The 71,573-nt window shown below is 45.0% G+C and overlaps 3 protein-coding genes across 5 annotated transcripts; all 3 read left to right on the top strand.

The window, feature by feature from the left end:
- Window positions 1–35,935: 35,935 nt before the first annotated feature.
- On the top strand, window positions 35,936–49,736 carry LOC125513484. Of its 3 annotated transcripts, none has more exons than XM_048678613.1 (21): window positions 35,936–37,455; window positions 39,159–39,452; window positions 39,554–39,796; window positions 39,913–40,045; window positions 40,139–40,278; window positions 40,367–41,000; window positions 41,522–41,586; window positions 41,666–41,767; window positions 41,935–42,077; window positions 42,581–42,636; window positions 42,996–43,642; window positions 43,744–43,934; window positions 44,052–44,343; window positions 45,368–45,655; window positions 45,744–45,853; window positions 46,556–46,886; window positions 47,431–47,835; window positions 48,212–48,449; window positions 48,554–48,594; window positions 49,117–49,246; window positions 49,330–49,736. In XM_048678613.1, exons 1-19 carry the CDS (start codon window positions 36,022–36,024, stop codon window positions 48,577–48,579), a joined length of 5,772 nt encoding a protein of 1,923 aa, XP_048534570.1. In that variant the 5' UTR covers window positions 35,936–36,021; the 3' UTR covers window positions 48,580–48,594; window positions 49,117–49,246; window positions 49,330–49,736. The 3 variants fall into 3 exon arrangements, with proteins under 3 accessions (XP_048534570.1, XP_048534569.1, XP_048534568.1); XM_048678612.1 differs by having other exon boundaries at window positions 45,287–45,655; window positions 49,120–49,246; XM_048678611.1 differs by having other exon boundaries at window positions 45,287–45,655.
- A 4,308-nt stretch (window positions 49,737–54,044) lies between these two features.
- On the top strand, window positions 54,045–56,143 carry LOC125513492 (F-box/LRR-repeat protein At3g26922-like). Its single transcript, XM_048678620.1, has 3 exons — window positions 54,045–55,087; window positions 55,179–55,322; window positions 55,431–56,143. The coding sequence occupies exons 1-3, from the start codon at window positions 54,155–54,157 to the stop codon at window positions 55,833–55,835; spliced, it is 1,482 nt and encodes a 493-aa protein (XP_048534577.1). The 5' UTR covers window positions 54,045–54,154; the 3' UTR covers window positions 55,836–56,143.
- Window positions 56,144–58,216: 2,073 nt separating this feature from the next.
- LOC125513493 (tyrosine--tRNA ligase 1, cytoplasmic-like) lies at window positions 58,217–59,957 on the top strand. Its single transcript, XM_048678621.1, has 2 exons — window positions 58,217–58,623; window positions 59,819–59,957. Exons 1-2 carry the CDS (start codon window positions 58,217–58,219, stop codon window positions 59,955–59,957), a joined length of 546 nt encoding a protein of 181 aa, XP_048534578.1.
- The last annotated feature ends 11,616 nt before the right edge of the window (window positions 59,958–71,573 follow it).

Raw genomic sequence — 71,573 nt, 5'->3', positions numbered from 1 at the left:
AAGCCCCTAGTATTCGGAAGGCCGAATTTGGGGCGCGATACACGCCTTTAAGCCGGACAGGGCCGGCCCCTCGCTCTAAGCGGCATAAGTCTTTAGGGACTTGAAAACCTCGCCGAACAGCGACCAGTCTCTCGCCTTATCATGACAGTCAGTTTTAGCTTTCTCTACTGAGGTGCTGAACCCAGCAGAACCGGGGCACAATCGCAGTAGTTCTCCTAGCGCTACCTTAGCCAATAGAGCGGAACGTAAGGTACCAAAACATAGGAGCCGGGCAAACCCAACATTTGACCAAAGACATGATTCGGAGCTGATGCATATAATGCTATAAGTTCGGGGTGCCGCACTTGTGAAAGTGTTCGGACTTTTCACACCGCATTGTGGGGTACGTAAGCCCCTGGTGTATTGGCCGTACCATAGTGTACGGTTGCAAGGCATCATTAATGAACACATAGATATATATATATATAACAAGAATGCAATAATAGTCGTAATGTCATGCATTGTTTATAAAAAATTGCGTTAAAGCAAAGTGATACAGATAGTGCGATAAGCAAAGAGTAGGACTATGTCCCTTCCAAGGGCAAGCTGAGGAATGATATTAAATTGAATATTTCACTCATTACTGTAATCAACCTGGGAATTCCGTGGAATAACGTAGCTGTCTGCCTCCTTGGTTGCTGCATCATGTGTTCGGCAATAGTGCTGCCGGACAGTGTTTCCAAAGATTAAGGTCCTGAAAGGAAAAGAAAAATAACCGAACGGGAAGCCCCTAGTGCGGTTTAGGCCGCGTCTTGGGGCGTGCCGCAGTTGTGCCCCCCTCCCCACCTGTGCCCATGGTATTTTTAATGCGTAATTATGTACGTGCGGCATGAGTTTCGCCGCTGGGCTAGGATTGGGGTTGCCGCCGTATTGCTACGCGAGCTCAGATCGCGCCAGGCGGTCTATTTGCCGATTGCCCCGAGCGCGCTTGAAGGTGTCCGGGCTGTGAAGCGCCGAACTGGTTGATTGCCTTGAGAGGCTGCTTTGCGTTTCTGCTGCGAGGGCTGTAGTGTGCTCCTCTGTTCGGAGAGAGCGATGTGTTTCCATTGACTGTAATAACTCCGCGAGGTCCTGGCATCTTGAGCTTGAGGTATGCATAATGTGGTATCGCATTGAATCTAGCAAATGCGGTTTGCCCGAGCAGCGCGTGATAACCACTGCGGAACGGGACTATATCGAAGATTAACTCTTCGCTTCGGAAGTTATCCGGGGATCCGAAGACCACTTCCAGTGTAATTGAGCCTATGCAATGGGCCTCTACACCTGGAATGGCGCCCTTAAAGGTCGTTTTTGTGGGTTTGATCCTTGAGGGGTCTATACCCATTTTGCACACTGTGTCCTGATAAAGCAGGTTCAGGCTGCTGCCGCCGTCCATAAGGACTCGAGTGAGGTGAAATCCGTCGATGATTGGGTCTGGGACCAGTGCGGCGAATTCGCCATGACGGATACTAGTGGGGTGGTCTCTGCGATCGAAGGTGATCGGACAGGAGGACCAAGGGTTGAACTTTGGGACGACTGGCTCCAGCGCATATACGTCCCTGAGCGCGCGCTTCCGCTCCCTCTTGGGATGTGGGTCGCGTATATCATGTTCACCATCCGCACTTGCGGGGGAAACCTCTTATGCCCTCCGGTGTGCGGTTGCCGGGGCTCCTCCTTGTCATCGCTATGCGGCCGCTTGTCCTTGTTTTCGGCAATTAACTTGCCGGCCTGCTTGAACACCCAACAATCCATGTTGGTGTGATTGGCTGGCTTGTCTGGCATGCCGTGTATTTGACACGAGCGATCGAGTATACGGTCCAAGCTGGACGGACCCGGCGTACTTTGTTTGAATGGCTTTTTCCGCTGACCGGGTTTAGAGCCTTTGAATCCGGCATTGACTGCCGTATCCTTAGTATTTTCACTGTTAATGCGGTGCTTATGCTTGTTGCGACGTGACATGCTATTGCCGTCCTTGGTATCTGAGGTACCATGGTTCTTTGATATGTTATTACTGCAAGCCAGCCAGTTGTCTTCTCCCGCACAAAAGCGGGTCATGAGCGTCGTGAGAGCTGCCATAGATTTCGGCTTTTCCTGACCAAGGTGCTGGGCTAGCCACTCGTCTCGGATGTTGTGCTTGAAAGCTGCTAAGGCCTCCGCATCCGGACAGTCAACGATTTGATTTTTCTTTGTAAGGAACCGAGTCCAGAATTTCTTGGCCGACTCTTCTGTCTGCTGAACTATGTGGCTCAAATCATCGGCGTCTGGTGGTCGCACATAAGTGCCCTGAAAGTTGTCGAGGAATGTGGCTTCTAGATCTTCCCAACAGCTAATGGAGTCCGCTGGCAAGCTGTTAAGCCAATGCCGCGCTGGTCCTTTGAGCTTTAGTGGGAGGTATTTGATGGCGTGTAAGTCATCACCACGGGCCATGTGGATGTGGAGGAGGAAATCCTCAATCCATATTGCGGGATCTGTTGTGCCGTCGTATGATTCAATATTTACAGGTTTGAAACCTTCTGGGAATTGATGTTCCATTACTTCGTCTGTGAAGCATAAGGGGTGTGCGGCGCCTCTGTATTGGGCTATATCGCGACGCAGCTCGAATGGGTCTTGCCCGCTGTGTTCGGCCCGGCCGGATTTGCTTTTACTGTATCCGGCGTGACGTTTGTCGTCTCGCAGAGTGGTGCACCCTCGTGATCCGTAGATCAATCTTGTATGCTTTGCCTTGTCCTCCAATATGTCTCATAGGTCTGGCGTATCTCCCCATGCCTTTTTATTTGAATGGCGTTGGGGTGGAGCTGAGCTTTTGGCTGGAATGCCTCTCTATCGCAGCCACGAGGTAGCCGATCAGCCGTATCATACGCTTCTTTCTCCAATCGGGGTAGTAACCTGCGCCTTGGGTAACTTTTGGAGGGGCGCTCAAGTTTATATTCCTCGGCCGCGAGGACTTCAGTCCATCTGTCAGCTAGCAGATCTTGATCAGCTTGAGGCTGTTGCTGCTTTTTCTTCAGGCTATTTGCCGTGGCCATAAGCCGGCGCTTGAAGCGCTTTTGTTTGACGGGATCCTCTGGTACGGCGAATTCATCGTCGCCGAGGCTTGCCTAGTCTTCGGAGGGGGGCATGTGATTGTCATCCTCCTCCTCTCCGTCTGCCGCTCTCTCAGGAGAGCTGGCTCCTCCATCCTCCTGCTCTAAATCTTGCTGGAGGGGTTTGTTGTTTTCTTCGGCACTATCCGGAGTGTTATTATCTCCTGTGTCGGTATCACCACTTTTGCTTTGGCGGGACTTAGAGCGGCGCCGCTAACGTCGGCATTTAGGTTGCTTCTTGGAGGGGTCGTCCTCTGCTATCTCGTCCCCATTGCCTTCTTTGGGTGTATCCACCATGTATATGTCATATGACGAGGTGGCTTTCCAGTGCCCTATAGGTGCTGGTTCATGTTCGTCTCCTACATCGTCGTCCATACCGTCGATGTCTTTGGAGTCGAAGTCGAGCATGTCGGTTAAATCATCGACAGTGGCTATGAAGTGGGTGGTGGGTGGGCGTCGAATTTCTTCGTCGTCCGCATCCCAATCCTGTTGGCCATAATCCGGCCAGGGCTCTCCTAACAAAGAGAGAGACCTTAGTGAATTCAGAATGTCGCCGAAGGGCGAGTGCTGAAAGATATCCGCGGCGGTGAATTCCATGATCGGCGCCCAATCAGATTCGATTGGCAGGGGCACGGATGGTTCGGAGTCCGGAAAAGAGTCCGGCACCTTGGAGTCACGGGCTGCGCAGAGGGTTAGGCTGGTGTTCGGCTCGATCGCCGTTGAGACTGCAGCCCCTGAGGCGGTGTCTAACCACCCATCTTCGACTGGTGCAGTTGGCTCCGAGCTAAGGGTCGGAGCTGATGCGGGCGCAGCCGCTGGGGTACTGTTCGGCGGCAGAGCTAGGTCATACCCATCGTGACAGTGCGGCGCGCCCGGCTGTGGCTCGAATCCGTCGAAGATCAAGTCTCCGCGGATGTCGGTCGTGTAGTTCAAACTTCCAAATCTGACCTGATGGCCAGGGGCGTAGCTTTCAATCTGCTCCAGATGGCCAAGCGAATTAGCCCGCAGTGCAAAGCCGCCGAATACGAAGATCTGTCCGGGGAGAAAAGTCTCACCCTAGACCGCATCGCTCTCGATGATAGTAGGAGCCATCAAGCCTAATGGCCACGACACAGAGGAACTCTTAATGAAATCACCAATGTCGGTGTCAAAACTGGCGGATCTCGGGTAGGGGGTCCCGAACTGTGCGTCTAGGCCGGATGGTAACAGGAGGCAGGGGACACGATGTTTTACCCAGGTTCGGGCCCTCTTGATGGAGGTAAAACCCTACGTCCTGCTTGATTGATATTGATGATATGGGTAGTACAAGAGTAGATCTACCACGAGATCAGAGAGGCTAAACCCTAGAAGCTAGCCTATGGTATGATTGTATGTTATGGTTGTTGTCCTATGGACTAAAACCCTTCGGTTTACATAGACACCGGAGAGGGTTAGGGTTACACAAGGTCGGTTACAAAGGAGGAGATATCCATATCCGTATTGCCTAGCTTGCCTTCCACGCCAAGTAGAGTCCCATCCGGACACGAGACAAAGTCTTCAATCTTGTATCTTCATAGTCTAACAGTCCGGCCAATGGAGATAGTCTGGCTGTCCGGAGACCCCCTAATCCAGGACTCCCTCAGTTGTGTTGGTTGTGTTTTCAGGGAAAGAACAGTTGATCAAGCTGAAATTCTATTGAATAATATGTTGACTAATGAAAATAATTGGACACTTCCTGAACCAACTCCTAAGCCAACTCCGAAGAAAAGAGGTATTCTATTTCTCAGTCCTGAAGATATGCAAGATGCAAAAAAATCTATGAAAGAAAAAGGTATAAAAGCTGAAGATGTTCAGAATTTACCTCCTGTTGAAGAAATACATGGTCTTAATTCATCACCTATTGAAGAAACACACGGTCTCGATAACCCGACACAGGTAGTAAAGGTAAATTCTCTCTGTAGATATGATAAAGCCGAAATCCCTCCTGCTAAGTTTGCTAGCCAATGTTTGGATGAATTTGATAACTTTATGGTTAAGCAAGAAGATTTTAATGCTTATTTTGGTAGACAACTGAAACATAATGCTTATATGATTGAACACTTGAGTGATTATATGGCTAGTGTTAAAGGTGAACTTAAACTTATTAGTAAACATGCTTCTATGGTTACCACTCAAGTAGAACAAGTACTTAAAGCTCAGAATGATTTGCTCAATGAATTAAATAGTAAGAAGAATGATAATGATGTTAGAGTTATGACTAGATGTGGTAAAATGACTCAGGAGCCTTTGTATCCTGAGGGCCACCCTAAGAGAATTGAGCAAGATTCTCAGAGAAGTACTATAGATGCACCTAGTCCTTCTAAAAGGAAGAGAAAGAAAAATGATAGGACTTTGCATGCTTCTAGTGAACCTGTTATTGACACACCTGAGAATCCCAATGATATTTCTATCTCTGATGCTGAAACACAATCTGGTAATGAACATGAACCTAGTGATAATGTTAATGATGATGTTCATGTTGATGCTCAACCTAGCAATGATAATGATGTAGAGATTGAACCTGCTGTTGATCTTGATAACCCACAATTAAAGAATCAAGGTTATGATAAGAGAGACTTTGATGCTAGGAAGCATGGTAAAGAAAGAGAACCATGGGTTTAGAAACCCATGCCTTTTCCTCCTAAACCATCCAAGAGAAAGGATGATGAGGATTTTGAGCGCTTTGCTGAAATGATTAGACCTATCTTTTTGCGTATGCGTTTGACTGATATGCTTAAAATGAATCCTTATGCTAAGTATATGAAGGATATTGTTACAAATAAGAGAAAGATACTGGAAGCTGAAATTTCCACCATGCTTGCTATTTATACTTTTAAGGGTGGAATACCAAAGAAACTTGGAGATCTAGGAGTACCAACTATACCATGCTCTATTAAAAGAAACTATGTTAAAACTGCTTTATGTGATCTTGGAGTCGGTGTTAGTGTTATGCCTCTCTCTTTATATCGTAGTTTTGATTTGAATAAGTTGACACCTACTGAAATATCTTTGCAAATGGCTGACAAATCAACTGCTATACCTGTCGGTATTTGTGAGGATGTGCCTGTTGTGGTTGCAAACGTTACTATTTTAACGGACTTTTTTATTCTTGATATTCCCGAGGACGATAGTATGTCTATTATTCTCGGAAGACCCTTTTTGAATACTGCAGGGGATGTTATTGATTGCACCAAAGGCAATGTCACTTTTCATGTTAATGGTAATGAGCATACGGTACACTTTCTGAGGAAACAACCTCAAGTCCACAGTGTCAATTCTATTGGAAAATTTTCAATAATCACTATTGGAGGTTTTGAATTTCCTCTTCCTACTGTCAAGAAGAAATATGATATTCTTATTGTTGGGGACATTCATATCCCCGTTGAGGTAACCTAGTGTTATTCGAAAATTCTCCGGTTTCATGTTATTCGAAATGAGTTTGTTAACAAGACCTGATCAACCTTGTTAGTGGATTCCTTTTGATGAGCATGAGATGGGTGAATTTAGAAAACACAACTCTCTGTACCATCTTTTTACTTTATGTTATTTATATTAAATAAAGCAAAAATAGTAATTTCTGTTGGTTTTCTAAATTATCCGTGCAATAAAAAATACCCCGAAAATAAAAGTTCTCCAAATGCCCTGAAAATTAAATATGATTTTTTCTAGAATATTTGAGAATATCTGGCACTGAGAACACACCAGGGGGAGCAAGCACCTGGCCACGAGGGTCCAAGGCGCGCCCCCTGCCTCGTGGGCCCATGGTGGCTCCCCTCCACTTATTCCAGCCACCACACACTCCTTCTTCCTCCCAAAAAAATCACCAACCAGCTTAAGCATGAGTTCTAGCTCATCTTGCTGCCATTTTCGATCTCCTAGCTCAAAGCTCCATTCACAAAACTGCTTTGGGGGATTGTTCTTTGGTATGTGACTCCTCCAATGGTCCAATTAGTTTTTGTTTTAGTGCTTTATTCATTACAAATTTTTTCTTCTTAGGTGACCCTGTTCTTGAGCTTGCATGTCAAATTTATATGGTCAAAAGTAGTTTTAATGCATGATATTGCCTCTAGGCACTTGTAGGAGTAGTTTCTATCAATTTTGTTGAGTTTGGTTCACTTTTATTTTAAGTTACTAAAAAAATTCAGATATTTGCCAGAGGAAGAAATATGTTTAGGAAAATGTACCAAGGTGGTTCTTCAAGGAAGCAAGGACCCAGGCCCGCAATACGCGATGCGGACGATGAACCACCGAGGGACGCTCAAGTGCGGCCTTGTGAATAGCCGTCAGAGGATTTCATGGTCTAAGCAGGAATTAAAGAGGAATTTGAAGCATATGTGCGTAATGCCGATCTTGAGAGCTTCGAGGCAGATAAGTGCCGGCAATACCTCTATTTAACTGATTCATTTGTGAGAAGGTTTAAATTTTCATCCTCGCGCAATTCACAAACTGTCATGTTTGATCTTTATGATAAATCTTATACCATGGATTTAGAGGATTTTAATACTGCTTGCAAACTCCCACAATGGGGTAGTGCTAGTGAACCTAGAAAATCTGAGCTTAGAAATTTTCTTGCTAGTATTACAGTGGGGGAATCTAGAGATATAACACAAGCCACCATAGGGAGCATTCATTTTCCCGCTATACATTATTTTGCTCTCTTCATAGGAAGGTGCATAAACGGTAAAGATGAAGCATGTCACATGTGTGTACCTGATCTTAGCGTTCTCAGGAGCGCTATTTTAGGAGATAAACAATACAACTTGGGGGAAATTGTTGCACGTAGGTTGCATAATAATCGTATTCATGAAGATTTCTTTGGTGGAATTTATGCAACTCGTATAGCTAACTTTATTGAGATACTCATACATAGAGATGATATTGAGTTGCCTCCTTCTTATCTAGATTATGATGCTATGGTTCCTCATCAGTTTGTTGAGAGGAACGATCAGTTCCTCCAGTACCGACTAATCTTTGACAAACAACGCACCTATCACGTCGCTCTCCCTGCTCCTGCTTTCTTTGACTTTCAGGCAAAAGGGAGATATATTATAACCAGGGAGGAGGCGACCGAGTACGAGAGGAGGGCGGAGGCAGCTCGCCTCCAAGCTGCAGCTCATTAGGCAATTGCCGCTGCATCTCAGTATGATCCCAGCTACAACTTTGGATATCCGCCACGCCAGCCGTGGCCATAGACCAACTTAGGCCAAAAGCCTAAGCTGGGGGGGTACGTACTTCTCACCGACATTACATTCCTGTTCACACACTCATGCTAGTTGTCGGTGCTCGTACTTTTTCATTGTATCATCCATGCTAGTTTATTTCCCTTTTATGCTTTCTTCTTGTGTGTTTGATAAACCTTAGAAAAACAAAAAAAATAGTTGTAGCTTTTAGTTAGTTTACTTTTCATACTGTAGTAGTAGTAATTAAAAAGAAAACCCCAAAAGATTTCTCATTCTTCTTTTGCTTGTTGGGAGCTTTCTTGTGTAAATAGTTTTGTTTCTTTTCTTTGGGGTCGAGAAGAGAAGACCATAATGAAAATGTTGAGTGGCTCTCTTATGCATTATTATTGATCTAACAAAGAGCCCATATTACTCTGTCTTCTCTCTTGAATTGAATGCTTGCAGATTCCAGCTTAGTCCAATGCACGTGCACTATTATTATTATCCACACTATTCGGTCGTGCAAGTGAAAGGCAATAATGATGATATATGATGAACTTATTGAGATGAGAAAAGCTGGTATGAACTCGACCTCTCTTGTTTTTATAAATATGATTAGTTCATCATTCCTGATTCAGCCTATTATGAAAGAAACATATTTGCAATGACAATTAGAGATTGTAGTTGCTTATGCCATGCTTAATTAGCTAGGAGTTTATAATGGTTTACCTTGCGTGCCAACATGCTATTAAAATGGTTGTGATGTGGTATGATAGGGTGGTATCCTCTTTTGAACGATTCGAGTGGCTTGACTTGGCGCATGTTCACGCATGTAGTTGAAACAAAATCAACATAGCCTCCATGATATTTATGTTCATGGTGCATTATATCCTACTCATGCATGCATTCGGTGTTGATTAATTTTAATGCATGTTCATGACTGTTGTCGCTCTCTAGCTGGTTGCTTCCCAGTCTTTTTCTACCCTTCACTTGTACTAAGTGGGAATACTGCTTGTGCATCCAATTCCATAAACCCCAAAGTTGTTCCATATGAGTCCACCATACCTACCTATATACGGTATCTACCTGCCGTTCCAAGTAAATTTGTATGTGCCAAACTCTAAACCTTCAAATAAACATTCTGTTTTGTATGCTCGAATAGCTCATGTATCAACTAGGGATGTCTGTATCTTCCATGCTAGGCGGGTTATTCTAAAGAGGAGTGGACTCCGCTCCTCACTCACGAGAAAATGGCTGGTCATCGGGATGCCCAGTCCCATGCTTTATGTAATTCATATCAAAATAACTGCAAACAAAACTCCCTCAGGACTCTTGTTAGTTGGAGGCACTCGTTGTTTCGAGCAAGCCATGGATTGATGCTTGTTGGTGGAGGGGGAGTATAAACTTTGCCATTCTGTTTGGGAACCACCTATAATGTGTGTAGCATGAAAGATATCGAGATCTCTCGGTTGTTATGTTGACAATGAAAGTATACCGCTCAAAATATTATTCATATATATTTCAAAACCGAGCTCTGGCACCTCTATAAATCCCTACTTACCTCTGCGAAGGCCCTATCTATTTACTTTTATGTTGAGTCATCATCTTCTTATTAAAAAGCACCAGTTGGAGAGCACCGCTGTCATTTGCATCCATTACTGTTAGTTTACATTGAGTATGACTTGACTGGATCTCTTTTACCATGAATTACAATGTCTAGTCAGTCCTTGATCTTTAAAGGTGCTCTGCATTTATGTTTTGCGGTCTCAGAAAGAGCTAGCCAGATACCATCTTGTCATATCATATCATGATTATTTTAAGAAAGTGTTGTCATCTGAGATTTATTATTATTGCTCACTAGCTGATTTTGCCATTGATATGAGTAAACATGAGACCTAAATGTTATTGTGAATATGGTTAGTTCATAATCTTTGCTGAAAACTTGATATGCTGGCTTTACATATTTACAACAACAAGAGCAAATAGAGCTTGTAAAAGTTTTTCTTTATCACTTTCAGTTTATCAACTGAATTGCTTGAGGACAAGCAAAGGTTTAAGCTTGGGGGAGTTGATACGTCCCCGTCGTATCTACTTTTCCAAACACTTTTGCCCTTGTTTTGGACTCTAATTTGCATGATTTTAATGGAACTAACCTGGACTGACGTTGTTTTCAGCAGAATTGCCATGGTGTTATTTTTGTGAAGAAATAAAAGTTCTCAGAATGACCTGAAAATCAACGGAGATTATTTTTGGAATATATAAAAATACTAGAAGAAAGATCCACATCAGGGGCCCACACCCTGTCCACGAGGGTGGGGGTGCGCCCTACCACCTGGGCGCGCCCCCTGCCTCGTGGGCCCCCTGGCGCTCCACCGACCTCAACTCCAACTCCATATATTCGTGTTCGGGGAGAAAAATTAGAGAGAAGGATTCATCGCGTTTTACGATACGGAGCCGCCGCCAAGCCCTAAACTCTCTCGGGAGGGCTGATCTGGAGTCCGTTCGGGGCTCCGGATAGGGGAATCTGTCGCCATCGTCATCATCAACCTTCCTCCATCACCAATTTCATGATGCTCACTATCGTGCATGAGTAATTCCATCGTAGGCTTGCTGGACGGTGATGGGTTGGATGAGATTTATCATGTAATCGAGTTAGTTTTGTTAGGGTTTGATCCCTAGTATCCACTATGTTCTGAGATTGATGTTGCTATGACTTTGCTATGCTTAATGCTTGTCACTAGGGCCCGAGTGCCATGATTTCAGATCTGAACCTATTATGTTTTCATCAATATATGAGAGTTCTTGATCCTATCTTGCAAGTATATAGTCACCTATTATGTGTTATGATCCGTTAACCCCGAAGTGACAATAATCGGGATACTTACCGGTGATGACCGTAGTTTGAGGAGTTCATGTATTCACTATGTGTTAATGCTTTGGTCCGGTACTCTATTAAAAGGAGGCCTTAATATCCCTTAGTTTCCAATAGGACCCCGCTGCCACGGGAGGGGAGGACAAAAGATATCATGCAAGTTCTTTTCCATAAGCACGTATGTCTATATTCAGAATACATGCCTACATTACATTGATGAACTGGAGCTAGTTCTGTGTCACCCTATGTTATGACTGTTACATGATCGATCGCATCCGGCATAATTCTCCATCACCGATCCAATGCCCACGAGCTTTTCCATATATTGTTCTTCGCTTTATTTACTTTTCCGTTGCTACTGTTACAATCACTACAAAACCCAAAAATATTAATTTTGCTACCGTTACCTTTTGCCACTGTTACCACTACTATCATATTACTTTGCTACTAAATACCTTGCTGCAGATATTAAGTTTCCAGGTGTGGTTGAATTGACAACTCAGCTGCTAATACTTGATAATATTCTTTGGCTCCCCTTGTGTCGAATCAATAAATTTGGGTTGAATACTCTACCCTCGAAAATTGTTGCGATTCCCTATACTTGTGGGTTATCAGACCTTCATACTGCTTTGGAGGCATGCCATCTTTTTTGTGCAGACATGCAGGTCCTCACGTGCCTCCGGTGTATCTTTTGTCTTCCCATACACGCCCAAGAAGCCTAGTAGGTTCACACAAAGGTTCTTCGTCACGTGCATCACATCGATTGAAGAGCGGACCTCTAGATCTTTCTAGTAGGGTAGGTCCCAAAATATGGATTTCTTCTTCCACATGGGTGCGCGTCCCTCAGCGTCATTCAGAACAGATAGTCTGCTGGGACCCTTTCCAAAGATTACGTGTAAATCATTGACCATAGCAAGAACGTGATCACCAGTATGCATGGCGGGCTTCTTCCGGTGATCTGCCTCGCCTTTGAAATGCTTGCCTTTCTTTCGACATTGATGGTTGGTCGGAATAAATCGATGATGGCCTAGGTACACATTCTTCCTGCATTTGTCCAGGTATATACTTTCGGTGTCAGCTAAACAGTGCGTGCATGCGCGGTATCCCTTGTTTGTCTGTCCGGGAAGGTTATTGAGAGCGGGCCAATCGTTGATGGTTACAAACAGCAACGCGTGCAGGTTAAATTCCTCCTGTTTGTGCTCATCCCACACACGTACACTGATACGTCTCCGTCGTATCTATAATTTTTTATTGTTCCATGCCAATATTATTCAACTTTCATACACTTTTTGGCAACTTTTTATATTATTTTTGGGACTAACATATTGATCCAGTGCCCAGTGCCAGTTCCTGTCTGTTGCATATTTTTGGTTTCGCAGAATATCCATATCAAACGGAGTCCAAACGGGATAAAAACGGATGGAGCTTATTTTTAGAAAATATGGAAAATTTGGAAGGAAAATCAACGTGAACCAGTGCCCGAGGTGGTCACAAGGCAGGCCCCCCCTAGGGCGCGCCCCTACCCTCATGAGCCCACCGTAAGGCGGTTGATGCTCTTCTTTTGCCGCAAGAAAGCTAATATTCGGAAAAAAATCATGGCGAAGGTTTCAGGCCAATCGGAGTTACGGATCTCCATCTATATACGAAACGGTGAAACAGAGCCAGAGGAGAACGCAGAAACAAAGAGAGACAGAGAGACAGATCCAATCTCGGAGGGGCTCTTGCCCCTCCCATGCCATGGAGGCCATGGACCAGAGGGGAAACCCTTCTCCCATCTAGGGAGGAGGTCAAGGAAGAAGAAGAAGGAGGGGGGCTCTCTCCCCCTCGCTTCCGGTGGCGCCGGAACGCCGCCGGGGGCCATCATCATCACCGCGATCTACACCAACACCTCCGCCATCTTCACCAACATCTCCATCACCTTCCCCCCTCTATCTACAGCGGTCCACTCTCCTGCAACCTGATGTACCCTCTACTTGAACATGGTGCTTTATGCTTCATATTATTATCCAATGATGTGTTGCCATCCTATGATGTCTGAGTAGATTTTCGTTGTCCTATCGGTGGTTGATGAATTGCTATGGTTGATTTAATTTGCTTGTGCTTATGTTTCTGTCCTTTGGTGCCCATCATATGATTGCGCGCGTGGATCACACCATAGGGTTAGTTGTATGTTGATAGGACTATGTATTGGAGGGCAAGAGTGACAGAAGCTTCAACCTAGCATAGAAATTGATGCATACGGGATTGAAGGGGGGCCAATATATCTTAATGCTATGGTTGGGTTTTACCTTAATGAACATTAGTAGTTGCGGATGCTTGCTAATAGTTCCAATCATATGTGCATAGAATTCCAAGTCAGGGATGACATGCTAGCAGTGGCCTCTCCCACATAATACTTGCTATCGGTCTAGTAAAGTAGTCAATTGCTTAAGGGAAAATTTCACAACTCCTACCACCACTTTTCCACACTCGCTATATTTACTTTATTGTTTCTTTACCTTAACAGCCCCTAGTTTTATTTTCGTGCTCTTTACTATCTTGCAAACCTACCCAAAAACACCTACAAAGTACTTCTAGTTTCATACTTGTTCTAGGTAAAGCGAACGTCAAGCGTGCGTAGAGTTGTATCGGTGGTCGATAAAACTTGAGGGAATATTTGTTCTACCTTTAGCTCCTCGTTGGGTTCGACACTCTTACTTATCGAAAACTATTGCGATCCCCTATACTTGTGGGTTATCAAGACCTTTTTCTGGCGCTGTTGCCGAGGAGCAATAGCGTGGGGTGAATATTCTCGTGTGTGCTTGTTTGCTTTATCACTAAGTAATTTTTATTTGTTGTTCTTAGGTGTTTTCTATCTTTAGCTATGGGTAGGAAACGCAAAATACCAAAAAAATTAGTTGTACCTACTGAACCAATGGTTGAAGAACCAATCAAAATCTATCACACTGCTGAAGCTTATTACTTGGATCATCTTCGATCCCTATGTGCTCGTGCTGAAACCCCAACTAGCTTAGTTGAGGGCAAATCCTTAGATGAGCATGCTTGTTATGTGCGACACCGTATATCTGAAAAAGGGAAATTATTATGGAGTCAAATTCAACGTTTGCAATGCTATGCTTGGAATTTATGTGAAATATATGATTTTACTTGTTGTTCTGAAAACCCTAAGAAACACCTTCCCTACCAATGTGAGTTTATTGATAATGGAATCTTATCTTCTTATGCTAAAGGTGTTTATAGTTACTATGATGTTCAACAAATTGAAGAATTTGTTGCTTTTGAGGGTGCTTATGAAATTGCTTCTTTGATTGAAAAGTATGATGCTACTTTTCAAAAATCTGAAAATTTTGCTATACTTAAATATTGCTATGATAATTATGCTTCTAATACCTATGTTAAAAAATATATTGAGGAATACCCCGCTGTCCAAGAAGAGACTAATATTTTGCAGGAGTCTATGGAAGAAGAAATTGATGACACTATGAGCTCATTGGATGAAAAAGATGAGGAGGAGAGCGAAGAACGAAAGGAGGAAGAGCGGATTGATCACCCGTGCCCACCTTCTAATGATAGTAACTCTTCAACTCATAAATTGTTTAATTCCCCTTCGTGCTTACCGAAGGATGATTTCTATGATGACTGTTATGATCCCACTGATTCTCTTGAAATATCCCTTTTTGATGATTCTTGCTATGCTTGTGGCCAATATGCCAATATGAATTATGCTTATGGAGATGAACTTGCTATAGTTCCTTATGTTAAACATGAAATTGTTGCTATTGCACCCACACATGATAGTCCTATTATCTTTTTGAATTCTCCCGACTACACTATATCGGAGAAGTTTGCACTTATTAAGGATTATATTGATGGGTTGCCTTTTACCGTTACTGTCGGTGTCAAAACTGGCGGATCTCGGGTAGGGGGTCCCGAACTGTGCGTCTAGGCGGATGGTAACAGGAGACAAGGGACACAATGTTTTTACCCAGGTTCGAGCCCTCTCGATGGAGGTAAACCCCTACTCCTGCTTGATTAATATTGATGATATGGGTAGTACAAGAGTAGATCTACCACGAGATCAAAGAGGCTAAAACCCTAGAAGCTAGCCTATGGTATGATTTTTGTTCGTACTATGGACTAAAACCCTCCGGTTTATATAGACACCGGAGAGGGCTAGGGTTACACAGAATCGGTTACAATGGGAGGAGATCTACACATCCGTATTGCCAAGCTTGCCTTCCACGCCAAGGAAAGTCACATCCGGACACGGGACGAAGTCTTCAATCTTGTATCTTCATAGTCCAAGAGTCCGGCCAAAGGTTATAGTACGGCTATCCGGACACCCCCTAATCCAGGACTCCCTCAGTAGCCCCTAAACCAGGCTTCAATGACGACGAGTCTGGCGCGCAGATTGTCTTCGGCATTGCAAGGCGGGTTCCTCCTCGGAATACTTCATAGAAGATTTTGAACACGAGATAGTGTCCGGCTCTGCAAAATAAGTTCCACATACTGCCATAGAGAGAATAATATTTACACAAATCTAATCTGCTGACGAATTCCGTAGCGTGTCATCATGCCACAGCCAAGCCTTTATTTGAACCGTTTTTACTGTCCCACCTCAGCGCGTTTTGCGAGGCGGTTTCCTTGGCACATCTTGTTGAAGCAGAGATCGTGTCCCCTTATCCCGGGATTCTCATCAATACGGGCGTGGATAACCCAACCGCGCCATTGATTATGGCGCTTGGGAGATAAGTGAGTTTTACCAAGCTGGTGGGGACGCATAGTTTCGTCCGCCCATATAAGGGGATAAGGATCCGCCTTTCCATCCATGCCTTCTTCCCCCTTTGCTCATCCATTTTCATGCACTCAAGCTCCAGCGCCCAAGTCCGCATTCCCCACCTCAACCTTCTCCAGCCATGTCTGGAGCGGGAGGCAAGTGGATGGTCTCCTCCATTACGGAGGGACACATCAAGAAGCTGAGGAAAGCCGGATACTTGTCTGGCGACATCGCGCACCGGCTCCCAGACGAGGGGCAGCTCATCCCCACCCCCAGGCCCCATGAGAGGGTGGTGTTCCTCACCCATTTCCTCCGCAGACTAGGCTTCCCTCTCCACCCATTTGTCCGGGGACTCATGTTCTACTATGGCCTGGACTTCCACGATCTGGCCCCAAACTTCATCCTCAACATTTCGGCGTTCATCGTCGTGTGCGAGGCCTTCCTCTGCATCCAGCCCCACTTCGGCCTATGGCTGAAGACCTTCAATGTCAAGCCGAAGGTAGTGGGTGGCCGCCAGGCGGAGTGCGGAGGCGCCATGGTGGGCAAGATGCCCAACGTCCTATGGCTCGAGGGCTCCTTTGTGGAGACCATAAAGGGGTGGCAATCGGGGTGGTTCCACATCACCGAGCCGCGTGACCCTGAATGGGTCGCACCCCCCGAGTTACGATCCGGAATCCCTACGCGGCTCTCCTCCTGGAAAGAGAAGGGCCTGCCGTGGGGTAAAAAAGGAGAGCTGATCGGACTCCAAACATGTGTCCAAAACCTGGTGAGCAAGAAGCTCAAACTTGTTAACGTAGTCCAGGTCATGCTCATCCGCCGGATCCTCCCATGCCAACAACGGGATTTCAGCTTGTGGGAGTTCAACCCGGCCCAGCACCGAACTCTGTGCAGGCTCTTTGACACAACGTACGAAGATGCCTGGAAGGTGCTATTCAAGGGCGCCGAGGCTCCCGCATCCGCTACCGAGGATCGCGGATTCAGCGCGCAGCGTCAAGCCAATGCGTTAAGCTGTTTTTACCTCTTACAGGATATTTGTCTTGCATAGTTTGACTCTATGTGGGATCTAAGCCCCCATGCCTTTGGCAGGACTGGCAGAGGACGGCCGAACAAATCAACTGTCTGGCTCCATTGCCCGAAGACCCAGCGGACGCCCGCTTGGCGGAGCTGCTGGTTCCGGCACCTTACGTGGTGCCGGAGAAGAAGGCCAAGAAGAAGGCCACGGGAACCCGGAAGAGTTCCCGGCGCCCGGTGGAGTCGGACTCATCGTCTGATGACTCTGAGGCGCACTCCTCCCATGAAGACGAGGAGGAGGAAAGAGAGGTTTCTTCCCCAGCAGGGGGAGAAAATAAAAGGAAGGCCACCCCAACTGGGGAGGCCGGAGGGTCCAAGAAAGGGAGGACCCTCCCTACGGACTACTCCACCATCGCCGACGACGGCGAAGAGGAGTGGCCGCTCAGGGCCAAGCACTGGCAAAATCGTAAGTATTCGGATACCTGAGTGACTCATGGCGTTCTTTTATTGCACAGCTTCTCCTGACGCCGAATATAATTATGCAGTCCGCCCAAAGCCTGGCTCGACGTGTCGTTGAGCGGCTCCCTGGATTCGTCGGATGTGAATAGTTTTTCACTTCCGATCGCTACCTCCCCCTGCCCTACGGACGACGCTGAGGTGCTGTCCCAATAGGATCCAAGCCAGGAGGAGGTGGTCCTGGAGGCGCCGCAAGGAGACCTCCCGGACTCCAGGCGCAAAGGGGAAAAAACCCCAAGGGCTCCAAGTCCGGCCCTGGGCCGGACACCGCACCGGAACCTTCAATGGTTCCGGAGTCCGGCAGGCGGCCCCCTAGTAAGAAGGGCAAGCCTACGACGCCGGTGACCTCCATCCAACCGGAGGCACCGGATAATTTGCTGGAGGTGCTTAACGGCGCCTCCATCGACGAGGAGCACCGCACTATTATGAATGCGGTGATCCAGAAGGTTCAGTCCGCCAAAAGCGGGCTGACTGAAGCCTGTGCCAGCCTGCTAACAGGCTTTGAGGTATGTTAAAAATATGTGAAAATATTACCGCATAGACAGTAGCCCCTGATGCTCTGTTTGGCGTTCGGAAAGAAAAGCCGAATAGAGGATCTAACAACATTCGCAGGAGTCTAACATAAATAAGTCAATATGCGTATGCAGGCTTCGCTACTAGCCTCTGCCGCACTGACTGCGGAGGTGGATGCGCTGAAGCAGAGCCTCGAGCGGTCTGAGCAAGAGCTCGGCCTTGCTAAAAAGGAGCTCGAGGAAAAAGAAGGTAAGTAATACCTTGTGGAGTATATTTAAAAAGATGCAGTTGCAAAAAATGGCAGGATCACTATTGGTGTCCTAGGGGCCACGACTGAGGTGGCGACCCTTAAGCAAGCGCTTTCCGAGGCCGAAAAGAAGGCGGCCACGGAGCGCACCGAGCGGGAGAAACATGAGGCGCGGGTTGGCGAGGTGCAGCAAGAGCTCCAGGCTCTCATGAAAAAACATGAGAGTTTGGAGCTTGACTTAAAGACGCGAGAGTCCGAGCTTGCGGCGGCCCTTGAAAGCGCCAAGTCTGCCAAGGCCGAAGCTCAGAAAGCCCTCCAGGAAGTTGAGGCGATGAAGAAGATAGCGGCGGGTAAGGCATTCTTTATGCAAAGCAAGCACGTGAGAGTGAATTACTTGTTACTTACCCGAATCCGGAGCTCTCCAGGAGCATTCACAGATTTGCCCCGTAGCGTGTCAGATGCCGCCGCCTTCTACTGGGCCGAGGAGGGCAGCTCGACGGATAAGGTGTTCTGGTCTCAGTATGCTGAGGCCGGACACTCGGTGCCCTTGAGCGACCAGCTGAAGCAACTGGTCAAGCTCCATAAGGTGGCCGAACAGGCCATGAAGGGCCTTATAGTTCGGCTGTGGCCTGGAGAGGCCCTGCCTGGGAGCTACTTCGGGCTGGTGAGGCGGCTGGTGGATGCATGTCCGTGGCTTGAAGTCGTCAAGCGCTCTGTCTGCATCGAAGGTGCCCGTAGGGCGCTTGCCCGTGCTAAACTGCACTAGGGCAAGATGGATGCGGAGAAGCTTGTGAAGGACGGGCCACCGCAGGGCAAGGAGCATCGCCACCCCGAGATGTATTATGAGGGCGTCCTGAAGGGCGCCCGCCTTGTGGCGGACGAATGTTCCAAAGATGTAATATTTGAGTGAACTTGTTCGTTTTATCCTGTGCGCTGAAAACTTGTTCATATGCTCTATGCAACGCTTGTTTTAATTTAAAATATTACCTTCTATGCGGTCGTTTATCGAGTCTGAGAGATGGCGAGTCGTCGGCTTCTGCCCCCATGCGACGAGTGCTAGGGTGTTCGGGATAAACCTGAGCACTCTTTTTCCCATTCGTGGGTCCTTCGAGGGAGGTGCTCAGCACAACGAACAAGGCAATCGGATTATAATGCATTATCACTCTCACTTAGCCAGAGAATTCTATAATTTTAAATTTCAGCGAAGCCCCTAGTGTTCGGAAGACCGAGTTCGGGGCGCTATACACGCCTAGGCCGGACAAAGCCGACTCCTCGCTCTAAGCGGCATAAGTCTTTAGGGACTCGAAACCTCCTGAACAGCGACCAGCTCTCGCCCTATCATGACAGTCAGTTTTAGCTTTCTCTACTGAGGTGCTTAGCCCAGCTCAACCGGGGCACAATCGCAGTAGTTCTCCCAGCGCTACCTTAGCCGATATAGCGGAACGTAAGGTACCAAAACATGGGAGACGGGCAAACCCAACTATTGACCAAAGACATGATTTGGAGCTAAAGCATATAATGCTATAAGTTCGGAGGGCCGCACTTTGTGAAAGTGTTTGGACTTCTCACGCCGTATTATGGGGTGCTTGAGCCCCTGGCGTATGGACCGTACCAAAGTGTACGGGTGCTAAATGTCATAACTGAACATATGTATTGAAAAAGAAATGAATAAAGAATGCAATAATAAGCTGAAGCTAAGCATTGTTTATTTTAAAAGGCTGCTGTGAATGCAGAACGATACAAATAGTGTGATAAGTAAGAGATGGGACTATTTGACATGTCCCCCTCCAGGGGCGAGCTGTGAGACGGTACGTAAGACAGGTATTTTGCTCGTTATAGAGACCACCTGGGAATTCGACGTAGCTTTCTGCCTCCTTGGTTGTTGCATCGTGTGTTCGGCGGTTGTGCTGCCGGACAGGCCTTCCGAAGAGTGGAGTCCTGAAAGTAGGAAATAATGACAAAATCGGGAGCCCCTAGTGCGGTTGAGCCGCATTTTTGGGCGTGCCATGGTCGTGCCCCTCCCCCTGTGTCCATGGTATTTTCAGAGCATAGTTATGTACGCGTAGTACTGATTTCACAGTTTCGCAAGGGCTGGGGTTGGGGCCGTATTGCTACGCTTGCTCGGAACGTGCCAGGCGGTCTTGTTGTAGGTTACTCCGGGCGTGCTTGACGGTGTCCGGACGTTTAATAGCCGGACTGGAGAATTGCCTTGAGAGGCTGCTCTATACTTCCGCTGCGAGGGCCGCCGTGTGCTCCTCCGTTCGGAGAGAGCGTTCGGTGTTTCCATTGACCGTAATGACTCCTCGAGGGCCTGGCATCTTGAGCTTGAGATTTGCGTAGTGCGGCACCGCATTGAACTTTGCAAATGTGGTTCGTCCGAGCAGTGCGTGATAGCCACTGCGGAACGGGACTATGTCGAAGATTAACTCCTCGCTTCGGAAATTATCCGGGGATCCGAAGACCACTTCAAGTGTAAATGAGCCTGTGTAGTTGGCCTCTACACCTGGTATGACGCCTTTAAAGGTCGTTTTTGTGGGTTTAATCCTTGAGGGATCTATGCCCATTTTCCGCACTGTATCCTGATAAAGCAGGTTCAGGCTGCTGCCGCCGTCCATAAGGACTCTAGTGAGGTGAAATCCGTCAATGATTGGGTCTAGAACCAATGCGGCGAATCCGCCATGGCGGATGCTAGTGGGGTGGTCCCTTCGATCAAAAGTGATCGGGCAGGAGGACCATGGGTTGAACTTTGGGGCGACTGGCTCCAACGCGTATACGTCCCTGAGTGCACGCTCCCGCTCCCTTTTGGGGATGTGGGTTGCGTATATCATGTTCACCGTCCGCACTTGGGGGGGGAGCCCTTCTGTCCATTATTGTTCAGCGGTCGGGGCTCTTCGTCCTCGTCGCTGTGCAGCCCCTTGTCTCTGTTTTCGTCAATTAACTTGCCGGCCTGCTTGAACACCCAACAATCCCTATTGGTGTGATTGGCTGGTTTTTCAGGGGTGCCATGTATCTGGCACGAGCGATCGAGTATACGGTTCAAACTGGACGGGCGCGGAGTGTTCCTCTTAAATGGCTTTTTCCGCTGACCGGGCTTAGAGCCTCTGAATCCAGCATTAACTGTCGTATCTTCAGCGTTGTCGCTGTTAATGCGGCGCTTGTGCTTGTTGTGACGCGACCTGCCATTGCTGTACTTGGTATCCGAATTACCAGGGCTCTTGGTCATGTTATTGCTACGAGCCAGCCAGCTGTCTTCTCCCACGCAAAAGCGGGTCATGAGTGTCGTGAGGGCTACCATAGATTTTGGCTTTTCCTGTCCAAGGTGCCGAGCAAACCATTCGTCATGGATGTTATGCTTGAAGGCTGCTAGGGCCTCTACGTCCGGACAGTCGACGATTTGATTTTTCTTGGTTAGGAACCGTGTCCAGAATTGTCTGGCAGATTCTTCTGGCTGCTGAATTATGTGGCTCAGGTCATCGGCGTCTGGTGGTCGCACATAAGTGCCCTAGAAATTGTCGAGGAATGCGGCTTCCAGGTCCTCCCAACAACCAATTGATTCTGCTGGTAGGTTGTTAAGCCAATGTCGAGCTGGTCCTTTAAGCTTGAGTGGGAGGTATTTGATGGCGTGTAGATCATCGCCATGGGCCATGTGGATATGAAGGAGATAGTCCTCGATCCATACCACAGGATCTGTTGTGCCATCGTATGATTCAATGTTTACAGGTTTGAAACCCTCTGGGATTTGATGATCCATTACTTCATCTGTGAAGCATAGTGGGTGTGCGGCGCCTCTGTACTGGGCTATATCACGACGTAGCTCAAATGGGCTCTGTCTGTTGTGTTCGGCCCGGCCGGATTTACTGTATCCAGCGTGACGGTTATTGTCTCGTGTCGTGGGGCGCCCGCGCGATCCGTAGATCAATCTTGTTTTCCTTTCCCTGTCTTCCAACATATCTTGTAGGTCTAGCGTATTTCCCCGTGCCTTGGTATTTTTTGAGTGACGCTGGGGTGCGGCTTGAGTAGAGGGCCGGGAGGACTCTCTGTCGTGGCCGTGAGGTGGCCGGTCAGCCGCATCATGCGCTGGTGATGTAGGTTTAAGTGCTTCCTCCTCTAAACGGGGTAGCAACCTGCGCTTTGGGTAGCTCTTGGAGGGGCGTTCGAGTTCATATTCCTCGGCTGCAAGGACTTCAGTCCATCTATCGGCTAGCAGGTCTTGATCAGCTCTAAGCTGTTGCTGTTTTTTCTTAAGGCTACTCGCCGTGGCCATAAGCCTGCGCTTAAAGTGCTCTTGTTCGACGGGATCCTTAGGCACGACAAATTCGTCATCTCCGAGGCTTGCCTCGTCTTCGGAGGGAGGCATGTAATTATCATCCTCTTCTTCTCCGTCTGCCGCTCTCTCAGGGGGGCTGGCTTCTCCATCCTCCTGCGGTGAATCTTGCTGGAGGGAATTGTCTTCGGCACTGTCCGGGGTGTTATTATCTCCCGTGCCGGCATCACCATTTTTGCTTTGGCGGGACTTAGAGCGGCGCCGCTGACGCCGGCGCTTGGGTTGCTTCTTGGAGGGGTCATCCCCTGTTGTTCCGTCGCCATTGCCTTCTTTGGGTGTATCCACCATATATATGTCATATGACGAGGTGGCTTTCCAGTGCCCTATAGGTGCTGGTTCATGTTCGTCTCCTACATCGTCATCCATACCGTCGATGTCTTCGGAGTCGAAGTCGAGCATGTCGGTTAAATCATCGACAGTGGCTACGAAGTGGGTGGTGGGTGGGCGTCTAATTTCTTCGTCGTCCGCATCCCAATCCTGTTGGCCATAGTCCGGCCAGGGCTCTCCTGACAAAGAGAGAGACCTTAGTGGATTTAGAATGTCGTCGAAGGGCGAGTGCTGAAAGAAATCCGCGGCGGTGAATTCCATGATCAGCGCCCAATCGGATTCGATTGGTAGGGGCGCGGAAGGTTCGGATTCCGGAGAAGAGTCCGGCACCTTGGAGTCATGGGCTTCGTAGAGGATGAGGCTGGTGTTCGGCTCGATCGCCGTTGAGACTGCAGCCCCCGAGGCGGTGTCTAGCCACCCGTCCTCGATCGGCGCAGTTGGCTCCGAGCTAAGGGTCGGAGCTGATGCGGGCGCGGCCTCTAGGGTACTGTTCGGTGGCAGAGCTAGGTCATACCCATCGTGACAGTGTGGCGCGCCCGGCTGTGGCTCGAATCCGTCGAAGATCAAGTCTCTGCGGATGTCAGTCGTGTAGTTCAAACTTCCAAATCTGACCTGATGGCCAGGGGCGTAGATTTCAATCTGCTCCAGATGGCCAAGCGAATTAGCCCGCAGTGCAAAGCCGCCGAACACGAATATCTGTCCGGGGAGAAAGGTCTCACCCTGGACCGCATCGTTGTTGATGATCGGAGGAGCCATCGGGCCTAAAGGTGACGACACAGAGGAACTCTCAATGAAAGCACCAATGTCCGTGTCAAAACCGCCGGATCTCGGGTAGGGGGTACCGAACTATGCGTCTAGGCGGATGGTAACAGGAGACAAGGGACACAATGTTTTTACTCAGGTTCGGGCCCTCTCGATGGAGGTAAAACCCTACTCCTGCTTGATTAATATTGATGATATGGGTAGTACAAGAGTAGATCTACCACGAGATCAAAGAGGCTAAAACCCTAGAAGCTAGCCTATGGTATGATTGTTGTTCGTCCTATGGACTAAAACCCTCCGGTTTATATAGACACCGAAGAGGGCTAGAGTTACACAGAGTCAGTTACAATGGGAGGAGATCTACACATCCGTATTGCCAAGCTTGTCTTCCACGCCAAGGAAAGTCCCATCCGGACACGGGACGAAGTCTTCAATCTTGTATCTTCATAGTCCAAGAGTCCGGCCAAAGATTATAGTCCGGCTATCCAGACACCCCCTAATCCAGGACTCCATCAGTTACACATGATGATTTTGATAGATATAATATGCATGTGCTTGCTTCTCCTACTTTCAATTATTATGAGAGAGGAACTATATCTCCACCTCTCTATGTCTCCAACATGATAAAATTGCAAGAAACTGTTTATACTATGCATTGGCCTTTACTAGGTGTGCATGAATTGTTCTTTTATGACATGTCGATGCATAGGAAGAGAGTTAGACTTCGTCATTGCTTGATATATGTTGCTTTGTGCTCACTACTAAATTACAAATCATTGTTAATTAAAATTGGCTTTGATATACCTTGGGATCCGGGTGGATTCACTACTTGAGCACTATATGCCTAGCTTAATGGCTTTAAAGAAAGCGCTTCTAGGGAGACAACTCGGAAGTTTTAGAGAGTCATTTATTTCTGTTGAGTGCTTTCATATAGTTTAAAAACAACAAAAATAAAGAGGGGAACCCAAAACTTTTCAAAAAGGAAAGTGAAAGTGAGAAAGACAAGCACTGTTGAAGTGGGAGAGCTCCTTGAACTTTGTTCATGCTCACGGCAAACTTGTGAATCTTGATTACAGAAACTTTTCAATAAAAATAATTATCCCCTTGTACAATTCCATTGTATTATAAAAATAATGTGCCAAGGTTTGCCTTTAGGATGTTTACATTTGCTTGATGGTTTGTACGGTGCAGGACAGAAACTTTAACTGTAGTGCGCGATTTTACGTTTTTAGCTGGAACGTCAAATGGTTCTGATTCCTTTTGCACTGTCTTCCTATACAAATTTTTTATTTTTCCTAATTTTGGTAGAATTTTTCAAGTATCAGAAGTATGGTGAATGTTCAGATTGTTACAGACTGTTCTGTTTTAGACAGATTCTGTTTTTGATGCATAGTTTGCTTGTTTTGATGAAACTATCAATTTATATTAGTGGATTAAGCCATGAAAAAGTTATATTACAGTAGACACAATGCAAAAACAAAATATGAATTGGTTTGCAACAGTACTTAGAGTAGTGATTTGCTTTATTATACTAACGGATCTTACCGAGTTTTCTGCTGAAGTTTTGTGTGGATGAAGTGTTCGATGATTGAGAAGGTCTCAATGTGAGAAGAAGGAAGAGAGGCAAGAGCTCAAGCTTGGGGATGCCCGAGGAACCCCAAGTAAATATTCAAGGAGACTCAAGCGTCTAAGCTTGGGGATGCTGGGGAGGCATCCCCTCTTTCTTCAACAAATATTGGTATGTTTTCGGATTCGTTTCGTTCATGCGATATGCGCAAGTCTTGGAGCGTCTTTTGCATTTAGGTTTTTATTTTTATTTTATGCACCATGCTAGTATGAGATGGTCCTTGGTTGATTTATAGAATGCTCTTTGCACTTCACTTATATCTTTTGAGTATGGCTTTATAGAATGCTTCATGTGCTTCACTTATATCATTTGAAGTTTGGATTGCCTGTTTCTCTTCGCTTAGACAACCGCCATTTGTAGAATACTCTTTTGCTTCACTTATATTTGTTAGAGCACGGGCATATCTTTTGTAGAAAGAATTAAACTCTCTTGCTTCACTTATATCTATTTAGAGAGATGACAGGAACTGGTCATTCACATGGTTAGTCATAAAATCCTACATAAAACTTGTAGATCACTGAATATGATATGTTTAATTCCTTGCAATAGTTTTGCGATATAAAGATGGTGATATTAGAGTCATGCTAGTGGGTAGTTGTGGATTGTAGAAATACTTGTGTTGAGGTTTGTGATTCCCGTAGCATGCACGTATGGTGAACCATTATGTAACGAAGTCGGAGCATGAGGTGTTTATTGATTGTCTTCCTTATGAGTGGCGGTCGGGGATGAGCGATGGTCTTTTCCTACCAATCTATCCCCCTAGGAGCATGCGCTTAGTACTTTGTTTCGATAACTGATAGGCTTTTGCAATAAGTATGTGAGTTCTTTATGACTAATGTTGAGTCCATGGATTATACGCACTCTCACCCTTCCACCATTGCTAGCCTCTCTAGTACCGCGCAATTTTCGCCGGTACCATAAACCCACCATATACCTTCCTCAAAACAGCCACCATACCTACCTATCATGGCATTTCCATAGCCATTCTGAGATATATTGTCATGCAACTTTCATTATCATCATATACATGACTTGAGCATTCATTGTCATATTGCTTTGCATGATCGTAAGATAGCTAGCATGATGTTTTTATGGCTTGTCCGTTTTTTGATGTCATTGCTACGCTAGATCATTGCACATCCCGGTACACCGCCGGAGGCATTCACATAGAGTCATATCTTTGTCCTAGATATCAAGTTGTAATATCGAGTTGTAAGTAAATAAAAGTGTGATGATCATCATTATTAGAGCATTGCCCCAGTGAGGAAATGATGATGGAGACTATGATTCTCCCACAAGTCGGGATGAGACTCCGGACGAAAAAATTAAAAAAAAGAGAGGCCAAAAAAAGAGAAGGCCCAAAAAAAGAGAAAACAAAACAAAAAAAATGAGAGAAAAAAGAGAGAAGGGGCAATGCTACTATCCTTTTTCCACACTTGTGCTTCAAAGTAGCACCATGTTCTTCATATAGAGAGTCTCTTGAGTTATCACTTTCATATACTAGTGGGAATTTTCATTATAGAACTTGGCTTGTATATTCCGATGATGGGCTTCCTCAAATGCCCGAGGTCTTCATGAGCAAGCAAGTTGGATGCACACCCACTTAGTTTCAGTTAGAGCTTTCATACACTTATAGCTCTAGTGCATCTGTTGCATGGCAATCCCTACTCACTCACATTGATATCTATTAATGGGCATCTCCATAGCCTGTTGATACGCCTAGTTGATGTGAGACTATCTTCTCCTTTTTGTCTCCTCCACCATCATATTCTATCCCACCTATAGTGCTATGTCCATGGCTCACGCTCATGTATTGCGTGAAAGTTGAAAAGGTTTGAGAACGTCAAAAGTATGAAACAATTGCTTGACTTGTCATCGGGGTTGTGCATGATTTGAATATTTGTGTGGTGAAGATGGAGCATAGCCAGACTATATGATTTTGTAGGGATAACTTTCTTTGGCCATGTTATTTTGAAAATACATGATTGCTTTATTAGTAGGCTTGAAGTATTATTGTTTTTATGTCAAATGATAGATTATTGCTTTGAATCACTCGTGTCTTAATATTCATGCCATGATTAGACATATGATCAAGATTATGCTAGGTAGCATTCCACATCAAAAATTATCTTTTTTTATCATTTACCTACTCGAGGACGAGCAGGAATTAAGCTTCGGGATGCTGATACGTCTCCGTCGTATCTATAATTTTTGATTGTTACATGCCAATATTATTCAACTTTCATACACTTTTTGGCAACTTTTTATATTATTTTTGGGACTAACATATTGATCAAGTGCCCAGTGCCAGTTCCTGTCTATTGCATGTTTTTGGTTTCGCAGAATATCCATATCAAACGGAGTCCAAACAGGATAAAAACGGACGGAGCTTATTTTTGGAAAATATGGAAAATTCGGAAGGAAAATCAACGCGAACCAGTGCCCGAGGTGGTCACGAGGCAGGGGGGCGCCCCCTACCCTCGGGAGCCCACCATAAGGCGGTTGACGCTCTTCTTTTGTCGCAAGAAAGCTAATATTCGGAAAAAATCACGGCGAAGGTTTCAGGCCAATCGGAGTTACGGATCTCCATATATATACGAAACGGTGAAACAGAGCCAGAGGAGAACGCAAAAACAGAGAGAGACAGAGAGACATATCTAATCTCGGAGGGGCTCTCGCCCCTCCACGCCATGGAGGCCATGGACCAGAGGGGAAACCCTTCTCCCATCTAGGGAGGAGGTCAAGCAAGAAGAAGAAGGAGGAGGGCTCTCTCCCCCTCGCTTCCGGTGGCGCCGGAACGCCGCCGGGGGCCATCATCATCACCGCGATCTACACCAACACCTCCGCCATCTTCACCAACATCTCCATCACCTTCCCCCCTCTATCTACAGCGGTCCACTCTCCCGCAACCCGCTGTACCTTCCACTTGAACATGGTGCTTTATGCTTCATATTATTATCCAATGATGTGTTGCCATCCTATAATGTCTGAGTAGATTTTCGTTGTCCTATCGGTGGTTGATGAATTGCTATGATTGATTTAATTTGCTTGTGGTTATGTTTCTGTCCTTTGGTGCCCATCATATGATTGTGCGCGTGGATCACACCATAGGGTTAGTTGTATGTTGATAGGACTATGTATTGGAGGGCAAGAGTGACAGAAGCTTCAACCTAGCATAGAAATTGATGCATACGGGATTGAAGGAGGACCAATATATCTTAATGCTATGGTTGGGTTTTACCTTAATGAACATTAGTAGTTGCGGATGCTTGCTAATAGTTCCAATCATATGTGCATAGAATTCCAAGTCAGGGATGACATGCTAGCAGTGGCCTCTCCCACATAATACTTGCTATCGGTCTAGTAAAGTAGTCAATTGCTTAAGGGACAATTTCGCAACTCCTACCACCACTTTTCCACACTCGCTATATTTACTTTATTGTTTCTTTACCTTAACAGCCCCTAGTTTTATTTTCGTGCTCTTTACTATCTTGCAAACCTACCCAAAAACACCTATAAAGTACTTCTAGTTTCATACTTGTTCTAGGTAAAGCGAATGTCAAGCGTGCGTAGAGTTGTATCAGTGGTCGATAGAACTTGAGGGAATATTTGTTCTACCTTTAGCTCCTCATTGGGTTCGACACTCTTACTTATCAAAAACTATTGCGATCCCCTATACTTGTGGGTTATCATACGCCGTTTCCATTCCACAGCTATAAAAGTTCTTCAACTAATGGCCTTAGGTACACATCAATGTCGTTGCCGGGTTGCTTAGGGCCTTGGATGAGAACTGGCATCATAATGAACTTCCGCTTCATGCACATCCAAGGAGGAAGGTTATACATACATAGAGTCACGGGCCAGGTGATGTGATTGCTGCTCTGCTCCCCAAAAGGATTAATACCATCCGCGCTTAAACCAAACCATATGTTCCTTGGGTCACCTGCAAACTCAGCCCAGTACTTTCTCTCGATTATTCCCCACTGCGACCCGTCAGCGGGTGCTCTCAACTTCCCGTCTTTCTTATGGTCCTCTCTGTGCCATCACATCAACTTGGCATGCTCTTCGTTTCTGAACAGACGTTTCAACCATGGTATTATAGGAGCATACCACATCACCTTCGCAGGAACCCTCTTCCTGGGGGGCTCATCGTCAACATCACCAGCGTCATCTCGTCTGATCTTATATCGCAATGCACCGCATACCGGGCATGCGTTCAAATCCTCGTACGCATCGCGGTAGAGGATGCCGTCATTAGGGCATCCATGTATCTTCTGTACCTCCAATCCTAGAGAGCATACGACCTTCTTTGTTGCGTACGTACTATCGGGAAATTCGTTATCGTTTGAAAGCTTCTTCTTCAATATTTTCAGTAGCTTCTCAAATCCTTTGTCAGCGACAGCATTCTCTGCCTTCCACTGCAGCAATTCCAGTACGGTACCGAGCTTTGTGTTGCCATCTTCGCAATTGGGGTACAACCCTTTTTTGTGATCCTCTAACATGCGATCGAACTTCAGCTTCTCCTTTTGACTTTCGCACGGTGTCCTTGCATCAACAATGACCCGATGGAGATCATCATCATCGGGCACATCGTCTGGTTCCTCTTGATCTTCAGCAGCTTCCCTCATTGCAGCATCACCGTATTCATGGGGCACATAGTTGTCATCGTCCTCTTCTTCTTTGCTGACTTCCATCATAACCCCCATTTCTCCGTGCTTCGTCCAAACATTATAGTGTGGCATGAAACCCTTATAAAGCAGGTGGGTATGAAGGATTTTCCGGTCAGAGTAAGACTTCGTATTCCCACAATTAGGGCATGGACAACACATAAAACCATTCTACTTGTTCGCCTCAGCCACTTTGAGAAAATTATGCACGCCCTTAATGTACTCGGAGGTGTGTCTGTCACCGTACATCCATTGTCGGTTCATCTACGTGCATTATATATAACTAAGTGTGTCAAAAACCATTACAGAACATCATGAATAGATAAGTGACCAAATTAATAGAAGTTCATCATCACATTAAAACCAAAGTACATACATAGTTCTCATTGAACAACATATAGCTCTCCAGAGCATCTAGTTAAACCATACATTGAAACTATGTAAAACCTTTCAATGCAACAACAAATGCGATCATAATCACAACCAAGGTAACAATTGATCTAACGGCATAATGATACCAAGCCTCAATATGAATGACATACTTTCTAATCTTTCTAATCTTCAACTGCATTGCATCCATCTTGATCTTGTGATCATCGACGACATCCGCAACATGCAACTCCAATATCATCTTCTCCTCCTCAATTTTTTTATTTTTTCCTTAAAATAATTGTTTTCTTCTTCAACTAAATTTAACCTCTCGACAATAGGGTCGGTTGAAATTTCTGGTTCAACTACCTCCTAGATAAATAAAATCTATGTCAACTTGATGGGCATAATTGTCATAAACAACAAATGAACCAAATAGTTATAAAAGATAATATATACCACATCCGAATCATAGACAGGACGAGGGCCGACGGAGGCGGATACCAAAACCATCGCACTATATAATAACAAGCAATAATAAAAGTAAGAAAATTAGACAAGTATCTATCTAAAGTAAGAATTTTTTTCTTTCAGAAGAAGATAAGAACAAGAGGCTCACCACGGTGATGCAGGCGACGAGATCGGCGCGGGCGATCGACGGCGGTGAAGACGGGGACGGGATGGGACGGACCGCTAAATCTAGACAAATCTCGGGGAAAATGGAGTTTGGAGGTCGAGCTTCGAGAGGAGAAAGCTTAACTAGTGTGGCTCGGGCATTTCATCGAACACCTTGTGTGCATAGGAGGTGAGCTAGAGCACCACAAAGCTCTCCCCTTGCCGGCCAGAAAAAATAGAGCAGTGTGGAGTGCTTTGCTCGCGCGCGAGGGGTATATATAGCCACCTCATTGGTCCCGGTTTGTGGCTGGAACCGAGACTAAAGGCCCCCCTTCTGTCTCGGTTCTAGGCACGAACCGGGACCAATGGCTGTGGGCCAGGAGCGAGTCCCATTGGTCCCGGTTCACGAATCGGTACCAATGGCTGTGGGCCAGGAGCGATCCCATTGGTCCCGGTTCGTGGCTAGAACCAGGACAAATGGGTCACATGAACCGGGACAAATGCCTCCGAGGCCCGGCCGGGCCCCTGGGCGCACGAACCAGGACGTATGCCCCCCATGGGTCCCGGTTCTTGATTGAACTGGGACTAATGGGCTTGGAAGGCTCCAACCAAAGCCCTGTTTTCTACTAGTGCATATATAAAGGTGGGGAGGCGCGGGGGGCAACAGCCCTTCCACCCTTGGTCGCCGCCTCTCCCTAATTCCTCCCATCTCCTCTGCGCAAACGCTTAGCGAAGCCATGCTGCAGTTCTGCTGCCACCACCACCACCGTGCCATCAAGCTGGCCTAGATCCCATCTACCTCTCCACCCTCCCTTGCTGCATCAAGATGGAGGAGACATCGCCGAGCCATATGTGTGCACATCTCGGAGGTGTCGTTCGTTTGCCGCTAGATCAGATTGGACCGCGAAGGGAGTACAGCTACGCCGTACACGATCGCTAGATCGTTAACGCTTTTGATCTACAAGGGCATGTAGACACTCCCCTCTCGTTGCTAGCATCTCCATAGAATAGATCTTGGGTGTTTCGTATGATTTGTTTTGTTTTCCATGCAACCTTCCCCAACAAGACCATGGGAAGCCGCCGCCGCTTGGGTCTCAGGAAGGCCACCGCCACCATCTTGCCGGATTACACAACCCGTGACTTTCCCTCTTTGCGGGGGCATAGGTACCGCGACCGTCTTCTCCCGCCCAAAAACTAACCACTTATTCGGTCTTCGCGGAGGGGAGGCTATTCTTTCCCTCCCGCTAAAGCATTTAGCTCTAGGCTCACGACGGGCCGGTGATCTTGCTGTTGGACATGGGGAAAACATGTCGTGGGAAATGGGCTCTGCCTTGACCGCAATAGACTAGGTTAGAATATCCTATTCTAGTCCGCTATAGTTTTGTTGAAATATGTCTGAAATGTAAATGTTTTCATTCAGTTTATATTGAAATCATTCAGTTTGCATGAACCATCCGTTTTGTTAAAATACACTTTAATTTGGAATGTATGCGGGTAGGGTTTGGTGGCAGCTCCCACATCAGTGTCAGTGGACTGCTCCCTACCGATCCGCAACTGGACATGGTGTCTAGTTTGGGAGGCCAACATTCGAGATGCCCTTATTACCTTTACTTTTGGTTTGGAAGGATCCTTTCAGCCTTTTTCTCGTTTCTTGCCTTACATGGTTTTCCCCTAAGAGACCTTGGCCAGGGTGGTTCTTGGGGCAGCCATGCATTATTTGCTTTTTCCTTCATCTTTCTCTTATTATTTATTTTATACTTTTCATTTATTATTTCATGCTTCTTTATCAGCAACCATGGTCAAAAAAACTATGTTCGTGGAGATTGATGCGGCAACGGAGGAATATTTTCTCAAGTTTGTGAACATTTTTAAAAATCATGCACTAGTTTTCAAAAATCGCAAACAATTTTTGAATTCTAATGTTTATTGAAATACCATAACAATTTGCAAATTAATAATTAAAAAAATCGTGAACATCCTCTACAACTTAACCGTGGCTACCTAGGCCATCGCTCAGGCCACATGCAGATTTACAGTGGTTGACAAGTGGGCCATCTTGCTGTGGTGTACCCTGTACGTCAGATTGTGCGCAATGTGGCCCCGGTTGTGTGGTAGAGCTGGCTGCCTTTGAGCGTGCTGTGTGCGGTCTCATCAATGACCAGCCCACGAGCTTCCATTTCAATAGAAAAAAATGGGTGGCGCATAGTTTTCATCAATTTTGTTTATATTTTCGCGGCACAGTCTCCTTTGGTTCTTTTGACTGTTTCTTTTCTCTTTTTTATCTGTTTTTTTCTGGCATTCCTTAATTTTTATGTTTTTTCTGATTCATTCATATTTTTCAAATTTTTAGATATTGTTCAAAATTCATTAAAACCTTTATAAATTAACAAAATATTTTTATTTTACGAACATCTTTTAAAATCCCTGAACACTTTTTTTAAATCCATGATTTAAAAACACTAAGAGCATTTCAAAAATCTAAACTAGGTTTTCCAAGAGCTGGGAACATGGCTTTTTAAACTGGTTAGATATTTTTTATGCTGTAATGCGGTTTTCAACAGTCTTTTACTAGCCAGGTACATAATTTTGTCAACCAAGTTTTTCAGAGCCAGGAGCATGGTTTTCTTCAATTGGTTTATTTTTCTTCGGACACAGCAACTTCAGATTTTTTCTTTGAGTGGGAGCCACGAGTGCTTCAACCAAACAGCATAGGACACGGGAAAGGGTTGGGCACATATGGCCACATACGCCCATGGTTATTTCCATTTTTTTCTTTCATTTATCACAATTGCTAAAAAATGGTACATACATTTTTTCTCTCACATGAGCTATAGAGGACATGTAAAGTGTATACTTCAAAAGATTGTTTATCTTGTTTTAAAAATGTGAATGTTTACAAAAAATATGCATGTGCTTTTAGAAAATGTTCATGTAAAAAAATGTTAATATGTTAAAGATGTTTGTGCGATTAAAAATGTTCATATGTTTTTAAAAATGGTTATGTGTTCAAAAGATGACCATGCATTTCTAAAATGTTCACATGTCGAGAGCAGTGATTCTGTGTCCAGGCTCATCTGCACCCGCAATGAAGAACAAATTTAAGACAAATAGTAGAAAAATTCAAAAAATTCCAATTTGTTTTGCATGGTAGATAGTTTTGTGCGTGAGGTCCGCTCCAAAATTCAAATCATTTGGACATCTGGTTAGCTCTCAGCAAAAAAGACAAATTCGGGGTCTGTAAAAAAGTTTTCTTTTCATATATTATCCGGACTCAATTTTTTTTGCTAATAGCTACTCATATGTTCAAATAATTTAAAATTTGGAGCGCACCTCATGCACCAAATTATCTACCATGCAAAAATGGATATTTTTTCAAATTTTCTGTGAATTTTTTCTTGATCGGTACACATGAGTCTGGGCTCAGAAATGGATATTCGTTACATGTCTAATTTGTATGTGCTTAAAAATGTCCACACATTAAAAATGTTTAGGTATTTTGTAAAGGTGGAAAATAAGACTATAAAATAAAAAAAGATTAAACTAGAAGAAAATTGGCAGAAATGGCAGAGAGCCAAAAGAAAACTATGTGTGTGTGGCGCTAACGTGAAAAGTCACCGAAATGTATGGTCATGCGCATGAATGCTTCGCATGTGCGATTAGGCTATTGTTTTCCGCCTCAGACGGAGAACATGATTTGCCCCCATCACAAAATATTCATAACCTAAGGGGACACATAGGCCATGAATAGGATCTTGCGGATAAACATAGACAAACGTTCAAATCCACCATCACCAACAATGCATAACCCAAACCTACATAAAATGTACATGGAGAACATGGTTATAGCTGGGCGCGGCAAAGCGCACCTTTTTGTCTACTTTTTTGAAACCCGAGAACATTTTTCTAGTTCATGAGATTTTTCAGAAGTTTAAGAGCAATTTTTAAAATATGCGAATCTTTTATGATTTTGTGAACATTTTTTGAATCGACTAACAATTTTTGAAATTGGGGGACAAGTTTTTAAATTTACAACCATTTCCTGAAGCATGGATACTTTTAAAAGAATCAGATTTTTTTTCAAATTCATGAACATTTTTTGTTTGAAATTAGGAACAATTTTCAAACTCACTAATACTTTTTATAATCTGTGAATATTTTTTAAAAATGTGTAATATTTTTTGAATTTTTTCCTAAAAGAAATAAAAGAATAGTATTAAAAGGATGAAATGGAAAAACTAGGCGTACCCTGCCCTGCGCATGGGTAGGCACAAAAGGGCATGCGGGTAACTAGGGGGGTGCGCGTTTGGGCAACTAGGACTGCACTATGCGCGAAATGTGGCGAGCCCCAAATCGAGCGCGGAGGATGAAGACAAGCAGCTCTCCCTCCGCGGCGCCGCAACGAGGAAATGGGGTAGGGATTTGACTTGAAAAGTCCACGTTTCAACCCTCAACTAGCCTCGATTTATAACCCTCATCTTTGAAATCGGTTGAATTGCACCCTCAAATTGCCACAGTGCTCAAAAAATAACCCTTGACTTCATTTTGAGATGGTCAACCTGTTTTGACCGAGTCAAAAGCTGACTAGGTAGCCAACTCCCAAAACCGAGTCAAAGGTTACCTTTTGAACTATGTGGTAACTTGAGGGTGCATTGTGACCGTTTTCGAAGATGAGGGTAATAAATTGAACCGACTGGTTAATTCGGGGTTGAAATGTGGAGTTTTCTCGGATTTGACACAGAGATGAGATGGGATGTATGATGTCATCTTGTTCGCGGATAAGCCATTCTCAGCGAACGTTTTCCTCTCTGGCGTGGCAACAATCCCCTGCTTTAAGATTCACACTCTCATCCAAGGGTGGCTGACGCGTTCGCTGGGAAATGTAAAAAATCTGAGGTTTCCGGATAGCATTTCCTTTTTTTTCTTTGTGGATACGTGATCTGGGCTTAGGACACGAGCCTTTCGAGCCCGCGCAATGCGTATGGTCTCGGCCCGTGTAGGCCTACTTGGCACCTGACGGACTGATGATGATACAACCGAAGCAACATCGGAACCGAAAGCATCCCAACTCCCAAGCTCCGCACCACCGCACCTCGGCGAGACGGCGACCATCTCCCCCATGCCGTCATCGTCGCCGGCGATGGCAACCCCGCCACCGCCGCGGCCACCGGCTCAGGAGCTCGACCTCGACGCCTTCCTCCCGTCGTCTCCCGCCTCCTCCTCAGCCTCCGACGCCGACGCCGATCACCGCCGCGCCGTCGACGACCTGCTGCTCCTCCTCTCCTCCTCCGACTCCGAAGGCGACGACGAGCCAACCCGTACGCCCGCCACCAACCTCAAACCCCTAACCCGTATCAAAGCCCCACCGCCGCCCCCTAAACCTTCTCCCCCATCTCCTCTGCCATCGCCTTCCGCTTCGCCCGGGAGATCCACATCCGCATCGCCGTCGGCGACGCTCTCCTCCCTCGTCTCGAGAACCTTTTCGAGCAACGCTGCTTCCTCATCCACCTCCTCGGCGAGGCCGCTCCCCTCGCTCTTCCGGGGTGTCCGCCCCAGCCCCAAGCCCGGCGCCGCCCTGGCCGCGGCGGCAGCCGCGTCCCGCGCCGTTCTCACCCCGCACGCCGCTGCAATTAAGTCGCGGCGCACCGCCTCCGCGCCCATCGAGAAGCTCCTTGACGAGGGCTCCGGCTCCGGCTCCGAAGCCTCGGAGGGGATCCTTTCCGCTGGAAATTTCGAAGCAGAGGAAGTAGCTGAGAAGGTCAGTGAGGAAGTGGTTGCTAGGGTGACCGAGGAAGCTGTCGGTGGGAGTGCGGGTGAAGAATTGGCAGAGGACAAGCATGGGGAAGTTGGGACTGAAGAGAATTTCGAGCCCTCCGAATTGCTAGACCTAGGCAATGTCGACTCCGTTGCTGTGGAGAATGCCAATGAGCAGGAGCAACTTGGGGGCGAGAATTTGGCAGAAACATATCAAGTTGGGAATCAAATTGGGCTTGTTGATGAAGAAAATAGTGATGAACAACTTAGTGATGGAAATTTAGCGGAATATAGTGAGATTGTGGATCAAGATGGGTCAGTTTCCGAGGAAAAGACTGATGATGGTCTGGAAGTTGAACGTTCTGACACTGATTTGGAAGAGCAACTGGAATCTGAGCGCATCATTGATAAGGTGATCGAAGAGAGGTTGGAGATCAGCAGGATGGCTGAAAAAAATGCGGAGAAAAGGCCGAAGTTACCGATGAAACCATTGGAGCGGGCTGAGGAGCTTGAGAAGAGACAGGCCTCATTTGGGCAGCACTGGGAGGAGGGAGCAGCAGCGCAACCCATGCACCTGGAGGGGATTGGGAAGGGGCAACCAGCTATTGGTTACATGCAGATTGAGGTGGACAACCCAATAACTCGTGCCATGGCATCTCCGTCTTTTAGACAGGACCATGGCTCTCCCCAGGTCTTAGCAGTACATAGGAGCTATATTGCCATGGGCATGTCCACTGGATCTGTTATCATTGTCCCAAGCAAATACTCCATCCATCAAGCTGATGATACAGATGCAAAGGTTAGTCATTGCCTCCTTGGTGCTGGTGTGCATATTGCTTGTTTTGGTCAATACACTATATGGTTCAGTGGTATGCTTCACATGTTGGACTTCAAGATGTTTCAGTATTATGTGGTTATGTGGTATAGACTTGAAGATGATTCATTAGATAACACTGAGTCATAGACACTACTTGGGGTCGCAATTTTGCAAGAGTTGTAGGCATCACTTGGTGTTACAGTTTGCCGGACTTCACACCTTCCTTGACTTGAAGAGAAATTTGAGAGGAAAAAAGATGTGGTCATACCAATTTTACTGGGATGACCATACATTGTATTTGTGCACCATTATTCTGAAATAAGTCTTGTGATCGGGGTTGCACTTACATCTTGTATAATTAAGTCAATCCAGATTCAGTGTGTTGCAAATAATGATATTGAACTTGATGTGCAAACATCTGGTGTTCCCATTACTGCCCTAGTATGCGAGACTTGAATACAAACATGGCATTTAGGTAGAATTTCAAAAGCATACAGAATCTTAGATTTGGAGCAGAAACAAGAGGTAGAATAAGGTCCCCACAAGGAATCTGCTCAAGTGGCTCATTTGTCATCTGAGCCCTATTAACATGACTGAAATTCCAGTTGCTGCTATGCTATGCATCAGTGACAGTAACACATTGGAATAAATCTACACACTGGAGCTTGTTATTTTCGGTAATCCATCTGGTTGTTTAATAGGGAATAAAGAAGAAAACACTACATGCAGCACATAATAATATATAAAAAATACTTATCTGTTGCTGTACATTGGTACTGTCAGCAGGACTTGTGCATCACCCTGTCAGATTTGCGTGCTTTATGGTGTTGCCAGAAGTTGACCATGTGGGGTTTATGTACACACTAAATTCTTTGTGTCGCCTATTCCCTGTTCTCACACTTATGTCCAAAGTTCACTAAGGCAAGGCTGTGGAAAATAGGCCAAACAGTACCACATCCTTCATAGTGGGGCCCACTTATAGTCTTTAGCAGTTGATGGCAACAAAAGAAGACAAGGGCTCCTTACTCAAATATTCATACATTTAAAGCAACTATTCCTTTGTGCCAGAATCTAATCATGCCAACTTTGATTGATTTGCCATAATTTCTATTTAAAAAGCTGATTGATTGTGTGACATTGATTACCATGCCATACATAAATGGTAGAAATAGTTAGATGCATCCAGATGTTTCAGATGATTATGATACATCTCTATGTTCTTTTACAAACAAGGAACCAGAAGAAACTGTTTTTTTTTAATGTTTTGCTCACCCAAATCATCAAGGCACTTTTAACTTCTTGTTCCACAGTTCACCAATTAATCTCTGAACAATTAACCCTTGTGTTCTCTTCTCTTGCTTGCTCGCTGAAAATTAATATTTTTCCAAGATAGTACATGAACTTGAAAAGTAATCTCCTGGATTGGGGTGTACTGCACATTTCAAATGTTTGCCAGTCATATAATAATTCAGTGGCTGCACATATAGCTACTAATCTTATAAGCCTGTAGCCATTTGCTATTCAAAAATCTTGTTGGATGAACTCAAATGTGGAACATAATAAAACCCTAATACTGGTTATGATTTGAAATGAGGACAGTTGTTGTAGATTAGTGGTTCTGATGTCCTGGGAATTGTATGTCACTTTGATTTTTCGGTCTGTAAAGATTGCTTTTATTATTTCAGATGCAGTTCTTTTGGAACCAAGGTGAGAAAACCCAATCACCAGTGACTGCCATGTGCTTTAACCCACAAGGGGATCTTCTGCTAGTAGGATATGGTGATGGTCATATGACAATTTGGGATGTACAGAAGGCTACTGCAGCAAAAGTTATATATGGTGAACATACAGGAGCTGTAGTGCATGTTTGTTTTATCCGCCAATCTAAAGCCATCACTGGTGATTCAAAAGGGCTTGTTCTTCTGCACACATTCTCTATTATCCCCGTCATTAATCGCTTGACTGTTAAGGGAACCCAGGTATGAAAAAACATCATTCCTTCCATTGTACACATATTAATCCACTTGATCCCCCTTTAAATATATTACTGCTCTGACAAAACATAGCTACACTTTGCCAGCGCCTTTTTGATGGAAACACTGGAATCGTGCTCTCAGCCTGTCCTCTTCTAGCGGATGAATCCTTTGGTTCTGGCAACTCATCTACGCAGGGCAACCTACCAACTTCCTCCAGTGGTGGTCTTGGGAGCATGATGGGAGGTGTAGTTGGAGTAGATTCTGGATGGAAGTTTTTCAATGAAGGTTCTTCTCCATTGGAGGATGGTGTTACAGTCATGTTCATTATGCATCAACACGCTCTTGTGGTACGGATGATATATTTAATAATGGAAACATTTTATAGTTTTTTCACTATCTGTTATCTCGTGAACTTACCGTGACTCTTGTACTGATTTATGTTGTTATGTCTTTCTCCTGTTAGGTTAGACTCCGTACCAACATTGACCATGTTGACCATATTGAGAACTTTTCTAGACCAGAAGGAGCACGTGAAGGGTCAATTGCTTATGCTGCATGGAAATACACATCGCCCTCCACTGATTCATCGCTGATTGGTAAGATTAGACCTCCTTAGACATTGACAATGATTGGTGGTTCCTTATATTGGTAAATTTTAGTTTCTTGGGCTAAAAATGACAACACTATAGATGAAGAGCGGGTATCTTGGCTTGCGCTTGCATGGGACCGTCAAGTACAAGTTGCAAAATTTGTTAAATCGAAGATGATCAGACATAAGGACTGGAAGCTTGATAGTGCCGCTGTTGGCGTTGCCTGGTTAAATGATCAGGCATGCAAAAGTCTCCCCTTTTGGTTATTCATTTAGTCTGTGTCTTTTTCCCAGTTCTAAAATCAAATTACTTTTTTTTTCCATTCAGATGTTAGCTGTCCTTAACTTGAAAGGGCAGCTCTGTTTGTTCTCAAAAGATGGCAGTGAGCTTCGCAGGACTATCTTTATTCTTGATGGTTTTGTCTTCGATGACAGCATACTGTACCATACACATTTTTCTAACAGGTTTGGCAATCCTGAGAGGCATTTTAACAACTCAGTAGCAGTGAGAGGTGCTACAGTATATATTCTTGGCCCAAGCTTTCTTACAGTTTCGCGACTTCTTCCATGGAAAGAGCGGATTGAAGCACTAAAAATGGCTGGTGATTGGATGGGTGCACTGGACATGGCGATGAAGCTTTATGACGGTCACACACAGGGTGTTGTTGATCTTCCGAGAACAGTTGATTCTATAAGGGGAGCCATAATGCCGTATTTAGTAGAGTTGCTGCTGTCATATATAGGTTATGTCTTTGAATATATTTCAATTGCATTGTCAAATCATACTGGAAAGGGGGGAGCAGCAGATGGCCTGATAGACGCCGATAGATCCCTGCTGACACAGAGAGAAGAACAATATGCTCGTGTAGGAGGGGTTGCAGTTGAGTTTTGTGTTCACATTGGGCGGAATGACATCCTGTTTGATACAGTCTTCTCTAAGTTTGTTGCTGCCCAAAGTGGAGGTAGGCTTGTTCTAATTAACTCATAAGAACTAGCAACCTTCTTATTTTGCTTAACTCTGATGTTTATTCTGTTCATGCCTGAAGTTGATGCAAATTCTCCCTTCCGTGTTTAGTGCATCTTTCTTTAGATCATTCGTTGATACATCCTGTGGTCCTCCTAATTTTTTCTCTACAAGAACGCAAAGGAAGATACTTTCCTGCTTCAGTTCTAAGTTGCAGGCATTCTGTAAATCTCTTTTGATGGATGCTTTAATGGGCTCTAGTTGCGTAGCCAGGCATTTTTTTCTTTCTTTTATTGCTCTGACTCCATTTAATTTGGAATAATTTTACTTGCACTTTTGAAGATTCCAGTCTTTAAAGGAATATTCTAGAGGATCTTATATTAATTTTCATGTGGTATAGTATAAGAAATGTTTTGCGTATGTCAATTGATCTGTTTGCTGATAAGATTGTGCACGCACATGTTTCTGTTATTAAATTACTGCTATAACTTGAAAAGGCTGACATGACATAAATAACAGGTATATTTCTGGAGGTACTAGAGCCATATATATTGAAAGATATGCTGGGTTCTTTACCCCCTGAGGTGAGTGCCACTGAGGATTTTCTAGTGTTAGCACATGAATTTGCAAATGATTATGCATTTATGCCAATTTGATTTGTAGATCATGCAAGCTCTAGTAGAGCATTATAGTGGCAAAGGATGGTTGCAGCGAGTCGAGCAATGCATTCTTCATATGGATATTTCATCACTGGATTTTAATCAGGTATGCATCAGTAGTGTAAGAGGCACATTTGTAGAGCTTTATCAGACATGTTTCATTGTCATTGTTTACATTCATTGACCAAGAAAAAACCCTTTTCAGTATCTTCTGGTACCGTTTTTGTAATTTGATGCATCCGCACGATATTGTTCTACTTGTTCTGTATGCAGGTAGTCAGACTATGTCGTGAGCATGGGTTATATGGTGCTCTAATTTATTTATTTAACCAAGGGTTGAATGATTTCCGTACACCTCTGGAGGAACTTCTATCTGTCATCCAGAATGCTACTCGAAAAGATGCTACTTCTACTTGGTATGCCATACTCCTGCCAGTAAGAGTTGTATTAAACTCGCTTATAATCAATCATTTTGCTCGTATAGATGAGATAATAGTACACGTTATGTTCAAGTTATTGATATGTGATTTGAGCATACTTGTGTTATTCCGAAGTTCCTGATTGAATATCTGTTCTGGTAAATTGATTAATCAGAATTTGATAATTTTCTTAGCATTAGTTACCTGGTTATCATTGCAATTTACATGAATCTTTATCATTGCATTTTACATGAATCTTCATTTGAAATGCATCTTTATGTTTCACCTGAGATTTCTCTATGATATGCACGAGTGTGAATAAAAATGTTGATACTAAGCAAAAAAACATCCCATGCTTTCAAAGGGCTTGGTTAGACTTGCTTGATTCTGTTTGATACTTCTAGCGGCCTAGTTTTGTATATGCAATTGCTGTTTCTTTTAGAATATAATACTAGTGCTATGCGGAAGGCCAGTATCTTACCATATTTTCACTTTAACAGCTACAGAATGCTTGTTTATCTGAAGTATTGCTTCCAGGGCCTAGCATTTCCTCCAGGTTAGTAATGTAAGCCATTCACGGCATTTTTTTTTTACTATTTCATAAGTTCTATGCTAGTTTAATGTTGACCTTAGACTGTTTTTCCTGTGCTGTTGGGCTTTTGGTGGGCCTTGAATCTGGTAGATTGTAAAGTGTGTTAGTAAAACTATGTGCTTCAATTGTGATTTTCTATAATTGGAAAGTTCAGATTTACTATAATGTGCTGGTGTTGTGTCTTCTTCACGGGAACATCTGCATACTTCCAACAGGATTATGTTCTGAACTAGGAATACATATGAACATGCTAATGCTATATAGGATCCTCTTATAAGACAATTCAACTCCATGATATGTTATCACATGATCTATTTTTGCAGGGCATGGAAGAATTCCCCGAGCCCAACTTCATGCGGTGAGAAAAGAACTTCTGCGATTCATGCTCGAGGACTCTAAAATGCTCACTTCTGAAGTATTTAAGGGTTTTAGTTCTTCTTCTGGAAAATGCCCAAACATATGCTATCTACTATGGATGGATACGGAAGCTACTTTGGAAGTTGTCAAGTGTGCTTTTGCACAAGAGAATTTTGAATCTACTTCTAGTACTCTTGATGCATCTGTATCTAAGGATGAAGAAGATACTGATATTCAAAGCCCAGATAGTCAAAATATTTTGTTACAAAGTGTAGTTGACACCATCATTCATATTGTTGGTTTAGAAAATGAGGCGATCCATTCCGTTGTTGTGGGTACTGCTGAGTCCGAAGAATCGGAACTTTGGCCTTCAGTGAATGACTTCGGTCATATAATTGAATTTGTGTCCTTTTTTGTTTCCCATAAAAGGGCAAATGCATCTCAAAGAGTTCTCAAGCACATTCTTAAATACCTCACGTCATCCACTACATCATATGATGATAAAAAGATGCCACCTCAGAAAGAAGTTCTTCAGCTCTTCAACGTGGTTCCTCAAACTGACTGGAATTCTGATTATGTGTTGAATCTTTGTTTAGATGCCCATTTTCATCAGGTTTGTCACTACTACCTTTGGAAAGTTCACCTGTATAATATAGCTCTGCTGCTCAAAAATATCTTTCAGCTTATGACTGTAAATGTATTGTTACTATACAGGCCTGTGGCATGATATATACAGCCAGAAATCAGAATTTGGCTGCTTTAGATAGTTACATGAAGGATACAATGGAACCATACCATGCATTTATCTTCATCAACAAAAAGTTACTTCAATTGGCAAGTGATGAAGCTTTGTCGTTTCGTTCCACAGTAATATCTCGTTTTGCTGAGCTAGTCAATCTAAGCAGGTGAGCTTGTTAATTAATGTTTTAACTAGTAATATTCTTCCCCTTTAAATTTTCACTTGCTGGCTTGTCTTTCTACCGAATGTGCTCAATTTCTCTCCTATCCTTTCATTTTCTTAGGGAGTGTGCATTTGTCTTGGTCATTGATCATTTTCATGATGAGATCCAGCAAATATTGGCAGAGCTTCATTCTGATCACCGCAGCCTCTTTCTTTTCTTGAAAACTGCAATCGAAGTACACTTGTCAGGAAAACTTGACTTCAGTGAACTTACTGCCAGAAACTATGAAATTGTTGAAAGTCTGTACTCTGGAGAACTCGAAGATTATCTTCAGAGATTATCAAATCTCCCAAAGTTGTTTGACCGCAATCCTATTTCTATGACTGATAAGTTAGTTGAACTCTATCTGGAGGTACGTTTTTTGACAGATTTTTAACATCAGTATTTTTGAAATAGAGCTTTTTAACCATAATGAAATACCTTCGGTTGGAGCCTTAAGCCATCAGTGTAGACTTTAGTAGAGCCTTTCACCACTATATTGTCACAAAAGTTGTACTGGGAGAACAATCTATCGGCAACTGGTAGTGCAGTGATTTGCCATAACCGTTATATTGAATCATTGAGCAGTATGTGCTTTGCAAATACAACACAGACATAGCTGCTTTTTACAGGCTTTGGTGTTAGTAGCACTCCCTTGTTAGACATATCAAGCAATATTCCAAAGTTGCTTAATGTTAACCATTATAAATGTCCCAAAAGGCGATGTTAAACATTGCCTACTCACTAGCCGGAGCCTGGTTATGGTTCACCTCTAGGCAGTGGTCTTAGGCGACCTTCGAGGGGCACCAGTGTAGAATCAGCACTATTTTGAACCTTGACCATTATACTGCACAAAATGTTCTCATCTGAACAAACTATCAGCAGTTGGTTGAACACTAAGTCAATATCATGACATGAAACCAAGAAGCAAAAATTTCCTTGCAACTAAGGTACGGTCATCAGGTACTTCACATGGACTTCGAAGTCTGATGGTATCATTGTATCCTTGTAGTTGTATTTGGCTGACCTTGGGCGCAGTTTTGTACTTCAGATCTAGAGTTGATTGTTTGGTTACGATGATTGAGTCCTGGTGAGATATCATGGTTGGAAAAACCAGAGGATTCCTTGAGAACATATTTGTGGGCAGTATTGCACTCTAGTTTTTTGGAGCTTTAGACTCCGATATTATATTTGAAACTGTTGTTGTCAAACCAATATGTCAATTGCTGTTTCTTCATTTTGTCACGGTGAATGGTACAAAATTTGCCACTTTTCTGAAGAGGTGCAAAGTTGACCTTTATGATGCAATTTGTTAGGTTGAAGTTTTTTTAGTGGCAGCACATGCTTTGCGAGATCATCATCCTTTTTTTGTTAATCAAATACGCCTTCTTGCACAGCTTCTGTGTCAGTATGAACCAAGGTCAGTTCTGAAGTTTCTGGAGACTTTCGATAGCTACAGATTGGAGAGGTGTTTGCTCCTTTGTCTAGATTATGGAGTTACAGATGCTGCTGCATTTCTGCAAGAGAGAGTTGGTGATGTTGCGAGCGCGTTGGAACTTGTTCTAGCTGGACTAGATGAGAAAGTTAACCAGTTTATCGCTTCGGTGGAAAATGTGTTCTCTCGGACATCGTCAAAGAGTATCTCTGAAATTGAGCAACCAGACATTGTTCTAAACATGAGCGAGGTTCTTTTTCTTGTGCCCCATTGAAATACTAACCTATATTTGTATCCTCTGTTGTACAGTTGATAACATATTTGATATTCTCATTCAGGCTCGTCCTGTGCTTGATGTGTTACGTTCCTCCATTGGATTGTGCCAAAGGAATTCACAGCGTTTAGATCCAGAGGAGTCTCAGTTACATTGGTTTCAACTGGTTGACTCGTAAGTTGTGCCAATATATAGTTATATACATAAATAATTTCTTTCAAAATCATTTCTCACTGCAATGTATTGGCATTTTGTCCTATTATTTGGATCTATAACTAGAAATTTGATAGTCGTTGCTGGTTTTTGTTAGTAGTGATATGTTATTTGGCAGATGTGAATCATGTGATATGGTTCTCTTTTCACTAGTAATTTAGCATGTGCACTGTCCAAATATCCACCTTAAGGCATCATCTCTATTGGTCATTGGCCTGGGCACTGCCACAGGAGCTGCGCATGGACAAGTGAGAGTATAACAATAGGATCAATTAAATCTCACTTAAGTGATGATTAACTTTCCACTCTCTTGTAACTGATGCAATTCTGAGGTAATTTGCAGGGGTGGAATTTAATTTGTGAGTCTGATCTCACGGATGCTTAAAAACATTTGGATCACACCCTACTTGTACCTTGTATAGTTGTACAGATTGCTAGGAATATGATCCTAAAATGTACTGACTGCTGATCTTATGCCATTCTCGAAGCTAATACTGTTCAATTATCTCAAGCAAGGCTTATTATTAAATACTGATAGATATCTGTCAAGCAGTGTAAAGTATTGTTGCACTTTTACTTTGTTGAGGGGCCATCATATCAGAATGTCCCTCTATCGTGCTGGTAGATACAATTTCTGCTAATGCCATTATGTTGTTGGTGCAGTTTCTCAGATCCACTGAAAAAGTTGTATGGAAGCAAGGTTGTAAATGGAAAAGGTTGTTGGTCCGTGGGTGGTGAAACAACAAATGGACATCCAACAGGCAAAGGATTCTCACAAAAAATGGTGAATTCAGCTTATCAAAGGTGTTTGAATACTCTGCGGAGAGTTTTCTCACAATTTGTTGGAGAGATAATTGAGGCAATGTCTGGGTATATACCCCTGCCAGCAATTATGGCAAAGCTATTATCTGACAATGGAAGTCAAGAGTTTGGTGATTTTAAACTTGTCATACATAGAATGCTGTCTATGTATCTCTACGAAAAAAGAATACTGGTACACACATACTGATTTTCCTTCCTTTGCCGTTTACTTAGTAAGTATAACATGCATGGCGTTTGATGCTTTGCAAAACACCAATCACTGGGCAATAGGCCATTATCTTTGACATAACAAATTACATATTCCATTGCAATAGAGCAGAGTTGTTACATTATGTCAAGTTGATTTGTATCCCTTGTCCTGAAGCTTCAGTGCTTAAAGTGATTGAAAATAACCCAAGGCTTTTAATATTACATTTTTTAGCTAAATTCATGAACCAAGTGCCGTAAAGCGCTTATACACTTTATGGATCAATTAACATATTCCTACTGATCTAACTAGTGTCGAGACAATGATATCTTGAACTAATTTCTTAATTTGTTCAATTAAATGTTGTTTCTTCAGTATTTTCTTGCAATATTTCCTGTTCTATATGGAAGACCAGTTAAGTTAACTATGGTGAAACGAGTTCATCACCTTCTTTGGTTATTTTCTTCTGTATTTTATCCAGTAGTGTAAAAATTATAGTGCCTCTGATACCTTGCGCACCTGCTTGCAGGAAACAGCTAAGTCAGTTATCGAGGATGATTCGTTCTATACCTTGAGCTTATTAAAGAGAGGGGTTTGTCATGGATTTGCTCCACAGACTTTTGTCTGTTGTGTATGCAACTGCTCACTTTCTAAAGAAGGTGCTATTTCAGCAGTTCGAGTATTCAGTTGTGGACATGCAACACATCTTCACTGTGAGTCTGAACAAAGCAAATCATCCAATAAGGATTTTAAAGATGGATGTCCGGTTTGTCTCTCAATGAGTGACACACAAGCCCGGAACAAATCACCTATAATAGCTGAGAATGGGCTACCCAACTATCCCGTGGTTGAACATGAAGTACCATATGGCGTCCATCATAATCACGAGACAGATCATGTTGAGAGATCTCGTGGGCTTCACCAGATGTCACGGGTAGGAATATCTTGAGATATTTCTTTTCTGCTAGTATAATAAATTTCTCTATTATTACCAGGCGCTTTCCAAAAACTTGACTTGTGATATTTGGAAGCCCTGGTCCAGTTATAACTTGTGATATCTCTCTTGTAATGAATATAATATTACATCCTGTTTTAGTTATCTGTGTTAGATATTATATCAGCTGTGTACTTGGTTATGCTTCGGTCAGTGATATAGAATTTAGTGTCCACTCTAATACTTTAAATTTAGTTAATAAAAAATCTAAGTTAATTTCTAGTTTTGCAATGGTGATAAAATGGATCTGGCCCTATACTCTGTACTTCTATAGTAGTACTAGCTAAAGTTTTTGCCATGATATTTCCTTTTGCAGTTTGAAATACTGAACAATCTCCAGAAAGGTCAGAAGTCTTTTCATATTGAGACTGTACCCCCGTTGAAACTTTCTCCGCCAGCCATATATCATGAAAAGATACAAAAGAGAGTAAGTTTGGTGGGAGAATCCAGCAGACATTCAGTTAGAAGTGAAAAAACACAGAAAATATGGCACATGAAGGAGCCAAAATCAAAGAAATCAGGGAATTGGCTTCCACCAAAGTCAAGCATATTCAGTAAGTCTCTGATTCTCTTGGTTGACTGAACAAACATGATCATCACAGTATTGATCTTATCTTGGATTCTTATTTGTCTATTTACCTTTTAAAATCTTCTGCAGGTTCTGACAAGAATCAAGTGCGGTAGACTACTGATTGTACGGTATGTAGCTCAGTGATATTTATGTGCTGGTAATTTTGTTGAGAGTGTTTGTATGCTTCTGTCATCTGTGAGATCATCATTGATATTTTTTCTAAATGTCGAGACTTAATAAGATCCCCTCACTAAGCAGATTCAGGCTTAATCTTTTTTTTTTTTGGAGAAAATGATTTAGACTCAATTGACACTGGTGCCTTTTGAGGCACTATATCAATCGTCTGCTCAACAAAAAAAAACCCTGGTCCCACAAGCACATCACAATGATGCCAAGTTGTGCCTTTGCATTATACAGTAAGATTTCGTTTGTTTTAAACTTGTGCAATAAGTAGAAGTAGCTGACATGACACTTCAAAACTAACGGAGGATGTAAAAAGAAAGCATTTGTTTTAAAGCTTAAATCTGTTACCAAACATATAGATGTGTTTACCTTTATTTACATTCAATTTCTGTAAATCACAAGTGGATACTGGGGTTCTTGTCGTACTGCCCAATAGTGAAGCATTGGACCTTTCTTGTTCTGTGCAGCAGCCAGACTATTTGCCACTACGGCTGTCGAAGCTTCAACCAATGTGATGTGCTCGAGCTGCATAGGATTCTCCTGAGTGATGTGTCCTTGGACTAGCATGGTTCTTCTCTCCTGAGACAATATTCGAAGGTAGAGGGTACTTCTTTTTTCATCTTATAATGATTCGTCCAGGTTCGGTCATCTTGCAATTTATTGTCATCCATCTGTTTCAGATTATTTCTCAGTTAGAAGAAGAATCATATAGGAAGGTGAGATGATAGATGCGAGCGAACCCATGGCCATGAGTCTGTAAATTAGAAGACTAACTGAAAAGGAAACTAATTTTGAGGCAGGACAGGGCCCACATTTGTTGAACATGACCCACACACCATTTCACTGTAAATGACTTGTTCATTCATTGTAAAAACCATGAAGGCGCTGAGATGTATAGCTGCAGGAGACACGACAACCAACGTTAGATAAACATAAACAAATACAGTATATATTTGATCCAAATGTTGCACAGAGTGACTTGTTCCTTCCTTTTTTCCCTATGCTTCCTAAAAGCATATATGGCTGCCTTCCTGGTTGAAAAGGCTGTTGTAAACTATTCAGATATTCTTTTTTTTGCTGGTGAATATTCAGTGGGTACCAAAGTTCTTGCCTTGGCAGAGGAGCATTTTCAGTAGGGATGTAAACTGGGTCCTGTTTAAACCCACTAATAATGATCTAAAAGTTCAATAAATTTTTTTGTTGGGAAAATAAACTATGGAGCTAGCTAAAAGCTAACTAGACGGGATTTGGACGCTGCTTATTTGCCATTTACATGCCTAATTTTCACCTCTACAAGATTATTCTAGGCTGGCCAAAATCTCGATCGGTCAACTTTTTTTTTGAAGGAAAGGCCATCATGGCTAGCTTTATTAACTTAGTTATTATAAATTACATCGTTCACAAGGCTATTAACGACACATGCAGGCGGTTCATCTGTCCAACTATTGTCCAACTATCTGACACCTATTATAGAAACTAAACTTAGCTAGCTCATGAGGTGCGGTATTCACTGCACGAAAACAGTATTTGCAGAGTGTCTGGATATTGTTACGTCAATATTGTTACGTCAATCGATCGGCCAACTTCACTCTAGTTTGATTCTGAACGACCTTAGATTATATGGGAATCTTGGCCGACTGATCTCATGCTTCGCCGAACGCTCCCATGTATGCCATGAGTTCTGTCGGGCCATGCACACATGCACATTGAGGGGGGGGGGGGGGGGGGGGGGGGGGGGGGGGGGTTCTAGATCTTTTCCTGGCCCTTTCTATCTCTTATCCCCATTTTCATTCTTCTCCGCGCCGTGAACAAATCGAAACCCTACTTCATGTTAGTGCAATTTTTAATGAGATGTAACTAAAATGTCGGTCAGATGATTTGTTGTTGGCCCTACTTCATGTTTATTTTGCGGGGGGCCTACTTCATGTTTAATAACTACTTTAAATCATCTCCAACAACAGCCCTATAATAGGGCACCAAAAATTAGTTATTGGGCACCAAAAGGTTGGTTTGGTCAATTTGCAATTCATTTGCTTTTCGAGGATGTACTGGTCGAGTGCCTTGTTTGTTGTTGAGCATTTTCCTAAGCATCATTTTCTTCAAGCTTAGGAATTTCTTCACGGTGACGGATGACCACTTTATCATCAGCTATTTCTTCAGCAGGCACTATTTCACCAGTGCTTATTAACTTTATGGATTCCTCATGAGTCATTTCATCTAGCACAAGAGGCAGGTGTTCTTTTTGCGAGCCGTTAGTTTCATCGAACCGCACATCTATAGTTTCAACAACCTTGTTGTGATAGGTGTTGAAGACTATAGGTGTGCTAGTCCTTACCATAAGCAAGCATGAAATTGTGTATGCTTTCGGTGCAAATTTATAACTGTGATGAGGATCTCTAATTCAATATTTAGCATCGAAGACTTTGAAATAAGTCACATTGGGTTTCTTGTCAGTAAGAAGCTCATATGAAGTCTTCTTGAGGAATTTAGAACTGTGATGAGGATCATGTGACGTGCAGTATCAATTGCTTTGGGCCATCATCGACAAGGAGTCTTGTATTTGTCAAGCATTATGCAAGCCATCTTGATGAGGGTTCAGTTCTTGTGTTCCACGACTCCATTCTGTTGAGGTGTATTGGGAGCAGATAGCTTATGAGTGATGCCAAGTTCGTCAAGATAGTCACTGAGACTTGTGTTCTTGAACTCGGTGTCGTTATCGCTCCTGATGTGCTTAATCTTGACACCATCATGGCCTGGTTTCGGAATCGTCTGAAGACATCCTACATTTCAGTTTTGTACATGATGATATGCACCCAAGTGTAACAATAGAAATCGTCAACAATGACGAACCATATAGTGATGTTGCACTCGTTGGTGTGGCATAATGAGTAGGACCAAACAGATCCATATGAAGCAATTCAAAGGGATGAGTAGTGGTCATGATTGTCGGGTGCTTTGATCTCGTCATCTTTCCCAACTCACAAGCACCACAAAGATGATCCTTGACGAATTCGACACTCTCGACACCTATGATGTGTTTATTCTTCAGGAGGGTGCTCAAATTCCTCATGCCAGCATGTCCAAGTCGCCAATGCCACATCCAGCATTCTCAAGCTTTTGCCAATAGACATGTGATAGGCTGAGGTCCTACAGAGAAATCAAGACCAATGCCTTACTTTTCCCTTTGTCAGCGTATGCGATATGCTTCAGATGAGACGGAGTGAGGGGAGCATCAGTAAGTAAATTCCTATCACCAGTCATATGATTCGTGCAACCAATGTCCATTATCCATTCAGTGGCTTTCGGCGTGTCTTCCTGCAGAAGAATTAGTCTGACTTACAAACTCATATACTTTAGAGTGAAGAATATAACAATCAAATTCCTCAGAGAGAATTTCGTCTAGTGATAGAGTAATTTCAGTAGCATAGAGGACGTGAGAAATGAATAATTCATTTCCTCATGATTGGCTTGCGTCTCATCAAGCAGTTTGAAGGTTTCCATCAATTTTATCTGATTTGAATTTCGTCTGAAGACCTGACTCTGCAGAAGAAATTAGTTCTTCTTAACCACCCACATCTGTAAGGGTGGCTGAGAAGCAATGTATCAAAGTGCGCCAATTGAGAATTTAGGCATTGAAGAAAATGCATTTCTCTTAGGGGGGGGGGGGTAGAATATTCAAATGAATATGCAAAGAAATTCTTCGTGGGTTTGTGAACATAGTGGTTCGAAGAATAATGCACATATTCATCAGACCGGTGATTGTTTCCCTGCGAAGCAGAAGCATTAGCACGATCATTAGTAGGTCTGCGACCATTTGGCGAGTTTGGCCCATGTGAAGAATTTTCCCTGGGTTTTTTCTTCTTCATTGGTGGTGTCATGACCACATTCACCTAAAAGACTTTCTAGAAGACTTTTGGGCACCCAGATTTTTGTCATTGGGGGACCATTCTTGTTGTTAGTTCCAACAAACCTGGCAAATACTTCATCGTTTTGATTTTTGAACAGTTTATAATTAGAGTCAAATGACTCATCAGAGGAATATGAAGTATCACAGTCATAGCCAGATAAAAGTGGATAGATTTGCAGGAGGTCCTTTTGCAGCAACCCGGGTGGTTTTGGGGTACTGCTCAGGTTTCCAGTAAGATCCATCAGCATTGAGTTTTCTTAAAAATGCAATACCCTCTTCCTAGGGTTCCTGTTCAGAATCTGCTTCTTGAGCACATCGCAAAGGGTTTGATGCCCTTTCAGGCTTTTGTACACGCCTGTGCGTCCTCAGATGAGGGGATTGAAACCACAAAACAGTTGAAGATATTGCAGTTTAAGAAGCATTTGAACATTCAGTTGAAGAATTTTCATTATCATGTTCAAGGCATTTCAAGCAAGGTGGGACAAATTATTCCTGAGCGATACTGATCTGTTGAGCGAGCAATGAATCATTTTCTTTTTGAAGATCATCATGAGACGCTATCAGTTCTTCGAGATCTTGCTTCCTTTGAAGAAATTTTGAAAAAATTCATAGGAAAGCTTCTCATGATCGGCTGAGCCACATGACGACTTTGAAGTTCGTCATACTTTGACTCAAGACTTTTGAGATCGCAATCAGAGCTTACCTACGATCCATTTCCTTATCCAACATATCATCGTTTTTATCTAGTAGTTTTTGAATCTTTTTCATAGCAGTTTGTTGCACAGTTGCAATTTTAACAAGTTTCTTATAGCTAGGTACACCAAATCATCGACACATGAAAAAACACTGACGGCTAGCGTCAATAGTCAAAAAAGGTGATGTGTAGGCGGACAATAACTGGGGACTCGGGGTGGCGCCAGCTCGCATGCACCTAGAGCACCAACCTTCAGGGCTCGTAGCAGTGCAACAGGCGTAGGCTAGGCCATTCCTCCTCATGCGAGCAACAACGGCCTGGCGGCATTGCTGGTGTCCACCGGCGAGTGGCGTTGCATAACGAGTGCGGGTGAAGGAGAAATGTTTTTTTTTTGTGGGTGAAGGAGAAATGTTGAAGTGATCTAAATTGAAAGGGATATTTAAAAGTCTTGATCTTAATAAAATTAATAAAAAATAGCTTTACAATGGAGTACACATAATGCATTTGAAAGCTTTTGATTTATTCATTAATTGTCAAAACAGTCCAAAGAACATCAAAACTAATATAAATTACATTTATATTCGCAAACCATCTAGTTGGGTGTTTGATTCTGACCTCAATAAATTGCTCAAAATAACCAAGAAGTTGGCAAGAATTTGTTTAGTCGAAGTTCAGAATAAAATCACAAACGAACAAGGGAGAAGGCCCATTCTGCTCCGGCCCACCGACACGAAACCCTAGCAAATGGAGTACAGTGAGACCAAACTCATTTTGTTTTTATTGCCATCTCAGTTTTATCTCAGTTCTCACTCACTGGTCGGAAGGAAGGACACACACCTGCTCCCCCCCAAGGGAAAACCCACACCTTTCTCCTCTCCCGCCGCCGCCGCCGTCGCCGGGCGCCATGTCGACGGCCGACATCGCCTGCCTCGAGCACGTCACGGACTGCTGCCTCCCGCCCTCCCCGGTCTCCCCCGCCGCCCACCTCTCCGCCGCCACCTCCTCCTCCGACGGCGAGGACCGCATCAGCGCGCTCTCCGACACCCTCCTGCGCAACGTCGTCTCCCGCCTCCCCGTCAAGGACGCCGCCCGCACCGGCGCGCTCTCGCACCGCTGGCGCGGGCTCTGGCGCGCCACCCCGCTGGCCCTCGACGACGCGCACCTCCTCCCGTCCCCCGCCCCCGCCGCCGCGTTGGTGTCCCGCGTCCTCGCCTCCCACCCCGGCCCCTTCCGCGCCGTCCGCATCGCCGAGATCCGCGTCGACGAGTCCAACGAGGAGGCCCTCCTCCCGGAGTGGCTCCGCCACCTCGCCGACAAGGGCGTGGAGGACCTCACCCTCGTCAACCGCCCCTACTCCTTCGACGTGCCCGTGCAGCTGCCCGCGACCCTCCTCCGCTGCGGCACCTCGCTCCGCCGCCTCTACCTCGGCGTCTGGCTCTTCCCCTTCACCACCGGCCTCCCGCGCGGCCCCGGCGTCTTCCCCCACCTCCAGGAGCTCGGCCTCTGCCACGGCATCACGGAGGAGAGCGACCTCGACTACGTGCTCGCCTGTAGCCCCAAGCTGGAGACCCTGGCGCTCATCTCCAACTACGGCTACCCCGACCGCGTCCGCATCGGCAGCCGCAGCCTCCGCTGCGTGCTTGTCTGGCATTCCTTGGCCGACGAGGTCGCTGCCGTGTCCGCCCCAAATCTGCAGCGCATCATTATCTACTGTACGCACCCCAGTGAGGATGACGGGGTCACCAAGGTCAGGATCGGCCATGCTCCCCAGCTCGCCGTGCTCGGCTACTTGGACACGGCCACCCACGAGCTTGAGATCGGCAACACCATCATCAAGGTAGTCCAATTCTCACAAATCTATCAGTTTTATCAGGTTTGATTTGCATCGAATTGTAGCATCAATTGATCGATGTTGCGACTATGTGCAGGCTGGGGTGACAAACCCAAATACAGTGGTTCCAAGTGTGAAGGTGTTGGCTCTGAAGGTCCGTTTCAGAGTGCCCAAAGAAGTCAGAACTTTGCTGTGTTTCTTGAGATGCTTCCCTGGAGTAGAGACCTTACACATCATGGCTGTGAGTTTTACCCTCTGGCTCTCTCACTCTCTCTGCATTCAAAATTTCCAATTTTTACTGCTTGCATTCCATCGTTGGCTCGCTGAATTGTGTGCTTTGATTTTGCAGTCCGACAACGACACCGACCACTACGATGACCCGGGTGAAGTCAAGCCCAGCGACATGCTCAAGTCCACATTCTGGCAGGGGGTCGGTCCGATCAAATGCGTCAAGTCGCGCGTCCAGAAGCTGGTGTTCGACCAGTTCACCGGGGGCACCAACCAGGTTGAGTTCCTGAAGCTGGTTCTTGGGAGAGCTGTGCTGCTGCAGAAGGTGATTGTCTTGCTGGCCGGTGCGGATTCTATCTCGATTCGCGAGGCCACGAACAAGCTGCAGCCGTTGGCTTCCAAGAAAATGTGGGCGACTAAGGTCTGGGGCAGAACTTCCTTGGAGGTCCGTGGACGTGCGGCAGGCCAGGTTTGGAGGTACGACGAAGCGTCTGATCTTTCTGTCGGTGACCCGTTTATCTCTTAAGCCGGCATCGATGGAGCGTTTTCATTAGCTGCTAGAGCATTTTATCGTTTGAATGGCGCATTTCCTTGTGAAAGGGAACTGATGTAGCATTAGCTAGCAGCTCTTTTTGGAGCGTTGGAGATTTGGGGTTCAGCAACAGAAGGTTGTGGGTTTAGCAACACCGATGAACTGAGACTTCTCGTGACTTGGATATGTAAAATGTAGTACTAGTTATCTGCACCTGCATGTAATGTGACATCCCTAGCTCTACTGTTACTTTTATTTCTCCAATCGATGAGATTTTCATGGCTGCGGCTGTGGCTTACTTATATTCGTATCTGCACTCAATGTGATTTTCATGGTCTGACTTAACTGTACATGTTACACCTCTGTTTGCTTCTAGTTTTTTTTAGCTCATTTTTGAGTCATGCCACTGCCGGGATTCATCTCTTAGTCTTTTGTACGCCGGGCTCTGGGTTTGTTCATCACAATCCGCGTGGTGGAAAATGTTGATGTGAATCTTAAACCTGACGTATCCTGGGTTGCTGATAGTGAGGAATTTGTTTAGCTTAGCCGTTTAAGTAGAGGATAGTGTACTAGTGATCTTCCTAAGTTTGACTGCTCCAGTTTGAGTGCTCTCCATAATGTCTAATTCTAGAGCAAGGCTATGTTAGCCATTAAATTAGGTCTTTTGTTGTGGATGCTAGCCTTTTTTAAATGGAAAATCAAGATAATGCCACACCTGTTTCTCCAAATCTTGATTTGAAAGACACAGCTTCTTCCATGGTTCCACCACCAGTCTGAGCTGTTCAACAGCAATGCGTGTGTGTGTGTGTGTGAGTTGATTGTACTGGCTCCCCACAAAGACGCTGGTACTCCTGAAATAATGGTTTGATTGGAATCTCTCTATATATCTTTTTGTTTCTGCTTCTTCTGGAGCTTAACTAGAAATAACTGATGCCTGCTCAGCATGGAAGTCGTTGCGGTGAGAAATTGAGAACTGAGAGCATTTCAGGAGTACGAGCGTAGGCATCGGTTATTTTGCAGCATTTCTGTGCCTCCGGAGTTCATTCTGCAGCACTTCTGTTGTTTGTTCTTGTCCTGGGTATACAGGGGGTTATCTGTTCGAGTTGCCACGGCGCCTATCCTTTTTCCCTGAATAAGAATCACACGTTGCTGTGATACTTGTTCTTCTTGGCTCTGCCTGAGTTAGAACCATGAGCTGCCGCTGTTCTTTTTCCATCTCTGTTAAACTCTTTCAATACCTTCATTCATTCAATTGATTTGTTGCATGCTCCTGGCTCCGTATGATCTACAGGCATTAAGGTGTCTGTTATCGCGATACTGTACCCGAAAAATGTGGCGCCTGGAAACTGTACGACATTGCCTTGAGTTTATATATATATCCACAGTTGAGTAAACTGAACTTACATGATTCTGTTCAAGTCTGACCGGTCCCTGATTTCTGCTGCACCGGCCATGGCACCCTTGCCTCTATCAACTACGGCGGCGGACTGAGAGTTGCCGGCCGCGATCACTTGAACGGTTGGCCGATTCGTTTTTTGATTTTGATGAGGAGGAAGGTTGCATTCAGGGCATAGGGACGAGATCGTACGGCTGATGTGAGCCTCATCCTACGGTCCACCGGCGCCTAACACGCGCCCCCTGTCCTAAAGGCCCAAATATACCCCACGACGCAATCCAGGCAAACCTCAATCGCCTCCGCTGCCTCGCTCAAAACCTCGTCGCATCGTCATCTCCCCGAATCTGATCACCCGGAAACGGCTCGACTACCCTGAGACGCGTTTACGATCCAGTTTTGTTTGCCCCCATGCAAAATTCAGGCGAGGCGCCCATCTGCGCTGCAGGGAACGCTCTACTTCCGATGATGAGTTTGGACGAGAGGTTCACTATAATCAATCAGGAGCATCGGGCTGGAGAGCAGCGACGAGGACGAGCTCAGTATCCTTGTGGAGAGGAGAGGAAGGCCGCACCTGTCTGCTACAGTGCTACGTCTGGTGCGACCCCTCCCCATGGGTACACATCGGCCAGGGGATCATGCTGGTGTTCAACGTCAACAAGCTCATCAAAGCCGGTTGCAGGGTCGAGATCCTGATGGCAGATTGGTTCGCCCATATACTCGGCAAATCCGAAGACCTAAGCAAGATCCAGGCCATCGGACGCTGCATGATCGATATATGGAAGGCGGCAGGTCTGGACCTCAACGGGGTGGAGTTCGTGTGGCTGTCGGACGAAATAAACTGCCCGGACTCCGACGAAACAACAGTTTGGGGAGGACGGTAAGGTGTTGTGGCAGCGCGGAACCGTCCGTGGAGTACCGAGAGCTCATCAAGCCGGATGAACGGGGCGATGTGGTGGGCGCGAGGGTCGTCTACACCTGCATGCAGTGTGCTACCGTGCTATTCCAGAAGGCGGACGTATGGCTGCTGTCCATGGATCATGAGGATGTCGGCACGCTGACCAGAGAATACTGCAGAGACATGAAGGGTGAAGAGCATGGGCCTATTATTCTGTCCCATAGTAAGCTCCCCAATTTGATATTAGACCATGAACATGCTAGGATACAAGATCCAATGTTCGCCATCTTCATGGAAGACGAGGAGCGAGATGTACCTGTGAAGATAAGGAACACTCACTATCCTGCGAAAGTTGCAGAAGGCAACCCGTGCCTGGAGTACATCAAACATATTGTGCTTCCATGGTTTGGATGCTTTGAGGTGCCCGGCAAGGAAGAGAACGGTGATGGCATTAGCAGGATGTTTCACAAGATGGAGGAGCTTATCGCTGATTAGGGCATCTCCAGCCCTTCGGCCCCCCAGGGCGCCTAAATAGAGCGGCCTGGGGGCGTGCCGGCGCTAATTCGGCCGGCCCCAGGATCCGGAAAATTTAAACTTGGTCGTTCCCACTCTCAAAAGACGTTACAAATCTGGCGATCGGGCGTAGTCTGGCGTTACAAAAAACAAGCACGCCGCAAGTTCGCGTGCGCAATGATTCACTCGGCGGGGTCGGCTCCAGGCGTTGGCGGAGTCGGCGTGCGCGGGCTCGGCGGTGTCGGAACTGCTTCGGTGCTGGACTGTGTCGGCGCGGCTTCGGCGCTGCTGGGCGGCGATGTAGAGGCGTCGTTCGGGCTTGGCGTCCGTGTGGTCGTGGGCGCGGGAGCTTGACGCGTAGGTGGCGGGCGGCGAGTAGTTGTATGGAGGGTACTACACGCCGACGAAGGCGGACGAGGGTGTGCGCGTCGCAGGGTGGCCATGGAGGAAGGTCACGTTTGGGTTGAAGCCACCGTGCGCGTCGCCGTCGGCGTAGCCGGGCAACGACGAACCCCATGGAGATCTGACGCCTTGCTGTCCCCAGGACGCATACTGGGCGTGGCTGACGACGGGTGGATTCACCATCCTCGCCTGGTCGACAGATGAGGAAGACACCGCCGCGCGCGCCGCGTTGTCGCGGGCCTTCTTGGCAATGGCCCTGCCCGCCGGTCGGCGGTGACTGCGTCGCGCCGCTGAACTTTCACCCTCCACTCGGCGTTCGACAGGCCTGGTGGCTTCGATGGCGGCGCCCTCGGCTTCCTCTGCTTCGGCTGGGTCACGGTGCCATTCGCGGTTGCCGCCGCGCGCGGCATGGCGTACTTCTTCGGCGGCATGGTGGCGACTGGAAGACGAGCGGGAGGGGGTTTGGCGGGAGAAAGGGAGGGAATGGCGGGAGGAAGACGAGCGAGCGGGAGAGATGCGAGGGAAAAGCGTCAAGAAATGGCGGGAAAAGGTCCTCGGATCGCCGCCAGGGCGGATCACGCGCCTTTTTCGCTTGTGCCGGCTCCCCAAGCGCCCCCCAGGGTGCCGGGTTCGGCCTGGATCCGCCGGCATCAGTTTTGGCCCGAGCCGGTGAAAAACGAGTTTCTGAGGGCGTGACTGGGCCGTTTTTTTGACACCGGCGCGGCAAAATCCCCATGAAAGAACCTGTTGGGAGCGCGGCTGGAGATGCCCTTATGAAAGCGGCGCTCTGCATCCCGCCGAGGTGAAGCTGGCTCTTACAAAGGCGCTGAACAGGATGATGAATATTGTGTGTGGCCACTTCACCGACAACAGTAAAGCCAAAGATCTTAAGAAAGCTATGAAGGTGTAGGACGTTAATCAATGACCGTTGTATGCATAACGTTGGAGTCTTCAGGGATCCGGTCTAGTTTAACTTATGCCTTTAAGGATCACAATATGTTTGAGCAAATCTGTATTTAGTTATTTATTTGCAAAATACTAGCAGCAATGTGTCCCATTTGTGAATAGTTGATACATGGTATGAAACAAATTTCTTAAAAAAAAGGGTTGAGGAGCTTAACATTTTGATGTTGTGCTGCGTGAAGATACAGAGGTCTAACATTCAGTTCGTGTGCATAGGCTGCTGTTCTCTTAGACAGGTTGTTGATTTCCCACATGAACAAGATCAGGCAGGAGGTTGAGGGCATAGTAGCAAAAGGTGAAATAGTTCTTCCATCCATGTGTCATCTAGGACTGACAATATTGATATCCTTTTAGATCTTTCAAAAAATATATTAATATACTTTTACAGCCCACGCGAGGAGGATATCCCAACAAAACCCGACAGGGGTGCGCACGTTAGCTTCTTTATTTTGTTCCACAAAGGTGCCCAACCAGTACAAGTGTTCTAGAATGGTTCCTTCATCCGCATCGATCAATCACCTAACCACAAGATTAAGACGGAACATGTTTTACAGAAACAAGAAGGTCGTACAAAATGATCGAAGGGCACAGAAATATCAACCAAAATGGTGTACTCCCTTCGTTCCTAAATATAAGACATTTTAAAGATTCCACTATGGACTATATACGGATGTATATAGACATACTTTAGAATGTAGATTCACTCATTTTGCTCTATATGTAGTCTATAATGAAATCCTTAAAAGGTCTTATATTTAGGAATGAAGGAAGTATGTAAACAATTCCATTTTCTGGTTAAACAAAATTGGAACGTGCAACAATTCCAACGCGGACGATACTCCTTTCCATTAATTTATTAACAAAAATATTCAGTACAAGTTAAAGTAACCACTGATCAAACAGAAAAAGGGGCGGGTAAGGGGAAGCGAGTTGGGGCATGAATGGGAAACCCGCTGTAGATGCTTAGTATAGAGACGTCTACCACGGGGCAAAAACCCACTAACACCACACACACGACATGATCAGATTCACAAGGTCCATGGGACAAAGGGGGCCTTACGAAACTGCACCTCACCAGGCATCAGACCTATGTGAAGAAACCTACAGCCAAAATACGAAATAGCAACTAAAACCTCCAGAACATGACAGCAACAGAACAATCACACGTGATGCACACCGACCGCATCCACGACCAGAAGATTGCCAGGCGATGCCGAGCGATCTACCAACGAAGAAGCCAATAAAAAGTGCAAAAATGAAGGACGGATGAGCTAACATCGGCCGAGGCACACATTCAGCCCGGTTGGTATGTGCGCCGCTTCTCAACCGGTGGGTGGGCAACCACCGTGTGGGCTGTGTGTACCACACGATGACCCTGGCCCTCCCCCAAGCCGCCGCCTATACAAATGCCGGCACAGCTTGATGATGGGCTCGCCGGAGAAGGCCTCGCCGCCCAACACCCGCGCCGAGCTCGACGCGAGGAGGATCAGCACCGTCACGACCATCAAGATCGCCGCTGAAACAAACTTCGGTCTCATCGTCGAACTAATGTGCTTTGCAATTCAGCAATAGCGTTGTTTGTGATAGAGATGCACATAGAGAGGTAGAGAAGTTCACGATGCATGGAGTTTCACGACCGTCGACGGCGTTCTCGCGAATGTTTAAAAAGGGAGAGATTGGCTGCTGCGTTTGTTTGAATGCCAGCCGCAACGCGCGCTTGTTGCTGCATGTATACGTAGGCCGCACGCTTGCTACATGTGTGGCTGGGAAGAGTTCTGCGCGTAAGGGCCGTACATTCTGTCATGCATGATGAATCACTCCATCCAACGGCCGTGTGAGTATAGACGAGGGTCGACCGGCAAGACGTACCGCAAGCTGGAATACGTGCGCGGTACGGTATGTATGCACTCTCAGAGGACATAATATATACACGAATGCACCGTAGACAGTTACAAACGCATGCAGTTGCTTGATACCCACGTTTTCCATGTTTCCTTCTCTGACTCCGAACTCAACCGGTAGCTATGCTACATACCCCGCAACATAACAAAACCAGACGTACGTACAACTGTTAATTGGTTTCTAGCGTTTTTCTTATATATAGACACCAAAATTTGAGTCAAATATTGTATACCACCATGCATTCAGATTGTGGACATTTTCTCAGGTCCTCCTTTTGCATTTGGCTTGTATATGTACTAGTTGGATGCCCGTGCGTTGCCACGGGACATAAACATTTATAAAGGCAATAAGCGGTCAAATTACAACAACTGTAAGTGTCAATGTATCTCCGGCTACACGTGCTCAATGTATCTCCGGCTACACGCATCGTGTGCCATCTCCTCTTAAACTCTGCTCTCAGTCGGGTATTGAGGTAGGAGACCAACAATATGGTCATGTACTAAGAACTTCACATTAACATGGATAATGAAGGGTTAGCCAATTATATGGATAATGAAGAGTTAGAGGATGTTTGTTTTCAGGGACTTATTGGTCTAGGGACTTAAATAAGCCTCTATAAGTCTCATCTAAACCAAACATGAGGGACTTATAGGGACTTAAAGTGGGCATTTGGGACTTATGAAATAAGGCTCTTAAGGAGAGACTTATAGTTGTAATATGGTCTTATAGAGACTTATAAGTCCCCGGAACCAAACATGTAGGGACTTTTTAGGGACTTGGAACTTATAAGTTGGGACTAAAAAAAGTCTTAGGACTTATGAACCAAACAGGGACTTAGACATCCGGCGGCAACATCTGCTACTACACGGTTGGTAGCAGTGGCCAAGATAAATTAAAGATGGAAATCATGCTCGGGTTCTTCCCATGATTGTTACTCAAACCATGAATCTTTACTTCTTAATGCACTCCTCCCGAGCGTAAAAAAAGAGAACTTCGTTATTTACTTTAGTTTTTCTATTTGCATCATGTACATCAAATACAAGAAAATACCATGCAACATATAACAAGTAACCATGCAGCCATTTATTAGTTCACCAGAAGAATGTCAAATAGAGATTAAGCTTAGTGATATGCAACAAAGATCACGCAACAAGATGAGTCAGTGATACACAAACTATTTATCTGAAATATGGCTTTATTTCAACATTATAAAAAGGGAATCATAACATTACATCCGGCTGCCTACAACTAACAAATAAACAAAATAAAAAATTGCATTGAAACTCCACAACTTACATACAAGTTCATTTCAAAAAGAGTTGCTTTCCTCTCTGACAAAACTATCTGTTAACACAAGCAGGACCAAGTGTCGTCATATATACAAGAGTGCCCTTGTTTCTGGTTTCCTACAAATTTCAAAAGAAGGGATGAATTTTACCATGCCCCCCACACTCTGAACCTCTAATCAGAACATCAACCATAGCCGTTCTCTGGCTGCCTTCCCACGCTCAACTCTGCGAGCTTGCCTGACCATTTCTCTAGTGCATCTTTGTAGTCATACTAACCATGCCGCTGAATGGAGTGTAGTAGGGCAAGGACATCATGTCAAACTCCAACGCGACCTTGGTGTCCTTGAAATAATGATGTGTGCCCTGCAGGTGCTCCTGCTTGTTAGAGCCATCTGACTTTCGGTCCCTTGCCACTATTCTTGAATGTGTCGATCGGTGACACTTCCACTCTTGATTGGTGTCGCTGACGTAGTCACTCTGTCTGTCTAGCTGCGAGAGTAGCAAAGGTGAAATATGTTAGACATTTAATTAATCTGCAGATCGAAAAAATTATATTCTAGATTATTACGTGCAATCAGCAGATTACATGTGCCACATACATGTCAAGGTATGAAAGAAAACACACCTTAAATATAACTGAAGTGTTGGATGCTGTGTTTTATGATTTGACATCATACAGACATTATCCTGCAGATGGGCAAAAATCTTAAGCCATTTCAATAAATAAAGGTCTACAGTTCTCAAATGCATGGTATATATCAATGTGCCAACGCATTGCAACGAAACAATATAGATGATTTGATCAGGGTGGCTATATTTGATCAAAACAAATCTTGAACACAACCTATATATGGCCTCAACCGCGTGTCATGACGAAGACTTGACATCTTCTCCAGCAACCATTGGCGCTCTCTCCCTTGCCACCATGCTTCTCGCTCTTGATTGCTTCATGGCTCGCCATCCAGTTTATTGTCAATCGATTAAGAGTCCATGAGAGGAATTTATCCCTGCACCATCCATCGACATTACACAATCCAGGTCCATTCATCTCTCACAAAATCCAAAAAGGAACACAATCAAACATGAATCTATGCCTTCCCATAGGCACGTCTCAGGATTGCGCCCGTGAGCACAAGCAGCATACCGAACACCTCATGGAGGCATTATAATACGATGGCAACTAACAAATAGATTAACAAATGAGCAAAGGAAAAGTAGCAGATGCTTCACCCATGTTAAATCGGTGGGCAGCCCTTAGGCTCTACGTGGTAGATCACATGGCCTTATGGATAGTCAATAGGAAGTCATATCAACAAAAAATATGGTGCTCAGTGCATCATCAAAATGCATTTTTCTTCTTCTGAAAATCAAATACTTATGGCGTAACAAGACTATTGTGTTCAAGACATTAGCATCATCTGGATGACGTTCACACAACCACTAGGGCAGTACCCGCCATATATATTAAATAGAAAAGTTGTGGGCAAGCAAATGGAATAAAATGATGTCATCCATATGTAACAAGTTTGGACAGGTACATTACCAAATCAGTCATCTATGCAGAGTTGCATAGTAATGTTATTGCTATGCCTACCTGACCTGCTCCCCCCCCCCCCCCCCCCCCCCCACAATGGGATAGGAATAGCTAGCTAGAGAATGGAGTGAAAACTTTGTCAATCTAGCAAGCTTGAACTTTTTTAACGCTTTCAGCAACCTAACGTTACTCCTCTGAGGAAGATTTGATACAAATATTCTATTCAAGCATGAAGTTAAACTTCGTCAAACTTCAAAAACTTGCTATGTGTTTTCTTGCTTTTAGCAACTTTACCTTAGTCCTCCGAGGTTCACAATAGTCTGGAACTAAGGAATTGCATAGGCCTTATATGAGCTATAAAGGAAGAGACAAGAATATTTTCTGAGGATTCCGTTTCATCGAGTCAAAGAAGAAATTACGAATCACCTAAAAAATTGTTCTTCCATCTCTACCTCCATGAATCCATTGTCTTACGCAATGCCCATGATTCAACCTGCAAATAAAAGAACAAAGGTGAGCATTCACAGAAGTGGATGAACATATATAGGTGATGCGACGTGAGACCAATGGTTCTTGTAGAAGAGTCTGTCTGGCGCATCAGCAACAATATCGGATCACGAGGAAGCAGAGGACCATAGCGAGTCTTTGTGATGGATAGAACGCACCTAGGCTGGCCCTGGAGTAGAGGAGGGCGTGGACGAGTTTATTGTCGTGGAGGGGAGACTCCGCGCCGTCGATGCGCCCAACCTAGATCGTGCCGTGGTCCCGTCGCCTCACCTCACCTCCGTTGCGTCGTAGTCGCCTCGCCGCCGCCGCCATCCTCATGCCTCGCACCGCATGGACTGGGGGAGAGGACGTCGGTGAGGTCGAATCTCGAGGGAGAGGGAGGCACACCTCGCCGCCGCCGCCGCCCACATGCCTCGCCTGGATTTGGGGATAGGAGGGCAGGCCGCTGGGGAGGTCGAGGGAGAGGGAGATGCCGGCCAGCGGCGTTGGGAAAACCAATTTGCATTGGGGAGGCGGAGCACGCGCGCTGGATATGGAGTTGCCTGCGGGGAGAACGACTGGTTTTGCTTTTGCCCAGGTCAAGCGGCAGTTGGGGATCGCGGCACGGGAACGTGTGTGCGTGGGTTGTAGTTTTTTTTTGGCTTTTGACGAAGGAGTCGTGCGGGTTTTTTTTGGCTTTTGACTTTTTTTTAACACCAACTTATATTAATTAACCAACCACACCAGTACATTCATTTCGATACAATATTCACCACACATGGCGGTACATCATTTACAAGAATACCATCTGATCTATTGTCAAAGTTATACTTCGTGATTAAATGTGCCACCATATTGGCAGAACGACTAATCTTTGACAATTGAAAATTGCTGATCAGCTTCGAGATGCTCAACGCTTTCATCTTCCGGTCACGCATAGCAGACCTGACATAGACTCCTGATGCAAGAGATGCAACCACAAAAGCGCAATCAGTATCTAAAATTATAGGATTATGAAGATAAATACCTATGTAGAGACCAGCAATGCAAGCCCTAAGCTCCGCTTCCTCCATGCTTTGACATGCATCAATAAAATCGCACGACGAGACAATAACTTCCCCCTCCTCGTCCCTGAACACCAACCCCACACTGGCTTCTCTAATGCTCTCCACAAAGCTAGCATTGACATTAATCTTGAACCAACCTGTAGGAGGCGGAGACCGGCCCCTACTCCCCCCCCGGAGAATTAGGAACTCCGCTAATCCGAACCAACAGACCTTTTCCTTTATATTTAAAATCCACCGGCATCGGAGAATGATATGCAACAAAGGACACCCAATAATTCTCCACAAAGCAAGCAGAAGCTGAAACTGATTCATTTTCTTTACCAAAAATCAAATCATTTCTCAAGTGCCAGGCCCTCCAGAATAAGAATATAATTTGGTCTCGCATTACGGGGTTTAATTGACTCAGGAGAACAATAAAACAAACAATCATATCCCGTATATCTGAAACCTCCTCAGGAGGTAGATCCTAAATGTTCCTCATGGCCATGCGAAGCACACGCGCCTTCGGGCACAAGACAAGCGCATGAAAGGTATCTTCATCCTCCATGCCACAAATAGAACACGTACTAACAGAGGCTTGATGATGCGCCACTCTATTAACCTGTACGGCCAAGCTATTGGAAGAAACCCTCCATGCAAAAATATGAATCTTCTGAGGAATGTTGGCTTTCCAAATAATATCCCAAATTTTCCTCTCCGTCCCTACCTCCTCACTGGATTGCCCCTCATCCTCTTTTTTATCCTTAAGGGTGAGCGCTAACTTGTACGCACTCTTAACTGAGAACATCCCTGACTTTTCATAATGCGAAGCAACAAAATCCGCCTCCCATTTGATTGGAATCCGCATCCTCAAAATCTCATCCGCATCATAAGGGTAAAAAAAATGCCTAACCAGCCTCATCCATCTCCTCACCACTCATGAACAATTTCCTCAACCCATTTAACTCTTTAGTTCTATTCTTCTTTGCAGAGATTTTAAGTCCAGAAGCTCTAGGAAGCCAATTATCTCTCCAAATATGTATATTAGCCCCATCACACACTCTCCAAATAACTCCGGATTTAAGCAGCTCCAACCCATGCAGAATACCTTGCCATGTGAGAGAAGCCGACTGCGGGAAAGCTATGTCTAAAATATGCCCCTGTGGATAATATTTTGCCTTGATCACTCTGGCACACAGAGATTCCGGATTTACCACCAGCCTCCATGCCTGCTTCGCTAAAAGAGCCTGGTTAAATAATCTGAGATCCCGAAAACCCATACCACCCTCCGCTTTAGGCTTTGTCATCTTATCCCAAGCCAACCAATGAGTCTTCCTTCTGTTTTCCTCATCCCCCCACCAGAAATTCCTTATAATCTGAGATAATTCCTCGCACAGAGACGCCGGGAATTTAAAAATACCCATAGCATACACCGGAAGAGCTTGCAGAACAGATTTAATCAATGTTTCTTTTGCCCCACAAGAAGCATATTTCTCTATCCAGTCCGATAGTATTTTGAGAGCTTTGTCCTTAGTGGATTGAAATTTGCCCGCCTTCATTCGACCTTGAGGCACCGGTAAACCAAGATATTTGTCCTCAAATCCTTTGGCGGTAATGCACAAAATTACCATAACAGCCACTTGAACCTCCATACTACATTTTTTACCAAACATGATAGAGCATTTATCTGGGCTCAACAATTGGCCAGTCCCTTTCTCATATGTTGAAATAATATTTTAAATTGTCAATGCTTGATCAATGGCTCCCTTGAAAAATAAAAGACAGCCATCTGCAAATAATAGATGTGAAATACCCGGCGCTTGCCTGTTCACCTTGAATTCTAGCAGCGCTCCTCTATTACACGCATCCTGTAACAACACAGAGAGGGCCTCGGCCACGAACAAGAATAAATAAGGAGATAGAGGGTCTCCTTGCCTGATACCACATGAAGGCATAAATGACTCCAAGAGTTGTCCGTTGAAGCGAACAGAGAATTTCACCGAGGTAACACAGGCCATAATCCACTTTATCCATCCACTTGCAAACCCGAGCGCACTCAACATACACTTCAGAAAATTCCAATCCACTCTATCATAAGCCTTAGCTAGATCAAGTTTATACGCACAAAACTCACCCCGCCCATCCTTGAGAGTGTTTAAAGAGTGCATACATTCAAACGCAATAAGCGCATTATCAGATATCAATCTCCCAGGAATAAAAGCACTTTGTGTTGGCGAGATCATACCATCAAGGAGCGGCCTCAATCTGTTCACTAGGCACTTTGAGATAATTTTATAAATGACATTGCAGAGGATGATAGGCCAAAATTCTTTGATCGATTGGGGGTTCTTTACCTTTGGTATAAGGACAATTACCGTATCATTAACCCCTTCCGGCGTCATACCTGTATGAAAGAACTTTTTAACTGCACGAATAATGTCCTCCTTCAACACTCCCCAATTGCGCTGAAAAAATCTTGCCGGAAAGCCATCAGGACCTGGAGCTTTAAGCGGCCCAATTTGAAAGAGAGCATCACTAACTTCCTGGTCCATAAACGGTTTGCATAATTCACTATTCATGTCCTCACTGACAAGAGGTTTTACCAATGGAATAATCAAAGAGGGATCAACCATACCATCGCCAGTATACAACTTTTTAAAAAACGAATTAGTGATGCTATGAATTTCCGCCACATCCTCAGTAACCGTGCCATCATTCCTTTTCGGGCTAGATATAAAAAATTTCTTTGCTCTCCAAGTAGCCTTAGCTCTAAAGAATTTTGTATTCCGATCTCCCCATCTAATTTTATCAATCCGCGACCTCTGTTTCCATAACATTTCCTCTTTATAGAGCAACTCATCCATTTCCTTGAGAAGAGCCTTTTTCTCCATCACAGCGGCATGATCATTCCTGTTATAAAGCACCTTGAGTTTGCTCCTAGCCAACTCAAGCTTTCTAGGAAGATACCCAATATATTTTCGACTCCAATCATGCAATTTTCCTAGCATTCTCTTGAGCTTAGAAGCCACATCCTTCAAATCATCAATATACATACCTTCGTTCCAGCAAGATTTAATATGCTCTTCTAACACCACCCCTTCCCTCTCCCAGTATGCCTCGTATTTAAGCTGTTTAACAATATTACCTTGTCGAGGCAACCCTGACAGTTGAATGAGCAGAGGGCAATGGTCAGATCTTGAGCTAATAATATGAGACACCCTGCACTCCGGAAATAGTGCCGACCATTGAGGACACGCAACAGCTCTTTCCAATCTTACTCTAACATTTTTGGAACCCTGTTGCTTGTTGTCATAAGTCCACGGCGTACCATGAAACCCCAAGTCAAAAAGATTACAATCAGAGAGCACACTCCTAAAATCAGCCATCAAAGAATTGGACCTTTTATTCCGAGAAAAATGTTCATTTTGCCACATCGCTTCATTGAAATCTCCAACCATGAACCAAGGACCAGAACCCATAGGCTTAATTCTGCGCAAAAGTTCCCACATGACGTACCTTTGACTAGCCTTAGGCTCTCCATAGATAAAGGTGCTTCTCCACTTTGCTCCATTAGCAGTACAGATAAACATATCAATGAAATGCTCCCCATATTTGTTCAGCTGTATAGTATAAGAATCATCCCAGAATACCGCAAGACCACCACCTTTCCCTGGAGAAGAATAGGTAAAAACATTACTCATACCCAATCGATAACGCAAACGCTCAACATAATCTTTATTTTTCCTTATCTCAGAGAGAAAGATAACATTGGGTTGGTGCATCTTAGAGATACACACCAGCTCCTGAACTGTGCGAGGTTGACCCAAACCCCGACAGTTCCAACTAAGTATTTTCATGGCTCCTGACGGGCGCTCACATCCGCGCCCGTCAATTGACCGACAGCCCCATGGTCGGTAGCTTCCTTAGTGATCTCACCTACAGCTCTCCCCTCCCCTACAGATTCTCTTTTTTTCCTTGATTCACTTCCTCTCCCCCATCTACTTCCTTAGTTACATGAGTGACTATACCATCTATCCCAACTACAGCCTCAACTCTCTCAACACACACTCTTTTACAAGCAGAAAAGTCCACACTCTCAGAACTAGCACTGTTCATGTTGATGATGAATTCCTGGCTGCCGTCGGGACCGCGTTTCTTGGGCATAATTGTGTTTTGGAGGATGTCGACGAAGGCAGTTTTTCGGTTGGACAATTCACTCCCACTGTTAGGCGGAGTGGGCACCCCGAACATGGCATGCTTGACGCCGGCGTACTGCACCATAGCATGCTCCTCGCGCTCCTCCCTATGGACACGCTTCCAGCGTCCCCAAATGGTCTCCCTGCCCTTGGCATCGAGACTTGGCCGCATCCCACCGGAGCGTCGCACCGGGCCCTCATACATGCGGGGTGGTGTGGTGGCATGTCTGAAGAGGCGGCACGCGTCTCTGGGGCGTGGCCCCCCCCTCACGGACGGCGATGACACGGTAGTAGACGTTCTGCGGTAACGATGCGGCGTGAATATTATTAAATACTCGGAGCGCGATAAAATCATGAGTTTTTTTTGCACGACGTGGGCACATGTGCTATAGGAACGATGGTATTTTTTCATAATTTTTGGTGATGGAGAAGTATCCGAAAAAATCCCTCTACGCGGATTGCCCTTCGCGCGTCTATGGATGTGGCCGGTGGCCTACGGGGGCTAGCATGCCACCAAATCTTGCGTAGGCAGCCTCTCACAAGTCTGGAAGTGTTGTGGCGGTTGCAAACGCCCGGCACGCGTGTCCGGGGTGCGCCCCCCCTCACGAACGGCGCCGCCGCCGGCACCTGGAGTGGGGAAATGGACGCGTCGGGTCTACACGGAGGGGATCTTGCTGTGGGTCTGGCCCGGTTGTTGCTCCAAAGTGTTCCTCTGGGCTGACCTAACACAACCGGGCAGGGAGGTCCGCTGGTCAAAGCCCGTTCGTGCAAAGTCAAAGGGCTAGATCTCGTGGTCAAACGCTACAGGGTTAGGCGGGACGGGGGCCCTCGGGGGGGGGGGGGGGGGTAGCAATGCCACTGGAGCATCGCACCGGGCTCTCATACATGCGGGGTAGTGTGGTGGCATGTCCGAAGAGGCGGCAAGCGTCTCGGGGGCGTGCCCCCCCCCCTCACGGACGGCGATGACACGGTAGTAGACGTTTTGCGGCAACGATGCCGCGTGAATATTATTAAATACTCGGAGCGCGATAAAATCATGAGTTTTTTTGCACGACGTGGGCACATGTGCTATAGGAACGATGGTATTTTTTCATAATTTTTGGTGATGGA

This window comes from Triticum urartu, chromosome 6 (genome assembly GCF_003073215.2).
Source record: "Triticum urartu cultivar G1812 chromosome 6, Tu2.1, whole genome shotgun sequence".
Taxonomy (NCBI): domain Eukaryota; kingdom Viridiplantae; phylum Streptophyta; class Magnoliopsida; order Poales; family Poaceae; genus Triticum; species Triticum urartu.
The sequence above is the reverse complement of the archived record's forward strand: the minus strand, read 5'-3'. Positions and strand labels throughout refer to the sequence as shown.

Coding starts and splice junctions, on each gene's coding strand:
- LOC125513484 (XM_048678612.1), top strand. CDS start 36,022: ATGCCGTCATCGTCGCCGGCGATGGCAACCCCGCCACCGCCGCGGCCA. Junction 37,456..39,158: donor CTGATGATACAGATGCAAAG/GTTAGTCATTGC, acceptor TTATTATTTCAG/ATGCAGTTCTTTTGGAACCA. Junction 45,656..45,743: donor TTGTTCTAAACATGAGCGAG/GTTCTTTTTCTT, acceptor ATTCTCATTCAG/GCTCGTCCTGTGCTTGATGT.
- LOC125513492 (XM_048678620.1), top strand. CDS start 54,155: ATGTCGACGGCCGACATCGCCTGCCTCGAGCACGTCACGGACTGCTGC. Junction 55,088..55,178: donor TCGGCAACACCATCATCAAG/GTAGTCCAATTC, acceptor GACTATGTGCAG/GCTGGGGTGACAAACCCAAA. Junction 55,323..55,430: donor AGACCTTACACATCATGGCT/GTGAGTTTTACC, acceptor TTGATTTTGCAG/TCCGACAACGACACCGACCA.
- LOC125513493 (XM_048678621.1), top strand. CDS start 58,217: ATGCAGTGTGCTACCGTGCTATTCCAGAAGGCGGACGTATGGCTGCTG. Junction 58,624..59,818: donor ATGGAGGAGCTTATCGCTGA/TTAGGGCATCTC, acceptor CTGGAGATGCCC/TTATGAAAGCGGCGCTCTGC.